Raw genomic sequence first — 55,674 nt, forward strand, 5'->3', positions numbered from 1 at the left:
TGAGCAAGAATAGAAGACAATGCGGCTTTTTGAGGAGAGACCTTCAGGTGGAGTGTCGTGACGACAGAATGAAAACATAATCGACGCCTTTGGAAAGATTCAACACATTAGCATTTTCAAGAAAAAGTGTGAGTCTACACGGATGCCTAAAGAAGATGCGCTTATATTATTATCCGAGCAGACAGGTTTGTCTGGTAAGGCACAATCAGTTATACAAATAATTGAACCTATACAGTATGTTATTCATAATTTAATTGGCAGAGCAAGAAAGCAATGTATAAGCTATAGCATAGGAAAAAAAAATGTTTTAATGTCTGACTCCTAAAGTCTATGTGCTGCTCTTTATGAACAAAATAATTTATATATAGGTAATCTATTGTGTAAAAAGTCGATGCAATCTTCCAAACATATTTTATATAGCTTTAAATTATCAATTTTGAAGTTCATTGATATTAATAAGGATTGATCAATCCACAGAAAATAAAATATAGACACACAAATAAATACTGCAACGTGGTTTGATACACGGGATTCTATAAAACCGGCATAATTGCGTGTGATGCTCAAGCAGGATATGAAAGCAATCAAACAAGGGGGGGGGGGGTTTAAGGGTTATTGATCTATCTTCGTTATTCATTATCCATTATCCATTATCGGTCAGTTCATAATACGCTACACAGCCTAGGAGCCGGGACACTTACTCTCAGCCAAAAGGCCAAGCTAAGTTCCTAGCCCTAAAGCCTTGCTGCGATCATTGCGAATGCACCGTTCCCGGAGGTACTGCTATACCGGGCCGATGCGTGGAGTGGACAGAGCAAGCTACACTTAAAAGTCACAGGAGATGCATAAAAGTTGCATTTAGTTGGAATAATGTACATCAGATTTAACCCAAAACTGTTGTAAGTCTTTACTTGAGGTGCCCCAAATCCATAAAGATGAAAAAAGACCACTTCAATGGCAAATGGGCCCGCATTGCAAGTCTGTTCGACCTCAACTGTCATCCAGGCTAAAACTTGAATCTTCAAGACGTCAGAGATTTCTCCAAGGTGACAGTTTCAGCATCAAAAAGTCATGTGGTTCGGCTCTGTGGGATGGGTAACTTTAGCGGAATAGCCTGCACAAATGAATATCATAAATTAATCATATCAAAATAGAAATACTATTGCTTTTAGATAATATTGACTTCTGTTAGTATCTTAGTCGGAAGTCAGTCGGGAGACACTGTTGCCTTCTATTGCCAGATTTGGTAACTGCTTCAAATAAAGGATTGCTCTTTCTAAAAGCTGAATAAAATACAAATTAAAGCAAACCCTTTACATTATTTAAGGATGATTTATCTGTTTTTATTTCAGAAACATGAAAACTCAACAAAAAAAGGAGGGGGGGGGGGGGCTGCTTAAACCACTGGCTCTCAACTGGTCTGACTTGAGGACAATCCCACCCTAATGAGAAATCCCCTAAAACTGCTTTAAAAGAGCCACATCCTAATGTAAAAGAAAAATATGAATAAAGCGTGTATCTAAACAGCATTAATTATCTAATTGTGTAGTTACTACAGATAAAAATATAAAATTGTTAAACCATTTACTCTACCTTCCAGAAGCACTTCGATGGCAGACACTCGTACAACATTTTTGTAATTCGCAATAATTTCCTTCTTTGACTTAGTCACTGCTTTCCACTTTTTCTTTTCATGTTACAAAATATCTTGGGACCTATTATTATAGGCATAAAAGGAAATGAAATTAACAAAATAACAAGAAATGAGATGTGGTCCCTCTCAGACGCACCAAGTGACTAAAAAGGAAAAAGGGAATGAGCAGGGCATTATCAACATCTACTGTTATTTAGTGTAATTGACCCTCCGTTTTTTTTGTATCTTCTCAGCATTATTTTACCAAGCCAAAAGCCTGCAACCCACTGAGTTAACTTGAACCGAGCATTTTTTTTGTCAATGGGTTGTCAATGGGTTAGTCGTTTTTCTAGTGCGTGAGATGAGCGTTTTAGTCCACAGTACTCCCCCTCCCTCATCAATAAAAGCCGGCAACGCCCTTACTGGTTAAATCCATACCACGAAATGACGGGTGTGGCAGGTTGTGCCATTTGGACCAGCGCCAATCTGCTGCTGGTTTCAGAATATATGCATGCAGACCATAGCAATGCACGGCAGAGTACCTGCATGACTGATTTCTGTTTCCATGGCGACCGGTGATTGATCCCTTGAGTTATGCAGTGAGAGAAACAATATTAATGACTGAGAGGCAGCAGTGGAGGATGGAAATTGATGACACGGTTTGGGCTACACAGCTCGTTTGCCCACGCTGACGCATGACGCCCTGCACGTGAATTCTACTTTAAATAGGCCGAGATCCAAGTCAGTCATAATAGTCTTACCCTGGGCCAGCACCATCTCTTCTATTTATCTCATCAAGTCAGAGTCAGTGGATATGTTTTAAATATCGGAACTGATTCCAAGAATTGTGCTTGTTTGGGTGTCACTCATCCACCACCAAATGTCTTTTGGAAGTTGGATTTTGCGCTAAACTTGGTCTGGTCTTTCAAAGACATGATGCAGTCCAAAAACAGATATCTAAATTTGGGTTATGTCTCGCCAATCCAACGTGGTACAAATTAGTCATTGTCGTGTTTACCTCATACAAGGTGGTCCAAATTTAGACTCAAAAAGTGGTTTTCTAAACATATTATAAAATACATGTTTTACACTTTGACTTTGAAACCGAACAAAGTCATTTTTGAGACGGACTATTTTTGTCTTTTCTTGTGTTATTGACTTTTTTAGCCTTATTTTTAACCTATTCCTCACCAAAAAAAAACCTAACCCCTAACCCTTTTCCTAACTTTTTAACCCTTATACGTCACCTTAACACTTACCCAAACCCACTAGCCTCTAACCCTATCCCAAGCCCTTAACTTTAAATGTAACCATAATCCTAACGCCCTAAACTCTATCCCTAAACCTGGATCCCCTTATCCCAATATCAACCATAACCCTAACCCCCTAACCCTCTAGCCCTTATACCTAACTCAAACCCCCTTACCCCTAACCTTAAACCCAACCCCTAACCACTCTGATCCTCGAGGGCAGCATATCTTCCCTGATTTTGGAGGTTTCTCTTCTTAAACTCAGGTTGATACAATTTATCAGGTCATTAGCAAGCTGGCAGGGGATATTAATGATCTTTGTGATTGGAATCACCTGTATAGGAGCCGCTTATCCTCCGGGAGGTCACAGGGGTGCTGGAGCCCATCCTAACCATCTTAAGGCAGTGGGCAGGGGACACCCTGAACTGGTTGCCAGCCAGTCACAGGGCACACAGAGACCTACAGCTCACTCGCTCATTCACACCTAGGAACAATTTGGACCTGACATGCATGTTTTTTGAATGTGGGAGGAACCTTGAGTGCCATGGGGAGAACATGCAAACTACACAGGAAGGTTCGATCCCACAACCTCAGAACTGTGCCCACGTGCTACCCACTGTGCTGCCGTGCTGCCTAATAATAAATCAAAAACATGGAAAAATATTGCGCACGATCTCATCTCATCTCATCAGCCGTACCGCTTATCCTCATTAGGGTCGCGGGGGTATTGCGCACGATTTTCTTTTTTATTATTCTATTATTTAACTAGATAAAAATAACAAAAAAATACATAGTGGGGAATCTTTTGTTTCACTGGCAGAAATATTTTGCTCACTTTAAATGTTTTGTTTTTTTTGCTAAACAAAATCAAAATGTAGTCACCCTTAATAAAATGGTTAATAATACACTCAAACCAGAAATTAAGTGACCAAAATTAGTGACCACATTTAGCCACAGTGACCTCAGATAATCAAAAACACTGCAAAAATAACGCAAAATGATAAGATGAAATACATAAAACTGGTGCTGGGGGATTCATCTTTTTGACAGATGGTGTGTATCAAGATTTTTTAAATGAAAATTAAAGGGTGTGGAAGTCCCAATTTTAGACATTGTTTTTTGAACTAAAACATTTCCAAAATGAATCAGACCATATTTATCCCAAAATCCAACATCCAAAAAAAGTGCACATGGATAGAAATAGCAACTTTTATGAGAATCTTATCACTGGGACGCCCTTCTTTAAATACCCTAGAGGACATTTTGTCAGTCATTTGTCTTAATATATTGACTGAAAAGGACTTTATGCTTAGTCATCATTTTACTTTACACAAGTGAATGAGCTACTGATTGCTCTGACCCTTGATAAATGTAATATCACCTAAAATGATAGGGTCAAAAATGTAAGTGTCATATTTCTTCTGAATCTGTTGTTTCAGTTACATGTGAAAAATTACTAGAAAGGCTTTTTTTCTACCTTCATAATACAGCGAGGATTTGCCGATGCTGAGATAATAATCTATGCGTTTGTTACATCTCACCTCGATTACTGTAATACAGACGCTGCCCTACTTACGAACGAGATCGTCCGGACGATCGTTCGTAGGTTGAATTTGTTCGTAAGTTGCTTCAGTGCTATATTTTGTATGTTTAAGGTTGGGAGATGTGCTTCAAGAGGTCCACCTCCATGGTAAAAAGTGGGCTAAAAAAACATTCCGACATTTTTTTTCAAACGCATCAAGCTTTCTTTTTCCACGTTCATTTGAAAAGAAACGACTCGCCTCTTCTTTATACTTTACACCAACCATATTGAATGGATGCACGAGATATTAAACAATGAAAATGTCAACGTTCTTAGCACGCTAGAGATAGTGCAGACGTACAATGTGAGGTGTCCATGAACAATGTCAGTAAGGCGACAAATGTCGCGACAGTTGGTGCGAGAGTGTCGGGGAGCGCGAGAGTTTAGGTTTGGAGAGTTTGGTGTGTTTACAACAGACGGGTGCTGACAGTTGTCGCTCTCCAAAGAGACTGTAAGTGTTTCTGAGTGTTTTTACATGAACGAGGAGAAATCCATTACCAACACAAAACGACACACTATATTGGTGGCAGCGGTGGGATTAGTAGCAGGTGAAGGAGAGATGTTTACACACGGACTAGGAAGAAGATGCTGGGTGACTTCTCATAGCGCCACACACCGGTAGCGGTGGAAAGAAGCACTATAGTAATGTCCTGTACTTGGAAAAAGGTGCACACAATACAAAATATAACTTACAGCAATGTCAAGATATAATTTGACAACCCGAGAAAAATGTACGTATGCACCGTTTTACGTAAGTCGAATGGTCGTAAGGAGGGGAGTGTTTGTATATTGCTCTGTGTTCTCTTGATATTGAGCATTGAGTTTGCACCAGAATCAAAATTCAGGTGTTAGACTTTTGATTGGAACAAGTAAGTTGGAACATATCCCCCAATTTTAGCTGACTTGCACTGGCTTTCGGAGTGCTTAAGATGAAACTTTAAGGTTCTTTTATTAAATTATAAAAATTTGCATAGGCTTGCCACCTCATAGCTTTCTGATTCAGTCGTGCCCTATCTTCCTGCTCATAGCCTCCACTCGGAAAATGCTGGTCAACTTGTGACCCCAAGAGCCAAGAAGAAATTTGCAGGCTTGAGAGCATTCTCCATTCAGGTCACAATGCTGTGGAATACTTTGCCCCTGAGACAAGATTTGCAACCTCAGTGGAGGTTTTTAAATCTAATCTTAAGACATACTTATATTCTATATCTTATGATTGATGCCAAACTCATACTTTTCATTTCCTGTCTGTTCCTGCTGCCTGGCTGGTGGGGAAGTGAAGGAGGAGGACGAACCTGAATGAGTCAGCGGACCAGTACTTGGACTTGAGACGTGTCATCATCCGCATTTCCCACATGTTTGAGATAGGAAACTGCATTGTTGTGGTCTTGGACTTGTTGCACAATTTTAGTTTGCACAAGGTCCATTGCAGCCTTGTAATCCAGGAAGGGGGATTACCGCTTGTGTGACCCCTTTTCAGGGTTTATTATTTTCCTCTTTATTGTTTTGTTTTTTGTTTTTGTTTTTCCTTCCCCGCATGCAGGTTTTAGCTTAGGGGATGTGGTAATTGTGGCTTGTTCAGTGTGCGACTTTTTGTGATTAAGGGCTATACAAATAAATGTGACTTGACTCGAGGACAATTTTCCAGTATCTGCACTCCTTAGCCTGAATCCAAATATCCATGCCATTGTTTGTCGGGGGCCGTCCTTTCCTTGTCAGCATTTATGAAAATAACCAATTGCTCCAATTAAAAGTGCATGTACTTCCACGGAATCAATACGGCTTCAAATCATTATCTGACTTTGGGCCAAAAGCAATGTAATGGTGCACTCTCAACTGATTCATTCCTAGCTTCCTATGTGTTTTCAAAGCTATCTTGAAAAGATTATTGGCCCTCTGATAATTTTTTATCATGGCACAAATTCTTGCTGTGGTTTAAAAAAAATCCCATTGAACACTGTCAGTTTTCTCTGAGGCCTCTGAAGGGAACTGATAAAACCACGAATGGGGGAAAGATTGTTGAAGAAAAATACAAGAGGAACCGGGAAAAGACTTGGATGCAAGATGTATGGTCGACTCTCGCAGCCGACGGGAAAACGACATTGCGATTGCTGCAGGTCTTCCGCTTAACTTACTTATCTAGCTCAGCCTACAACGCCTCGCCTCCTGACGATTTCTAGCGATAAAGGCGCCAACAGATAGTGCTGCTTAAGACATAAACCACCGAGTTGTTTGTATTGTTATTTTGTTTATGAATGCAAACTCGGGAAGACAACTCAAAGAGCAATTGTCATCTGTTAAATTCAATGAGAATACATTTGTAAAATATTTTTTTGACATAACAAAGATGAATTATAATTTTTATTAAGATTAATTGTCACATGCTTGTCAACCTTAGCCTATTTCTCCCCTTAATAATGATTGCAATTATCCTCATTAAGCTACAATAACGACTACAAACACAGCCCGGCAGCTATTCACTTACAGAAAGAGAGACTATGTAGAATAAAAACAAAGATAATTTGTGTATATGCAGTTATTTCCTCACTTCCGGTAAATGTTATGGTGCTGATGGTCGGTGGGTCGGTGGGTCGGTCGGTCGGGCGGACGGTGGGTCGGTCGGTCTCCAGGACAACATTTGTTTCAACCCAGTCTCGAGCTGGAGACATTTCACGTGTTAGGCGAATGTGATAAAAAAAAATATGTAACATTAGATTGTACTAAATAAATCCCCATAGAAAAATTGTTATACAGCATACACAATTTGAAATGATCAAAAACTGTATGAAATCCGGAGGAATGTGAAAAATTCAAAAGTATGCAGTAGTAAGATGAGTAGCAATAATAGTACTAGTAGAGGTTGTAATCGTATTACTACTCTTACTATTATTATAGTTGTTGTTGTTGTTGTTGAGGTTATTACTGTTATCATTTATGTTGTTATTATTATTGTTATTATTACTGATGTTGTTGTTGATATTATTATTATTATCCTTGTTGTTGTTGTTGTTGTTGTTGTTGTTATTATTGTTATTATCGTTAAATCGACGGTGTATGAGATAATGTGTTATGGATTTGAACAGGGATAGAGAAAAACGAGGCAACTGCGCTCTCTTCTGTATGACGATGAAACTGCACTGATCATCAACGTCGCATAGACCTAACACTGCAAAATAAAAGACACACGTGAGAATCACTCTGTGGGTCTTTTAATTGAATATAATTTATATAAATTATTTTTAAAATGTCTGTGCTACACAACACTTGGTGACAAGAGAAAGTTGTACAAAAATAAAAAAAGTCATGCTAAAAACAATTGGTTTCCTCAAAGCCGAGCTTAGAAGCTTCCTTTAAAGAATGCGTTTCCTGTTTTTTGTATGATTAAAAAGTAGAGAATCCATCAAGACCTATTGCACAGCAAAAAAAAATCTCATGACTTTGACAGAAAATAGGTTTGGTATATAATATGTATGTTATTTCAAGACATGTATCTTAAATTCGTCCTGGAAAAAGAAAACAGACCATGTTAAGATAATAAACACATACAAAGATAACCCTTAAATATTACGGAAAAAAATACAAAGACATGTAAGCTTAACCGGACGCTGCTAGTTTTTATAAATATATACAAGGTTCTTCAAAATATACAAAATTATCTTATCTAGCAAATGGAAGACGGTTTTGCTTATTTGATTTTGATTTTTTCTAATCTTGGTAAAAAAGAAAATCTTTCTTAAATTAAGGACAATTATTTTGCTTTTTTCTTCTTGTTTTATTTGAAGAACAATATATATATATATATATATATATATATATATATATATATATATATATATATATATATATATATATATATATATATATGTGTGTGTGTGTGTGTGTGTGTGTGTGTGTGTGTGTGTGTGTGTGTGTGTGTGTGTGTGTGTGTGTGTGTGTGTGTGTGTGTGTATATATTTACACAGTATGTACTTTAAGGGACACTGTGTATTATTTAAACATGACATGTCGCTGTAATGTATATTCAAGTGTACATGAAAGCAAGTGATGCAAAGCACGAGGAAAAATACAGACTAGAGAGACTCAAACTAACCCAACCGCACCATTTTTATTCTGTTCGCTTTTTGCCCAGCCTTTAACAAGTTTTTGGTTTGAGGGGGTACCTGTAGCTGCACGATGACGACCAATTATGTCAGCTTCCTCTTTTTTTTGGTTTGAACAAATTTATTGACACTAATAACAGAAAACAATCATGACAATCTCAACAACAATTAAGCACATTCACAATATTATATTCCAATATGACGTTTTTAACAGCAAACACAATGTGAGGTTTGAACAACCCTTCTCGAAAATCTTATTAGCAATCAAGCATATTCACAATTTCATTATATAACATCTTTGTTAGTGTCAATAGATCCGTCCAGGCCAAAGTCGATTGTCCTCGGTCTGAACAAATCCACCGACACCAACAGCAGCAAAAACAAACACGACAATCTCAACAGCCATCAAGCACGGAGTCTCATGTAACCTAAAACAAATACAAAGTGATTGACCTACAAGTCCATCCATCCATTATCTGCACCGCTTATCCTCAGTAAGGTCACGGGGGTTTTGGAACCCATCCCAGCTATCTTCGGGCAGTGGGCAGGGGACATCCTGAACCGGTTGCCAGCCATTCGCAAGGCACAGAGAGACATACAACTCACTCGCTAATTCACACTTAGGGACAATTTTGATGGGCCAATAAACCTGACATGCATGTTTTTGGAATGTGAGAAGAAACCAGAGTGCCCGGAGAAGAGCCACAGGGAGAACACGCAAACTCCACACAGGAAGGTTTGATCTCATGACTTCAGAACTGTGCCGCACAGGCGCTTGACCTACAAGTATTTTTTTCAAAATGGCCAGGCTTTAAATAATTACATCCTGGTACAATGAAAAATATGAAAGCAACAAGTGATGAAACGCGTATTGTAGGACTTGAATATGAACAAAACAGGCCACTCTACATTTTGAAACAATATGTTTTTCCCAGTGATTTAGGATGGATTATTACTATTGTCGCAAACACATAGCTGCCAGTCAATGCCAAAGTTCAGCTCATCTCTGAAGAGCGAGATGACGCTTTACACCAAAAAAAAACAGCCACCATATAACAAAGGAGCTGTATCTGAGTAAGATATACAGTAACGCTTCTCCTACCACTGAAAACCATAGAAACCAGTACTATTGTTTCAAGAAGGTGAAAACCCCAAACCAAAGAAAAGGCCTGAAGAGAGATGAGCCCCGCCAGGCTATCGTTTCCCAAGACACACCCCAGAAGGTGGTGCCCCTACAACCCAGGTGGTTAAGGAATCTGTAAACCGTAATATGATAGTACAAGTATTTTTGCTTTTTATTAAAATCAATTATATTTCTTTTAATGAATGAAGTTTTTTTTAGCAATAGAAGGCGCTAAATAAAACACAATGTCTCTCTAAATGTTATTATTTCATTTGACATGACAAACAGATTCTGACAATGCCGTAAAGATTTGTTACATGCATCCTGACTTTACTGGTTTGTGTTTGATCTTACCCGTTAGCTATCAGACACAAAACCCATTTGCGTGGAAGTCGAGTGTTTCAGTCGCTTCCTCTGGTGTGTTTGATTTGCCATCCCGTATCAAGATTTGCAGGATTACTGTGTTCGAAGAGCCGTGAAATCTCCTCTGACACCTTCAGCCGGTAAAACAAGCGCCTCTGCTCCTCCAATCGGAGAAACACATGCTGGCTGGCGTCCGCCCTGAATTCAAAAGAATGCCCCGAACCCTCAAAACGTCTCAGCGCTAACCTGCCGTGCCACCAATCGAATCGTGCCACCTGCGCCCACCCATGTGTTCCACTTCTACAAAAACGGCCATTGGTTTCGACAGCGGGAATGAGAAACACACTTGACACGCAGTTGTAAGCGCCCTGGAAACAAATGTCAGCGTCAACGGCAGTGGCCTTTTCAGTTGACATGAGCCAAGTCCAATCCATCAAAGATACACACACAAAATAAGAACAAAAACATAGCTGACTCATGACCAGTGTTGAGTACGTCACTGAAAAATAACCAGTAGTCATCATCAACATTAAATATAATAACTGACATCATGCAAAAACTCGAGTTGACAGCAACAGTTTAACCAATGCAGCAGGTTCCCGTTTTCACCCGTTTTCCACCCGTCCGTTCCTGATTTCCCTATTTGTCTCCGGCTACGACCCGTTTTTTGACCCAGACCACATTTTGATCTCCCGTCCCGGCTAACGACCTATTTTTCCGTCTACTACACTCCGGTCTCCCGCTCCGGAAGATCCTCTTCCGCATTCGGAACACGTTCCGATTCTGTGAGCGGCTCTCTTGCCGCATCCAGCGAGTATCGGATCGCGGGCGCTGCCTTTCCTCTACATCTTAATAAACTTGTGATTAGCATTACGCATCTGGGTCCTACTTGCGTTCCGGTCGTGACATATTGCATGGTTGTTATTCTTAGAAGTTGAATTAAAATAAGCTCAGTCAACCATTTAAACATTCATTCATTCATTATCTGCACCGCTTATCCTCAGTAGGGTCGCGGGTGAGCTGGAGCTTATCCCAACTGTCTTCTGGCAGTGGGTAGGGGACACCCTGAACTGGTTGCCAGCCACAACTGTGCTGCACACGCGCTAACCACTGCGCCGTGTTGCTGACCCCATTTAAACATCAAACATCAAATTTCGTGGAAAACCACAATGACCCATCACCGGTGAGATATTTTCAGAACCTGTCCGCGGACAAGTCAGGTATTCATATGGGACAACATGGTTTCTGCGGGCACCGCGTTGGGGCCAATGTTCTAGAGCAAACCTGGGCACTCTGGTCCTCCAGGGCTGCATGTTCTTCATGGTTTTGGAGTTTAACGTTCTTCAGTTCATGCTGCCCTCGAGGACGGTAGTGCCTAGGTCTGTTCTAGAGGATGCCATGTATCAAATAGGTTTACAATTGGACCCAAGATGGACCCCTGGAAAACTCCATCTGTTGTAGGCAAAGTTTGATGGAACTTGAGCTGAATGATTTGATCGTGATCAGAATGATATGATGTAAAAGTAGCAACCAGAAGTAGCATGGCCACAAATGCTACGCCGTGAGGAAAATGTGAGGCGCATGTCACTTTGATGACATGTGTAGAGCCAAAATAAAAAGCCATTCAAAGTAAGATAATTATAGTACATAAACAATCCTGCTACGGAGAAAAAAATGGTTACAGTTACTAGTTAATTTGTTTCAAACTAGTTCAGTTACCCTGCAGATTACTGACACCAAAATGTAGCATGTAACAAGCTGACCCCCTAAAACTGCTTTAAAATTGCCACATAACAAAATAAATAGAAAAAAAATGCAAGTACATCAACCTGTGGAGGCAGAGATACCTTCATATTTCTTGACTTGTGCAATCCTGACAGCTTGCAAACAAACACTTAGCCAAAACACTACCAGGCTTGGGGAGTAACGGAATACATGTAACGGCGTAACGTACTTAGGATACAAAAAAAAGGTAATGTATTGCGTTAAAGTTACAGAAAAAATACTTGATGAAATTACAGATACATTTAGTAATAATAAGGATGATTTCGCTGGATTACAATTGTATTTAAAAGCATATTTGCGGCGCACACTTCAAAGGACAATGATGAAATCGATTGTGCCTTGTTTTAACATTTTGTTCTTTTACATGTTTGCATAGCTTGCTGTTTTCATTCGCCATGTCAGTTCACTCCTCTCTCTGCGGTCTCATTCATTCCACAAACATTCACTGGTGCGCTCACTCTAAGGACCCCCACAGCTGCCCCAGGTTTCTGAGTACAAAACATGACTAAATGACCAAAGACTTAGAAAATGTAACAGAAAAGTACCATATAATTAATGTGCAACTAAGAGATATCAACAAACAAGTATAAACATATAAATGAAATAACATGAAATGATTACTGCAATGTACTGCTCTCTTCCACAGCATCCTTTCAAGAATCAAATCATTCACTTCATGCACTCATTCACGTATGTCTCACATTTTCATATTGTGCTTATAGACTGATTGTGTCCATCATCATTTTAATCACTGACACTAGAGACAGAGATGACAAAACATCCCAAATTCTTGGGGACATTTAGAGAGTGAACACAGTGTGTGTTGAGAAAGTTTTTTGCTCAACTCGCTATATTACGAGCTTAAAATGTGAACCCAAACAACTACATGATCTTGGTCCCCCCTTTTTTTTCATTTTTTTTGTTTGGGTTGGATACCTTAATGGCAAGTTCAAATTGTTCCATATCAATGAGCTAGTGAGTTGTCACTGTGTGCCCTGTGACTGACTGGCAACCAATTGAGGGTGTTCCCTGTCTACTGCCTGAAGATAGCTGGGATGGGCTCCAGCACCCCCGCGGCCCTACTGAGGATTAGCGGTGCAGATAATAGATGGATGGATGGATGGACGGATCCCTTAACCACTAGGCTCATGGAGGCACCATTTCCTGAGGTGTGTCTTATGCAAGTACAGCCTGGTGGCGCCCATCCCCCTCCAAGCAAGTCAAGTCATGTTTATTTGTGACGCCCTTAATCACAAGGAGTCTCAAAGGGCTGCACAGACCACAGATGATGGCAAACAACAAACTATTATTACACCATCCCCTGATCTAAAACCTACATGAGGGCAAGGAAAAACTCAAAAAGCAAGAAGTTGTTTCCAGGTTACATTGTTCATTTATCTTTAACTAAACGTTGTAATTGTATTTATATTTAGTTTATTTGGTCTCTATTTAACATATTTTTTTACCACTAAGAAGCGCTGAATAATACTCACACACCTTTAATAATTATGACAGCAATGATCATAATATTGTGGTGGCTTGGGCTGTATTAAAAGGGTCACCATGTTGTATGAGAACTTGCAATATTGTGGAAACAACAGTAAAATTGTGATTTTGTACCAGTTGTTCATAAATTGATTTTCAACTTCTTTTTTTTAAATGTAATTGTGATTTTTTAAGAAAATAAAATGGTAATTTGAATCAAATTTAAACCAAATATAAACTGATTATCAAGGTAATCCATTTTGTAAAATCATTAAAGAGAACAATTTCATCATAGAGACAAGGAATTCATGTAGTTATTATTGATGTATTTATTTGTTTGTTTATTCAGATCTGGACCAATAAACTATTTAAAGTGACAGTGTTTTTAAAGGCAAAAAAAGAAGGAGAAAAAGAAAAATAGAAGAAAAAATAAGACAAAATACATGCACTCTCATACATGCGTGCATTTTTAAGTACCTGCAGTTTGAAACAAAAACAAATATAAAGTATAAAGATGAACAATAGAAAGAAAACAATTTACAAAGAAACAAAATATGTTGTATAGGGTGCTAGTTTTTGCAAAAGCATACAAGTATTTTCTACTGATCACATATTTCTGTTGTTTTCAAGGCATTTTCATGTAATTTTTAATTTGATCGTTTCGGATTCGTTATGAAACATGGAACTGCTTCGCTTCGCTCTGATATATTCAGAGCAATTGCTGCGATATATGGACTAAGATTTAATACATCTTTTTTTGGGTTTGAACAAATTTATTGAAACTAATAACAGCAAACAAACAATGTGATGTTTTAACAACCCTTCTCGACAATCTTAACAGCAATCAAGCATATTCACAATTTCGTTATATAACATCTTTGATACATCTACTGAATAAACGTAATTTCTTCTTTATGACTTTTTTCTAAACAATCGCGGCTGGATTGGAAGCGAGGCCCATGTGTACTATGACGTCATTTCCCTGCGTCGCGAGGACCTCCGACGAATACTTCCGGCTTTCACGTAAGTGTGCATGTTGATTTATGCAAGGACATAGACAAACATTCATAAATGCTTTACAATAACAAACATCTTTTAGTGTTAACTGCACTTTTCATGCGGCGAAATTATTATTTTCATTGTATTGTGTTTTGTCTTGCAAGTTTGGTTTCGATGTTTTCTCGAGCTGGATGTTTGCCCCGAGCGGCATGGACGCGCTGTCAAAGGTTATACTTTTCCAAATTCCGTCTTTTACCCTATTATACAACCCATTTTTGTCTCATTAGAAAGAGTATGTTTGATAAAATATCGGCTGGATTTTTTGGTTTGAACAATTTTATTGACACTTTTAACAGCAATTAAACACATTCACAGTTCATTTGCAATCGGTGGGCTCCTTACAGCGGTGTGCTTCGCCTTAAAGTGCTTGTCAAGTTCTTGGGTGTTCGGCACGTCACCGGTTTTGTTTTGTAATCCTGGATTAAGACGCTTTTACAAAGCAGTTCCCTACGACATGACAACGAGCTAAGCAACGCAGCGGGACACGTTGTTAGTCTAAATGGATCTATGGAAGAGACGATTAACAATTTTGTGCCTGTATCTATTTCTTGCTTTCACAAGATCTTGTGATATTGTGCCATTTTCAAGGTTAAAATAATGACTTTTAATGATGATGATCAATCCAATCTTGTGCAATTATTTGTTGCAAGTAACCTATTTTGTTCTTATTTCAGAATGGGCAATTTTGTATCCTCTACGACAAGGGGTTCATCCAGCACAGCTTGCTCACAGTTTGTTCATGTAAGTACAACCCTGATCCAACCCTAAACAAATGCAATAAGGCTTAATGCAATTATTTAGTGAGCCATGCACCATTGTATTTCTGCAAATACCATCTATCAAATAAAATTTCACCATATATGGCTTTCCAGTTGCAAGCCTTGTAACGGTGTAGTTTTGGCATAGACAGGGGAGACATGTCCCCACCAAAATCAAGCAATCATCGTTTGGTTCCCACCAGTATTGTGTGATCATTTAAAATATGTTTTATGTCCCTACTAATCCTAAGACCAAACTTATGGTGCCTTGCACTTTTTAAATTTTGCCTAAGGGAAAACATGCCGATCAAAAGTAAAGATGAACCCTTATTTTTACACTTATGAGTAGTTCAACCATTACTTAGCAAAATTGAAGGACATTGGGGGTGAATATCCCTACAAATTCTTCAAAGCCTTTTAGAGTCAAGACGTGCTTATTGGTATAGCCGTTAATCACAAGAAGACTGAAAGGGCTGTACAGACTACTATCACACTACCCCCTAAACTAAAATCTAGGACAAAGAAAACTCAAAATCCTCAGCATGAGGGAATGATAAAAACTTGAGAAGGGGCCGCACATGAGGTAATGAAATGAAATGAAATGATCTGCATTTATATAGCGCTTTTCAAGTCAATGACTTCCCAAAGCGCTTTACATTGTGCTTCACATTTCCCAATAGCGGCCGTGATCTGTGCAGCCATGTAAGGCGCTAACCTGCTTATTGGGGGTAATTGGGGGTTCAATGTCTTACCCAAGGACACTTCGACATGTAACACGGACAAGCCGGGATTCGAACTGGGATCCCTTAATCCTAAAACGATCGCTCTACCTCCTGAGATACTGCCGCCCCCTTCCAGGATGACCAGGCTGCAATGGATGTATCAAGGGCATCAATAGACAATACACAGACATCATCATGAAATATAGGTAATAGGAGAATGTCCGGTTGACAGCTCCCTAAGGTCGCTATCACTCATAAGCTGAGGTTGCTGATCAAATCTCAGAGGGCAGAGCATTCCATTGCACCGGGGCTCGAATGGAGAATGCTTTTGAACCTGTGGATTTCTTCTTGGCTTTTGGGATCACCAGTCGACCAGCATTTTCCAAACAGAGGCTCTGAGCAAGAACATAGGGGGCAATCACATAAGAAGGAAGGAGTTCAAAGAGCTCAGAAGCTGTGCCAGTGCTTATATTGCGTCCGCTAAATCCTTCAGCTTTTTTAACTCTACATTTAGCTAGCACCTCAAATGTAACTAAATAATGATCCGAGATAACGGTAGTACACGGTAACACCATAATGTTTGAGGTTAAAACTCCTCGAGTCAGAATCAAGTCTAGCGTGTTCCCATCTTTATGGGTTGGCAAATCAACCAGTTGATTAAAACCAAATGCATCAATTAGAGACTTAAACGCAATAGTAAGTGAACTGAGTGGGGAGTTCATATGAATGTTAAAGTCCCCCATGATTATAATTTTGTCTGCATAGGTTACTAGTTCAGACAAAAGTTCATCAAATTCGTCTAAGAAAGTTGTGTATGGCCCAGGTGCGCGATAGATAGTTATTACATAAATTGACAATAGAGAGGACCACATCACAAGAGCCTCAAACGCCTTGTAATTGTTAGAGGTACGAGGATTAAATTTGAGCGATTTTTTCAGAAATTAGCGCAACACCACCACCCCTTTTCAACGTGCGCGCTATATGGCTACTCTCGTAGTCTGGGGGAGAAGCATAATTTAGCGCTAAATACTCATCCGGGCGTAACCAAGTTTCACAAAGACCCATACAGTTAAGTTTATAATCACGAATAATGTTATCAACAAGTAAAGCTTTTGGAGCAAGCGATCTAATATTTAACAGACCAAATTTTAGCTTTGCTGAATCATTTGACTTAGCTGAACTCTTTGTAGTCTTTGTCGAGATCTTCAAAAGATGCCGCGGTTGTTGCTTTTCGTGTGCGCTGAGTGTAAAGCTTCGGTTGTCCGGCGAGGAATGAATGGTGGAATTAGTTACATCCTCGCGTCCATCTTGCTGCTTAGACTTCGCACGCTTCACACATCTACCTGCACGGCAACCACGCTTCTGTTTTCTGTCCTTACGGCGCCGTTGGCGTCGTTTATTAAGAGGAATAGCTGTCCACAAGGATGCTGGATCTCTTTGAAGTTCGCTCGGTATATCATAGGCGGTATAAAAAGTGCCCGAAAAGTCAAAATTTAGACGCCCACCCAACCGAATAAGTTCGTCCCTACTGTAAGTGTTTTTGGCCACACATGTGTCCAAAAGTGAAAGCAAAAAAGACAAGAGAACGGCAATAAATAGAAGATTAGTTGGAGAGCAACTAGCCGCAAGCATGCATCCATGCGCCGCCATGTTGCGGCAGCAGACACTTCACAGTACTGTCCTGTACCCGTAAATAGGGTGCACAATACAAAATCTAACTTACAGCACTGTCCGGATATTTTTCGACATCCCCCCCAAAAATGTTCTATCTACCGTTTTTCGTATTTAGAATGTTCGTAAGGTGAGGAGTAACTGTATGTGTGATGATGGATGCAAATAGGACAGTCCCATATCCAGGCATATTCAATGCATTATTCAAATCACCATACTTGTTTCAAAGGGATCTGCGTAAAAATACTAGTGGTCAAAATGTATTCATCCTATATTTTTCGCCTCTTCAGGAGTTGGTGTCACAGAACTGCGTCGTGATATTTTCCAAGACCACGTGCCCGTACTGCAAAATGGCCAAGAATGTGTTCAATGAAATCGGTGCCACTTACAAAGTCATTGAACTGGATGAGCACAGCGATGGAAGGAAACTACAAGAGGCTTTGGCTCAAATGACTGGTGTCAGGACGGTAAGAACCTTGTTATGATTCTTGAGATGGGGCTTGATTATTCATAATTGGCAAAGCTAAAGCGCTCATGGGTGATTTCAGCTCATTGTTTGCTTATATCAAAACAGCCCTGGTACAGGTTATGTCACATTCTGCAGTGTCTGAAATAACATGATCAATATGGCCCGGGGCGTGCATCTTTTACGTCGGGCGTACAACTTACAAAACGTCTCTGCCCAGGTGTGTGTTATTATTATTTTTTTTTTCTGTTTTATTCCGATTTCGAAATCTTCGTTCGTTTTGGAAATTTCGGAATTCCTGTTTGTTTGGCAAGTTGCATACTCTGCAGCCAATCAGAAGCCTGCATAGAAAAACTTCGTGCTTCCTGACTTTCCCGGGCGTTATAAGGTCGTGCATTTGCATATCATTTTCCAAAGTAGACGCACAAAGAACACAAGAAAATGGATAAGTGGTTAGGAATTGTTAAGATTTGTCAGTTTAATAGCACTCTTTCTCGTGGTATTGCGGTAAGACGTTTTCCATTGTGTGACGTCATTAGGCATGCACCATTTTTCGTTTTGCTAATTGTTGATTGCCATGTTGTATTGAATGGAGCCGTGTTCTTGTTTGCTTGCTGTTGAGGAATAAATATGCTTAAAGGCTGAACCACAATGTCCTACTTATCTTCTCACGCATGGGGAAACTGCACACTCTGACATATCCTTACCAGGAATCAAGCCAAAACCTCAGCCCCAGAAGATTCAAAAGAAGTTTACAAAATTGATGACGCTAAAAAACTGAAACGTACATGAAAAGCATCGTGGAAAGAGGAGTTCACGTCTCTTGTAGCAGGCAAAGCAACACAAACATTGCATGAATGAAGATGAGTAAATACTGTTACATACTGACGGCAGATGGAAAACTGGGATGCCATATACGTGCAATGAATGTTATAAGTAGATTTATAATAAACTGAATTTTAAAGTGTTGTTCTGTTATATATTCTGAATATCAATCTTTAATTCTTTGCAACAATTTATTATTTATTTGTTTATTTTTTTCATTTATTTTATTTCTATTTTTTTGCGATTAGTCGTCTTATTGTGTTTCAAGTTGTGAAAAATTGGGCATGCAACTTTATGGCTGGGCAGGCAATTTTTCAGTGTTGTCTGCCCTGGTGTCCGGTAACTTTTTGTCATGAGACACTGCATTCAGGCATGAAAATTCCTCTATTTTTGGAGAAATTTGCCGTTTTAAAGTAAAAAAATGTCAATCAAGTAGACGAGAGGGGAAAACGTTTTGATGGGATAGGGTTGTACAGTATAGGGTTAGCAGCGTCTAACAATTACCCACAGTTTCAAATATGTCCACTGGATGTCACCGGGGCGCCAGTCCCAGCTGTATTTTCCCACCACTATTCTTCAATCTAACTCTTCTATTTGTATTTTTTGTATTGATTTGTTTGCTTTTATCACGTGTCTTTTCTGGGGTGCCATATCTTATTTCCTCTTAAGTAATGTTTACAGTGTTGTTAACAATTACAATAAGAATAATTCTAATTCTTATTCATTTAAAGATTTTTATTTTATTGACCTTTCAATTAGAATAAACTCTTTAACTAAGGAATAGATGTCGAGAGTTGAACTTATATATATATATAATATGACCATTTGATGCCACGTTTACAAGTTTACGGGTGACGTAGAATCTCAAACAGCAATAGTAAACATTCAATAGAGCTCTAATGGTAAATTGACAAGCACTCTTAATTTGCATCGCGATAATACATTATCCTGACATCAATTGATTTACTATTTGAGTGACTATAAAAAAAAACGTTGCAATTATACATTCAACAGCGCTAATGAAGTTCCTATTATGGCCTATATATAAAATTTAAATGCCGGATGATTAAAATATTACAACACAATAAAAGTCCATACGTATGATGTCCAACCCATTTATTTTTCACACAATTGACCATAGTTCGTGCTATTTTATCTCTGAGGATATTATTTTTTCATTAGAATTGTCTTTATTGACATCGATGTTGTGAAACATTGTATGCAACGAGATACGACATGACACTTCAGGATAAATATGTAATAACCACTTTTAGGAGAAAAATAAGATCAAAGAATGCCGGGAAATATCGGCACAATATTTACCAAGTAGAGATCAGAGGCTGGCTTAAGTTTTAACAATTGTGCAATGCTTTTTTTTTAAGAATATTGCATCGTATCGGTAATTCGTATGGAGCCTGGTTGTTAGGCTGGTGTGGAGCAGGTTAGCTGTAGAGAAGGTTAGCTGTGTCATGCCGGCGCTTAAAATCAATACAACCAGGAAATAAATCAGAATAGGCTACGAGGACGTGTAAGCGTAAACTTAGCTTAGCAACGTGCCTGACTCATAGTAGCAAAATGTGTGTTTAGGTTCCGAGAGTGTTCATCAACGGAAGTTGTATCGGAGGCGGCTCGGACACAAAACAGCTTCATCAGCAGGGCAAATTATTGCCCCTCATCAATCAATGCGCTCCATGCTGTGCTCCCCACTCCGAAGGTTCAGGCAGCGGACGGTTTGAATCTACAACATGACTAACCGTTTTAATCCCTTTTTTATTGTTATGTATTTATAACTGTTTCATTTTTCGAGATGTACGATTTTGAAGACTGTTGTCTTATTCAGCAACCTCATGCATCACATTTTCTTCCAAGAGTTTACTGTGTTGCCTTACATACTGTATTTATTTGTGTATAACGCGCAATGGTTTATATTGTGCACCCTTAATTTCTGTTTAAAAATCCATATAATATTCTGTTTCACATTTTTTTTCACCTCAAAATAAGCATTATAAGTGACGAGCATTGCTGATTACGTGCCACAATGAATGCAATGATGTATTGACAACTTAAACCTCCGTGGAACTGTTAAAATCTAGGTTTAAAACACACTTCTATTCTATAGCTTATGAATGACCTATATTTTATGTGTATATCTGTGTCGCAGCCTGGTGTTCCTGGCAGGGGGATTACCTCATGGGTCCCCTCTCAAGGTTTCTTCATTTTCCTCATGTTGAGGTTTTTGAGTTTTTCCTTGCCCTCATGTAGGTTTTAGATCAGGGAATGTTGTCATAATAGTCTGTACTTTGCAATGATATGTGCTCTGTGCAGCCCTTGGAGACACCTTGTGATTAAGGGCGTCACAAATAAACATGACTTGACACAATGATAAATGGTCTGCATTTATATAGCACTTTTCAAGTTACAGATGACCTGCCAAAGCACTTCACAATGTGCTTCACACCTACTCATCACACACACAGACAATACCAACAGACAATTGCTATGACATTATTTAATGTCCTACAAAGATCGATTTAATCATGAGATACACATAAGAATTGTTTTCCTTGTCGTGCTTTTTTTTTTCACTTATATCTTTCAGGATAAAAAATGGCGTTATGGTGAGATGAAATTGAGTGCCTTTCTGTATGTCATCTATATCACTGTTGGTCTGGTTAGGATTTGCCGCTCTCTGCCGCAACCCAGGTTCGATTTCCGCTTCATTCAATGTTTTGCGATTTGTGGTTAGTGATAATTATCGACTGATCGATCAATCATTGCACAAATATGGTAGTACGGTATTACCTTAAAGCTTGTGAATAACGAGTATTACACATTTCTTTATATACGTTTTTTTTTTTATGTATGCGAAAGTTCTCTGGTTCGAGACCATCTGGAAACAAGTGTTGTCCTGGAGAGGGATGGTCGCCACCTGGCTGTACTTGCCCAAGGCACACCTCAGGAAATGGTGCCCCTACGGCCCTAGTGGTTAAGTGAGCTACTCAACCACCCACGTTCATACATCGTCTCGGAGCCTGCTGAATACCGTTCACGTACGCCGTGTAGCAAAAAAAAAGCGTTTCGTCTGCTCTCCACATTGCAGCAGCAGCAGCCAGCGTGCGTCTACAGTCGGGATTTGTCGTTCAAGAACGACACGGCATTAAAAACCGACTCTTCCCAAAGAGAAGTTTTTTTTTTTTTCGGATTCAATGTAGTCGACTTTAAATTTGTTGCGTATGTAGGTTAACGTTGCTTTGTTTTTTTGTCTTTTTTGGTCGATCTGTAATTGTTTTGATTTGTATTCACTTCACAATTTTTACACACATTACATTGTAAAGTACATTCTTGTATTTCCTAGTTAATTTGTAGCACTGAAAAGTAAATATTTTTGTCATATGTGTTACAGAAATTCTGAGTTGCTTGACTTAAAATCGCCCAGTACAAATAGTTACAAAGTCTAAAGGAGTTAAAATTCACTGTAGCGTGAACAAAACCACTCCATCATAGTTTTGTAGAATATGTTTTATTTAAATGACTAACTTATTTGTGATATCCAATTAAAGGGACGCTGAAAAACCTTATTTTTTTACTACATTGCCTTTTTCCTTCTGTTTTCTCTTTTCCCTTTGTAATTTTTTTTCCATTTTACCTTGTTTTACTTTTCCTGCATTTTTCTTTTAGTTTTATTTTTAATTCATTTTTACTTTGTCTTGCTTCTTTGTTTCCCTCTTACCATTTTTCTCATTTTGTTTTTATTTTTTTCCAACTCTTTACCTGAGTTTTTTCTTTTATCGTTAGTTTCCTTTTTCCCTAACTTTTTACTTCTTTGTCTTGCTTTTTTATTTTTCGCTCTTTCCCTTTTTCTTAAGTTTTCTTTTTTTCTACATTTCCAGTTCTTTTCCTGCCTTTCTTTTGTTCGTTTTTATTATTCCTCTTTAGTGTTTTACTTTTTTTTTTTCCTCACTTAGTTTTTATTTTCTTATATTTTTGCCCCCTAGCTTCCTGCATTTTCTTAGTTTTATTTTTGGTCTCTTTTTACTTTGTCTTGCTTCTTTTTTCCTCTTTTCTCATTTTGTTTTTATTTTCTCCCAACTCTTTACTTGAGTTTTTCTTTTATTTCATTGTTTGTTTCCTTTTCCCTAACGTTTTACTTCTTTGTTTTGCTTTTTTTTTAATTTTTCGCTCTTTCCCTTTTTCTTTAGTTTTCTTTTTTTTCTACATTTTCAGTTCTTTTCTTGCCTTTCTCTTGTTTGTTTTTATTATTCCTTAGTTTTTACTTTTTCCCCCTCACTTCGTTTTTATTATCCCCTTTTATTTGCCTCCTAGCTTTTTCCCTCTTATGAATCTTTTTTTCCCCCCAGTATTGTATTTTTTATGAAGGGCCGTTTAGGAGCCGAAACAGGCGGCTCTTTTTTAGTGAGCCGAGCGGACAGAGTCGGTTCTCGAAAAAGAGACGGAATTTCCATCACTAGTCCCCAGTGACATTAGCTTCGAGCTAGCTGTCCAGTATCAGTAAATGCACCGTGCGTCCTGAGCAAACTACAGTGTGGAGAATGGCTACAAGTGCAGGCGAATGGTGTCTCATGGAGAGCGACCCTGGCGTTTTTACTGAGCTAATAAAGGGTTTCGGTGAGTGGCTTGAAGGGAGTTGTGTGTTTAGAAATCAGTGGCTAGCTGCTGCCGTAGCTCGCTGCACTGCCAAGTAAATGCTAACAAAACGAGGAGAGCTTTTAGATCTCGCGAAACGACTGTGCAATTGAAACGAACCAGATCGGTAGACAATGCATTTTATTGATTCACGTCGAACTATTTCCCACAACATCCCTTGACCATAGGCAAGCTAGCTAATTGTTTAGCATTACCGAGCGTTGAAAACTAAGGCGCGAGAAAAGCATCCTGTGGTATTGAATGGCTATTCAAGTTTGCTATCTTGACGAATGCACCCTTTCGCAATGCCTGCATCCACCCAGTGATATATATTTGAACAATTATAATGCTTTTGTGTCATTTTAGGCTGCAAAGGTGCACAGGTGGAAGAGATCTGGAGCATGGATCCAGAGAACTTTGACAACTTGAAGTATGTTTTTTAAGCTGGTTGCATCCCCTGACAAAATCCATGCGTTTTGATTTGCACGATCCTTTTTTTTTTTTTTTTTTTTTTTTTTTTTAGGCCTGTCCATGGATTGATCTTCCTTTTTAAGTGGCAAGCGGGTGAAGAACCGGCAGGATCGATAGTACAAGATTCAAGACTGGACCACATCTTCTTTGCCAAACAGGTACCAATTTCTACATTTGCATATACTGCATCGAAGTTACGCTGTATTCAGCAAGGTGCCAGCACAAAATGTGAAGTTTTTAACTTGATTTTCCGTGAGGACCTATAAGAGCAAAATTACAACAAAATTGATTAAGCAGCCCACCTTACTGTTCAGAACACTTGTGAAAAATTCAATGGCAACGGTCGATTATCGCTCGCTGAGGAACGCAGGGGCACCAGAAACCTTAAACCTAAATCACAAGTGTGGGCACAATTTGGTTAGGTCCCACTGCAGATACATTTTTTTTTCTTTTTTTTGTCCTTTTTTTTTGTCTTGCACTGACACAACCTGTATCCGATCAGTTAAAGTCCATCTGAACGGCACATATCTGTTTTTTTTTTTCACACCAGGACAAGCTGCTTTTATGTGTGGTTGTAAATCCAATACATGTTATATTGTGGAAGGCGACTGCACGCCTTTTGATAGGCGGTAGACTTCTCTGTATTGGAATTGAGCATTAAGCTTTGCAGTGTGAACGGTTTGGTCACCGTGTCAAACACGTAAAGAAGTTGGTGGATAAAATCAGAAACGGATGTCAGCACTTTGGCACAAGAAAGCCGTATGGCAACGCATTTGAAGCAACATCATCCTAGTGTTCCGCTGACAGGAGTTTAAATGCTTTATGTGTTGGGAAAATGCACACTTTTGGGCTGAGTTATCCTTGACCACAGTTGATGCTCTCAAAATGAATTGGGCGACATCAAGAGAACAGAGATCTGTTTACAGACGCTCCCCTACTTACGAATATTCGAGTTACGAACAATGGTACATACGAATATTTGTTCGGGATGTCTAAAAATATCCGGACGTTGTTGTAAGTTAGATTTTGTATTGTGCACCTTTTCCCGAGTACAGGACAGTACTGCAGTGCTTCTTTCCGCCACTACCGGCGTGCGGCGCTGTGAGAGGTCACCCAGCATCCACCCGAAGAATAAATCAGCTTCCACTTCCTAGTTTGTGTGTAAACCTACTGTACTTAATCTCCAACACGCTGAGAACTTTCACATTTTCGTTGTTTAATATCTCGTGCATCCATTCAATATGGTTGGTGTATTGTGTAAAGAGGAGGCGAACAGTGTAATTTGAAATGAAAGTGGAATAAGGAAGCTTAATGCGGTTGAGAAAATGGTTGGATCGCTTTTTTTCAGCCACTTTCTCCCATGGAGGAGAAAGGAGCCTAACTCCTGAAACCCATCTTGCAAAAGAAAGTTAAACTTCACTTTATTTCTCATTATAGAGCATATTATTTTATTAAATGTTTATTGTTCAGTACAAAACAATACAGGTTACATATACAAGCCTTAAACATACTTATCGGAACCTTATTGAAGGTATTGTTGGATACATTAATCAAAACATGACACAAAGAAAAAAAACTAATGCTGAGAGTGAGCATTGCCAAATATGGTCACCTTACGCCCCCTCCCCTAAGGAAATTTGACAGATCTGTTTCTGCCAACCTTTGCTTAAAGGTTTGCACCGTATTTGCACTAATAACCCGGTCAGGCAAAAAATTCCAAATTTTTGGTATCCTGAAAGAAATAAAGTTTCCATGCAAGTTGCTGGTAGGTCTAGGCACCCGTAACTTATATCTGTGACCACGTAAACCATCAACACGACAGAACTCAAACAATTTATCAAAAGGCACATCGATCATTCCGTGCAGTACTTTGAACACAAAAATTAAATCAAATCGAATTCTTCGCAGCTCCAAAAAGTCCAAGTCCAGTCTTTGTAGTCTTTCCGGATATGACAAGCTGTGCATCCCAGGTATCCGCTTCGTATAACGTCGTTGAACTCCTTCCAGTAGGTTAATGTCCTTGAGTAAGTAAGGGTTCCACACAACGCTGTTCTATTCTAACCCGGGTCTAACATAAACGCAAAACATTCGAACTAAGAATGCTGGGTTCTTGTTGTAAAAGTGTCTGTAAATGTTTGATACTATGTTATTGGCTTTGTCGGTAATTTTGGCGATATGCGTGATAAACTTTAGGTTTAAGGTAAGCGTGACACCCAGATCCTTATGTTCAGTAACAACATGCAAATCATGATCATTAATGTTATACAGGGGAACAGAACCATGAAAAAACGACTGTGCTAAGCATTTATGAGATGACAGTTGCAGTTGCCACTTTTCGGACCAAAGAAAGACTGATTTAATGTCATTTTGGAGAGAATCAATTGTTCCTGTAACCTGGGTTTTTGGTAGGAAAGCCGACAGTTTAGCATCATCGGCAAAAATTGAGATGTCACTACTTTGAATGGCCTCAGGTAGGTCGTTCACAAAAAACAGAAATAATAATGGTCCTAGTACTGAGCCCTGCGGTACCCCACTACAAACTTCCGACCACGCTGAAAGAACATCATCAATTTTTACGCATTGTTTACGATTTGACAAATATGCAGTTATCCATTCAAGCAGTTTTCCACCAATACCATAGCATTTCAGTTTTTGTAAAAGCTTGTCATGAGACACTTTATCAAAAGCCTTGCAAAAGTCTAAGTAAACAACATGACCAGCCATATTGTGAACAAAAAACATACTGGTAATATTATTCAAATGAGCTATTAAGTTAGTCATGGTAGAATGTCCGGACCTAAACCCATGTTGTTTAGACGTAAAAAGATTGTGCTCCTGTATACATTTCCATATGGCATCTGAGATAATTTTCTCAAACACTTTACAGACGCAGCTAGTCAAGCTAACTGGTCTATAGTTGGCTGCACTTGTTGTGCTCCCCCCTTTAAAAATGGGTATGACAATAGCACTAAGCCAGTCCTTAGGCAGCTGTGAATCCTCAAAAGATCTAGAGAACAGGTAAAGTAATGGTTCACATAAAAAGTCAGCTAGCTTTTTAAGCAAGAAATTTGGAATTTTGTCAGGGCCGGCTGAAAATTTGCTGGGAAGTTTTATCAAATATATATGAATTAACTCCTTTGAAAGTTCCACAGAATTCAGAACTGCTGAAGTTCTGCTGGGAAAGTCGGGTGAAACACCATTGTCACGACCAAAAACACTGGCATACTGATAATTTAATATACGGACATTGTCAGCATTATCTGTAGCAACGGTACCGTCAGATGCCTTCAGGTTGGGAATAGATGCCCTAGAAATTATTTTACGGTTTATGTATGAAAAGAATTTACGAGTATTATTAGCCTCTAAAACTTTATTTTCCTCAGCCACCCTTTCCCGCCTGATGGCCCTCCGCAGTTCCCTTGAAGCATCTTGATAACTTTCCAAGTTTGCCAACTGATCACGTTTATAAAGCTTGTGAATAAACCGCTTTCGCCTATGCAATTCAGCTATATCACGGTTGACGTGAGGTGTAACAGCAACTGAGGTTACTTATACAGATATCAAAGTGTAAACAACAGATTTAAATATTGCCCACATTTCTTCAATATTCCCACAATTATCAAATAAGAGATACCAGTTGACACTAGACAGAAAGTATCTCATGCCATGTAGATCAGTCTTTAAAATTTATGTAATTCTGAGCAGCGGTGTCTTTTTTAATTACATTCCAGACAAAATAGCAACTTAAGAACAACCATCCTGAACGTATCTCGTTCGTTAGTAGGGGAGCGCCTGCATTAACCACTTATTTCATCATGGTAAACATTTAGTATGTTGAAAGTGAGATATGTCGCATGTTGATTTTGATAGACCAGTTTCATAAACGTCATTCCCAAAAGTGCATCTGCAGTGTAGAATTGGAAGTGAGCCACGTGGCGTTTTTGGTAGCAAAAAACGCCGTCTCACGCCGTGACGTTTGTGGTCAGAACACTTGTCTTTGCTTTGCTCACTACATATCTTGTTACCCCTTTAGATTCTACCTTGTGAGGGCAGCCATTTCATTAGGAACAGTCTTTAATGCTGATTACATGTGCTTTTGGTACCGAAATCATGTCGTCGCTATTGTTTCCAAACATGAACACTGGTCTATATGTGAATAATTTATTCCCAGGTTCCCAGTTCAAATTGATTTTATATTTTGCAATTTATCCAAATGATGACTTCTATGGAGTTTTCCAGTCTGTTTTTTTATTTTTCATTTGTGCTTATCTGTGACTGATCAGCAGACAGTTTTGTGCACAACACGATACATAGAACCAATCCATCAGTGTAAGTAAAGATACAAACTGATTTTTTTGTGAATCTGAAAATCAAAGCTTGAAGTTCCAATTGCACTGTAGATAGAGCCCTGTATTGGCAAAACCTCCCTGCTTCTCAAATTATAAATGTCACATGATTTTCCTGATGCTGTATTTATCAGAAGTTAGGTGTGAGAACTATTCTAAAGTGACTTAAATTTAGATACCTGCAACACATCCATTCCCTCTCAGTTGAAAGTGTTTGCCAAGTACAAGGAATGACTTACATTTCTTTGTAATGGATTGATGATCACTTCTAAAGGTTGCAAAACCAGTTATGAGTTTTACAACTGAAATACTTTTTTACAGAGGCTAGATACAAATTTAATTTTTGATTAGTTTGCACAAGGGGGCAGCACGGCAGCGCAGTGGTTACCACGTTTGTGGCACTGTTCCTAGGTCATAGGATCAAACCTTCCTGTGTAGAGTTTGCATGTTCTCCCCGTGCTTGCATGGGTTTCTTCCGGGCACTTCGGTTTCTTCCCACATTCCAAAAACATGCATGTCAGGTTAATTGGCCTGTCCAAATTGTCCCAAATTGTGTGAATGAGTGAGTGAGTTGTCTGTCTCTATGTGCCCTGTGACTGGCTGGGAACCAGTTCAGGGTGTCACCTGCCCACTGCCCAAAGATAGCTGGGATGGGCTACTGCGACCCTACTGAGGATAAGCGGCGCAGATAATGGATAGATGGTCAGAGGGGGAATATACCAAAGCGATGTCTGTAAAAGCGTGAATTCTAGTATTTTTGTTTTTCTTGTAGGTTTTCATCGGGGGATGGTGTAATATTTCTTGTGATTAAGGGCTATGCAAATAAGTCTGACTTAACCACCAACTAAAAAGCAATGTAATAGTTATTTGTAGTACAGATTACTAGCTAATATTCATAGAAGACAAACATTTGTTACAGTGTGTATTTCCGTAGCACTATTTAAATACGTTATTATTTTTGTATTTTATATCTTTATTTTATTATTTCATTTTTTTAACAAGGACACTGCTGGAAGTGTGAATATCCCTGCGGGGATGAATAAAGTATCTATCTCTATCTATCTCTATACTTAAACAGAAATATTGTATTTACTTTTTACTTGTTTCAGTCAGCATCACAGCCCTAAACAGGTGGACAAGAATATGAAACAATGTTTTGCATATAAATAGGATATTGAGTATTAGTATTTTAAATATTGACTTTTTAAAATATGTTGCTGCGAGTGGAATTGCACTCTTGTTCTGATGCACTTACAACTTGCGTTAATCTCCAAACACTATCTTGTAAATATGCCTATTTATGCTAACTTTCTTTTTTTTTTTATCTTATTTTTCATTTTTTTAAAATCTATTACCGTATTTTCCGCACTATGGGGCGCACCCCCAAAAAATAGTTTTTGGTCCTACATCTTCCATAGATAAGGCGCACCGGATTATAAGGCGCTACAAAGGGAACGTCGACAAAACAGTCAGATAGTTCAGTCAAACTTCTTACCCCCTTAACATTCCCAAAGCTTGCAAAGAAGCAAGTACGTGTCGTAGACACGTGCGGATGCGGTGTCCGTACGATGTCACTCAAATGCATAATTTCAAATATCATTCGGAACGTTAAAGTCTTGGGATTTAAGAAATGCCAACCATTCCTTAGTTTCTATTTTCTTTTTCACTCGCAACTTTACTGTGCATATGACAATAAACACTTGGAATTGAGTTTAATTCACTCAACTCATCACAGCAACATCAAGATCGTTCTAAAACAAGATACCGGGAAAATATAAAGCCGCATAGCTCACCTAAGTTCTCACGTTCAATAATGATACGCAACCATGATCTTCTTACAACCGTGAGTGAAGTAAATCCAGGAGAGTAAAATATTTACAAATACAGACTAATGAAACATTTTCCTTTTTGGCGTAGTTTAGCAAGCTTGCTATTCAGTCATCTTTTTCGGCCAATTGCAGGGTTTGTTTTGGCCCTCTAGCCTATCCGAGGCTCCGAATAACTTCAGCCAATAACGATCGATTTAACTGATGATTGACACATCTTTTTCGGCCAATTGCAGGGTTTGTTTTGGCCCTCTAGCCTATCCGAGGCTCCGAATAACTTTAGCCAATAGCGATCGATTCAAATGATGATTGACACATTGGTGAGCCAATGAAACGCCGGTATATAAATCCCAGCATACACCGCGGACTACTCCACGTTCGGGTGAAAATCGAGTCAGCGGCTGTTGCGTAAGTTGTGAGATCTTGCGATTTAATATTGAGCCATATATAAGGCGCACTGTATTATAAGGCGCATGGTCAGCTTTTGAAAAAAATTAAGACTTTTAGGTGCGCCTTATAGTGCGGAAAATACGGTACATGTTTATCCTGGAGTCCCACGCCTGTTCTCATTGTAAACAATGTTCGCTACGTTATCGATGACAATAAAGACGGTTGTAAATCAAATAACCTTTGCAAACCAAACAAGCTTTTCGTGACTAGTTTCTTGAATTCAGCCTCCATCTTGCCTTCCTCATTCATTATGCGTTAATGACCGTGTGGACTAACAAGTCTTCTCAGTGCCGCTGAGGTTTTTTTTTTGTGTGTGTGTGGTTCCAGGTCATTAACAACGCTTGTGCCACTCAGGCCATCGTCAGTGTTCTGCTCAACTGCACCCACTCCGACATGTTGCTTGGAGACACGCTGACCGAGTTCAGAGAGTTCTCGCAGAGTTTTGATGCCGCGGTACGTCCATTTACTCATCCAGACAACTATTTAGTGTACAAAGTGTGCTTTTACGCACTAGGATTTTGTGCTTGTGTCTTTGTAATCCTCAGGGTTCGTAGGGCTGCCTGAAATATGTGAAAATGCTTGAATTTTATTGTGTGTTTAAGGGCTTCACACTTAACCGAAATCGAATCAATATTGCAATGTGATGGAGTGCGATCTTGTAATCGCAAGTCACTGCATTTTTTCATGCATTTACAGTAACATGTTTGCATTTCCCTCCCCCTTTGTTATTTGAGTGATTGGCCATCCACAATTGTCATAGTTCGGGTTTAAGCGGCACCTACAATCATAGGCAGGTTTTAATGGCGCTGGCCAATAAAGACGAGGTAAAGTTTGCAACCAGCAAGCAATGTCACCCACCCACCGTGTCAGTATAAAGCAACCTAGCAAAGCTGCCAAGGAGAGGGCAATGTTTTCTTGAGGTTAAAGCAGGTCACTATGATTTAAGTACTCACACAAAAACCTAACCAGAAAATGCACCTAAAAAATTGAAAATTGCATCAAAATTGCAATAATGGTCCAAAAAATTGCTTTTAGGTTTTTTGTTTTCCAAAATCATGCAGCCCTATTGTGTTTTCAAGAATTTAAAATTGCTTCAATTTAGGTTGAAGTGCTTGTAAATGCTTGAAATTGTTACCACATTTACTACCAAGTTTGCTTTTAAATGATTCCGACACTGCTCTATTGCGGCTTCGCTTTGCCATGGCATTTCTTACCTTGTGATTAACGACAACTGGTATTAGTTTGTATGGCATTGTGTTATTGATCAGCTTGCTACACCTAAACTCGACACGATGAAATGTGTATTCAAGCAATCATTCAATTTTGGACGATTATTATGGGCTGTGCAAAAAATGTTAATTGTAATGGGATGAAATTCCTGCAACTGAAAATTTAAGCTACATATTACTATCATTTCGACTAAACACCTATACGGGGAGAGATTTGTCTCAAAAATATTCACACATGTATTTAGATCCACATATAATTTGCGATTTACTCACGATTCAAAAATTATGTCTTGATAAATGCACACGCAAGATTAAAAAGTATATTTGTGGCCCTGCAAAAATACATGATTCACTCGAAATTTGTCTTTTTAATGGTACTGGAGAAATTGGAAACATGGCTTTAAAAAGTGCTTGAATTCACCCATCAAAAAGGTGTAGAAATCCTTAATCTTGCTTCACATTTTACCCACAGATGAAAGGTTTGGCTCTGAGCAACTCTGAAGTTATCCGACAAGTTCACAACAGCTTTGCCAGGTTTGACATGAACACATTCTTTTTGATTGAGTTGTCTTTAAGTGTATAATTTGACACGTGCGGTTTGATGTTCTGTAGCAGTCACGTGGCCCTGGTATAATCTGTCCTGTTTTTAACCCTTTTTTCTGTAAATTGCAGGCAGCAAATGTTTGAGTTTGACGCAAAGTCCTGTGCAAAAGATGAGGACGCCTTTCACTTTGTGAGTTATGTTCCCGTAAACGGCCGACTGTACGAGTTAGACGGTCTTCGGGAAGGGCCAATCGACCTAGGTAAAGGCATTTCAAAAAGTCTCTATACAATGTGTTGCTTGAATCTGCAATATGTCCGGAAATGTTATGATTATATTCCATTTTATATATTAAACACCACCCAATACTTATTGGTTTGAAGTTTTATTGATTGAAAAAAATACATCCCATTAAAAAAGTTAAGACAAAAATAACTGACGTTGAATCAAAAACACCTACTAAATATTGATGCCATTTTTCCTGTTGTATGCACCTACCTACTTTTGTTTAATTGTTGCACAATTTCAGCAAATCTCTACCAAAAATAATTTCACTTCTCAAAAATGATTGTGTATGCCTTCTCTAAAGTATATTTTACTGTAGTTGCTGATCTCTTTATTATTGATCAAATAAAGAAAAAATCTTGAAAATGACTACGACTACCCACACTTTTTAAACGACTGTAACTAGTTAGTAACTATTGTCTAATAATGGCAAATTGGTCCATATTTTGATCTCCTTTGTTTTTTTGTTTTGTTTTTGAACCAGGTGCCTGTAACCAGGATGACTGGATCAGTGCCGTTCGTCCCGTCATTGAAAAAAGAATACAAAAGTGAATACCTCAACACACTTTCATGCACATGGATTCAATTTAATTGCTAAGTTCTGTTATGCAGTTTTATTTTTTTGGGCATCATTTGTGCTAATTGTATTCCTTTCAGGTACAGCGAAGGAGAGATCCGTTTCAATTTGATGGCCATCGTGTCGGATCGGAAGATGATTTACGAGCGGAAGATTACAGAGCTTCAGACTCAACTAACTGAGGTGAGAAGGAGTCGATCATTTAACTACGAGAACATGTATTCCGATTGAGGTTGGGTTTAGTGGACCCCCAGCATCAGTGAACTGTCAGATTAATTTTTTGTTTTGTTTTCAATGCTAAGGACTTTTGGTCTATTAAGCTGTAAAAAGTATACTTTTTAGTCACTCATCACCAAAAAGTCCCCCCTTCAAAAAACGCAAAGACGTTTTTATTTTACCTGGAAACTAACAAATTATTTTAAAGACTTTGGCTCTTTCTTTCACCTACCCACTCCATGTTGATTATCTTTCTCCTCCTCCGTCCACTCTTTTGGTGAGGGCAAGGGTACAATTACTCTCTTAGAAATGGGTACGTACTTCCTGTTTACCACAAAATACTTCTAGGTGCGTTTGTTGTAGAGGTAAAATCTTGAGCCCGAACCAAATTTCCCGTTACGGGTGGAGTTCATTGGACACGCATACTTTAAACAAAGAACAATAAACTTGATATGACGGGCAGATATTTTTCAATTTATTTTTAAAAGTCAGCCAGAGAGAAGCCCTCCTCCTCCCAAATAAATTATTATAATTCTGGCTCGCCTCGAGCCCCGTCCCTCAAATCTAGTTAATTTGTCAGGCTTAGGCTGGTTCGGGCTTCAATACCCGCTGGCCAGATCAGATCGAGCTGAACTATTTAGGCCCGCTCATTCCCCCCATTTGTTGTGATCAAAATATGCAAGATAATATATATATATATATATATATATATATATATATATATATATATATATATATATATTCATACCTAATTGTTTATTTTATTTTACTCAATTCCAAACATTAACATTGGAATAGGTTACAGCAAATGAATGTAGTGTTTACCCTGCAATTGATATAAGTACTGCTCTTGACTCCTGTTTATTCTTCTTCTTCTTTGATGCAGCCACCTTTGTCCCACAACGCCCTCTATATGAATTCCCGTTCCACAACATAAACCCATAATTGGTTACATGTGGCTAGCGAGGAATTAGGACGCCTCCAGTCTGAACTCTGTAAAAAGGGCATTTTGACCCCGATTCTTCCATCTTACCATATTCTTTATGGAGGATTTGGACTTTATTTCTCTGACCATGAATGCACTCTGCTGAAGTTTGAAATTTGGGGGGAAGGGGGAATAATTAAATTTAGCCTTTGTCTGAGCTGTCTCTGTGCCAGAAGTGCGGCTGAGCCTTACCTTTGAATTTAACGATGCTTCCTGAACAATTGTCAAAAGTTACTGCCGAGTCATTCTGAAAATTTGTCTTACCCGAAAGCTATGATTAACTAGGGTCACCAGAAACATGCTTTGTTTTTTCTAATCACGTCAAATAAACCATTTAAAGCAGATTGTTACATAATGTCTACTTATTTTTGCTTTATTATTATGACGGCTACACTGTAAATATTCCTGCTTAGGAATTAATAAAAACTAAATAAATTAGATCTTTTATTTTTTTTTTTTGCTGTCAAATGTTTTTAGTCTCAAAATCGTGGAGTCATGGCAAGTATTTCAAATATATCTACTCAATACTGGTGACGATCATTTAAAACTTTTGCACAAGCTAAAACGTGTCAGATGGGGTGCTTAAGAAGATGTATTTATGATAGTTCTGGCAAGGGTTTGTCTAGACTCTAGACGTTACCAAAAGTGGCCATCTTTGCTTCTCAACAGTCTTACAGCTCACTGGTGGGTTTCCCCCAATATTGTGCAGCCCTAGTACTCAATGTCCCTTTAAATTATTATTTTAATTTTTCATGTTTGGAATCAAGGATTTTCGGGGATTATACGAAAGGCAAGGTAAAAATAAGTTTAATGATATTATTTCTCATAATACTTCGAGGTAGAATTATCTATAAATTTTTATTATGTATATCATTACTATTGCCAATATTGTTATTATAGCAATGCACCCTACTGTAACTGACATGTGATCAGTGACATTCTGCAAAATAAATAGACATTTATTGACCCATGAGTATTTTTAAAAAGTCACTTTTATATGATAATTAATAGACTTTATTGTTCACGAAATATTGTTTTTTGTAACGAAGGGGTTTTCCACTTACATGTTTTATTTTTGTTTATGAATAGATTAATTTCACGAATTGGTTTTGAAACACTCAGAATTAAGTCAAAGTAATATGTTGATCCAAGCACAAATTGTAATATGCATTATGCATGAATATGGTGAACTCAGAAGTTTTTTTTTTTTCTTGTGTAAAGTATGATGAGTATCTTTATAATTAATAACTACAAAATACAGCTACTTAATACTGGCCTTTAGCGCAGTACACATTAATACTTGGTGAATTTTCTTTATGGGGGGAAGACTCACAAAGGGACACTTGTAACATGAATGGCAGCCAATTCCATCTTTTTTGTTAAGTGCTTTCTATTGTGCTTTTTTTCCCTTTTTTGAACATACAACAAACAAAACACAAAAAAAGGTGTAAACATTGCAGTTGGGTAATGTCATTTTCACCTCATTTTCAGAGTCCAGTCTTCATTGTTCGCAAGTGGTGTCCTTTGTTTTTCTCTAGTCCATCCAGTTTTCCCATTAGTCCTTGAATTGAGTCTCCCGTATTCTCATTCGCAGTGTCGTCCACAGTGCGCACCCACTGTTCCACAGTGGGGACCTTTCGTTTATACCATTTATCCATCCATCCATTTTCTGCACCACTTATCCTTGTAGAGTCGTGGGGGTGCTGGAGCCCATCCCAGCTATCTTCAAGCAGTGGGCAGGGGACACCCTGAACTGATTGCCAGCCAGTCGCAGGGCACACAGGGACAGACAACTCACTCACTCATTCACACCTAGGGACAAATTGGACCTGACATGCATGTTTTTGGAATGTGGGAGGAAACCGTAGTGCCCGGTGGAAACCCATGAAAGTCTTAATTATTATTTTTTGCTTGCTGTCAGGAGAACCTATACCAGGTACATATCATTTTCCCCAATATTTCTTCTGTTAGATTCCCCAAATAGAGCACCTTGAATATTTCGGGTATCCCGGATCCCACAATTGTCTTTAAGCATACCATAATTTATAATAATAATAATAATTGTGAATTTCCCTACGGGGATGAATAAATTATATATCTATCTATCTCTGTCTATCATAATTTGTTAATCTTGGATTCTTTGACAATGTCAAATCGACGTCTAGCTTTCCAGCATGGTTGCTGAACCCCAAAAAATCCTTTCCTAATTTTCGGGGTAATAAAGGGTCTGACGATGTTCTTTCTATTGAATTCCTTTCAAATCCTGGAGCTATTGGATCTATCAATTTTATTAAGTATATTTTCTAAATCTAATTTTATACTTACTTTTTTCATTTGGCAGCCCAAAATAAAAAGCCTAAAAGGTCATATGTCCTTTCCTTGGCTTGACTCAATAGGAGAACATACTTGTGAGACCCCTTCTCAAGGTTTGTTATTTTTCTTGTGCTGAGGTTTCTAGTGTTTTAAGATCGGGGGATGGTGTAATTGTAACCTGTGCAGTGAGACATTTTGTGATTAAGGGCTATACAAATAAATTTGACTTGACTTTCAGTGCCATCTATTGAAGTGCTGAAACCCTTCGATCACTTTTGGAGAGTGAGAAAAGTAGTCTCGTTAAAGGTGGTGAAACACGATAATAAGAGTAAGATAAAAGTGGACAGGCACGGTGGAAAAAAGCCTTTAAAGGCTCTTTAAACTCAGCTGGTCATTAACATAAACATAGCAGAGGGAATATTTAATTTGAAACTTTTTAAGGACACCTCAATGTGTGCACCCAACCCTGAACAATGTTTAAATTTGCAGGACGAGCCAATGGACACGGACCAAAGCAGCACCTTCCTGAGCTCCATTCAGTCGGAGATTGCCAAATATCACCTCCTCATCGAGGAAGAAAATCAGAAACTCAAAAGATATAAGGTGAATGGCTAGCTCCTTAGCTGTTTTTTTTTTTTTTTGGTTTTGTTTTGTTTTTGGGTCTTGCACTCAACGAAGACCACTTGCCCAAGGCTATTGTGCCGTATTTGTAATGTTTGTCGTCTCTAAGAGTATTATTTTTAGTCTTACCAAACCTTTCCTGATCCTTTGTTTTTCTTTTCTTTTCACAGGTTGAAAACATTCGACGGAAGCACAATTACCTTCCATTCATCATGGAGTTATTGAAGACATTGGCTGAGCACCAGCAGTTAATGCCTTTGGTGGAGAAGGTGACTTGCATATTTTTTTAATTGTTTTCTGCCAAGAGAAACTGACCTTTCGTGAATGGAAACTTAACCTTAGAAACATTATTATAGCCACACTTGATAAAATGCAGATCTAAATGTTGACACAAGAAATCACAATATCTCACCAGGCAAAGGAGAAACAGAGTGCCAAAAAAGCCCAAGAGGCCAAGTAATCATTACGATCACCACCACCATCTTCATCTCACTGGAGAAGTTCCACACAAGAGCAGGCCTCCAGTTCCGATTTTGCCTGCGAGTCACCCTGACCGCGCCCGCCGTATTTCAAGTCCGGGGCAGTGCGTGTCATGCAACATGTCCTTTCCGGTGTCCGTGCGCGTCCAGAAATGAGAAATCCATTGCAAGTGTAGCAGGGAGACTCTCTGTGTGCTCATCGTGCATGTTTAAAGGAAACATGCTCAAATTGTCTTATTTTCATAATAAAAATGTCAATGTTTGTAAACTTGTGTTTACATCAACAGGTACCAATGAAGTGTTTTGTTTTGTTGGCATTTCGGACATTTTCAACTCATCTGAGAAGCATTGTTTACGTTTTCATGTCGAACATACAGTCCACGGGCCCCGCCATAAGTGTCTAAGTATGTCAAAAGAAGCGAGTCTCTTGGTAATTTTGATCAAAAGTTCTGATTCTTTAAATAAATGAAAATCAAATGCTCTTTCTGGCTGCTCATGGGGACACTTGAGTTTGTTTGGTGTGGTGAGTTGTTTCAGGTGTAAAACTGCATTCATTCAACTCTCAAAATAAATACATTCAATATGTAATATGAAAATCTTTTTACAAATTGTTCGTGTTGAGAAACAATCCACTGTCATTTGTGATAATATTATATTGGTAGGTTAAACTGAATGATACAGCGTAATACTGAAAAACAAAGCTAAAAATTTGGAGTCCAGCAAAATAGACTTCCCGTCCTCATAAGCTTTTGAATTGTCTTAATTGTCATTGATAACGACATAGCATATCTGAAAATATGTATTTTGTGTTTTACACGTTTTTTTGGTCTTTTTTGTACGCCCCATAACTTATTTACGAAAAAAAAAAGTAAACTTGCTTATCTCGTCCTGTTTTTCGTTCTATTCCGGATAGTCTTAGTCACTAGAAACAGACAACATCATCATACATTGCTAATAATGTTGCAACACGTCTACAAATGTTATCCTTTAATCAGCAACAATTTACTGCAAATGGGGAAAGAATTGAGAAAGATGCTGAATGTGTTGTTCTGTAAATAGAATAAACTTAACTCAAATTAACTGATTTTTTTTTTTTTTCTACATTCGCTTTCTTGCTGCTAGTAAACAGGTGCCGCGTTGTGTCTAACGCTTATCGCTCAATAAAGGGTCTTGCAATCAATAACGGGAGCAATTTGCTGAGGTCATCCTTACTACACAGTGCCATTTCAGCATGGTAACCTTCACTCAAAAATAGTAAAATATTCAATGTTTTCAACATTTCATCTTAAAGAGGGACTTTCAAACTATAAGAGAAATGTATTGGTCCAGCTCAGGATATACTGAGATTCTCTAACATGTTTTTTACCAATTACATAACCCATGACATAGGCCAAATATCCGTTTCTTCCTTTGTGCCTTCTGTCCTCCTTCACAGATATGCCACTTTATTTCCTCCTGTCTTTGCTTTTCTCCAGCTCTCATTATTTAGCTTGTCTTTTCTCAGGGTCAGTATCATGGCTTACCCCGAGAAAAGACCATTCCTGGACAAATACATGTAAATATAAAATATTTTTGGAATGTATACGGTAAATCCATGCATGAGAGTTTGATAATATCAACGTGTAAAAAACAAAATTCAAATCTCACTTTGACCTTGTTGCTTTTTGTATCCCCCGTTACAGTGCGTAGTAATAATAGGGAGGACATTTTATCTTTGAGTTAGCCATTACTACTGATCTGATTGTCACGATTGCCCATCACCCTCACCTGTGCCCGCTCGTTTGGCGCTAGGTGCTGCTCGTTGCCTAATTGGCTCCCCTCCTATTTAAACTGGGTGCTCTCATTCACTCCTTGTCAGTCTGTCAACGAACCTCTGCACTTGCAAGACATGCATTTTTACTCTGTCTGGTATCCTGCCTGTGTATCCAGTATCCGGTATCGATCCTGTCTGTCCCGTCCTGTCCTGTATCTTGCTCGTGTATCAAGTATCCGGTATCGATGCTGTTTGTTCCGTCCTGTCCAGTATCTTGCCCGTGTACCCAGTATCCGGTGTCCGGTATTTTTCACAAAATCTACCATTATGTCACTGGGACTCAACTGGCCCCGAATAACAGGAATGACCTGGGGTATAATCTTGTGAACATGGTTTACAACAAAATTACACATTATAACTTGTGAAGCCCTTAGAGACTAATTGTGATTAAGGGCTATACAAATAAAAATGACTTGACTTGACTTGACATGACGCTCCATGATAAACACGTAATCAAGACTCAAAAGAGAAAAACAAGATTAAAAGAATGTCAGGATAACTAAGGAAAAATATTTACAAGCTAGTTCTTAGTGACTCCATCGTAACCATAATGCAGTGAAAAAATAGTGCAGTAACAGCAATTGTGCAAGTGAGGCAGAGCTTGTCATAGAAATATAAAAGTAGAGATTTATTAAATGTTTATATTTATTGAGTGTTAAAGTTCTCCAAAGTTTTTTGTTGGTGATAGGAATGAGTGGAGACGTGTTGTAAAGGGATAATGGGATGTTTAGACGTGTTCAATAGAATGGGCAGGGCACCTGTATGATGCGGCAGGGGTAAACCAGTGAAAGCTGTCGGGCCCTGCTGTTGAACAGAAGAGTGTGTTGTTCACCCTGACCCGGTTGACATGGCCGCTTTCTTGTGCCCCTCGTCATTCCCGTTTCATCTGGAGTGACAAAAGCATGACCAACTTGGGTGCCGAAGTGCCTAACTATTTTGGGTGTCTGGGCATTTGGGTTGGCCATGGTTCAAAAACATTTGTGTGTGCTTTTTTATTTTCTTTGTTTTTGTATGTGTTTGTCTTGCTGTCGATCACCCTTCTTGAGGGATAAGACCAGGGAAGATAGACAGTTATTTTTCAATTCACAATTTTTGGTTTCTCTCTTTCAAAACCGCTGATTCTTTTTTGTTATATTATGAATATTATTAAAACCATTGGTGGCTCAGTGGTTATTGCCTCCGCAACACAGTTCTGAAGTCATGGGATTAAATCTAGATACCAGGGTTCCTGTGCAGAGTTTGCATGTTCTCCCCGTGCTTGCGTGTGTTTCCTCTAGGGACTCCGGTTTCCTCCCACATTCCAAAAAACATGCATTTTACGTTAATTGGCCGGTCCAAATTGTCTCTCTGTGTGACTTAGGTAGTTGGTTTTCTGTCTCTGTGTGCCCTGCAACTGGCTGGCAATCAGTTCAGGGTGTCCCCTGCCCACTGCCCGAAGATAGCTGGGATGGTCTCCAGCACACCTGCGACCCTACTGAGGAGAAGCGGTGCAGATGATGGATGGATGGTACGTAATGTATTTCTGTGCTAAGTGTCTATAGATGCAGAGTGAGGCACATAATCTAATTTATCCGGCCAAGGATTCAGATTTGGTGCACATCTTAGCCCCAAACAATAGAAGTGGTGATAGTATTAGTAACCGAACGGCAAATTAAGCCATCCAGTATTTTTTTTCTCTTGTTACATTGACATTTTTTCCCCCACAATGGACTTATCTTTTTGACACTTTTATTCAAAACAAGCAGCACATAGACTTCAGTTATAAGTTAACGTAAGACAAAAACTTTATTCCCCTATGGTATATTTTACGTTTTTTTGCATTTGCTATAATAATCAAATGATGAATCAGATGTTCCTTTATTTGTAAATCTGACTGTGTACAAACCTTACTGCACGTCACAGCCTGAGGTGCGGATCAATATCTGGTAAAAGAAAGATGACACCCGGATGGAAAATTTAAAAAAAACATGATGTGATTTCTCCCGCACCAGATGACATCGCTGATATCTGACATGCCGATCGTGAAATGGAAGAATGCACCTAAGACTTAATGATAATGACGACATAATGATAACATGTCGGACTCAGACATTTCCCACTAAAATACCCTTGTCAAATTGCAGTCTGAGTTGTGTTTTTATACCTGATGCACGTGCATGGAGACTGGCTCATTTTCATATTTGTGGTAGGACACGTTTAACGTTTGGCAGGCTGTGCTAAACGCTCCGGCAAATTTAGAACTCAGACTAGCGCCAAGCAGGTTTGAGTTGTGGCACAGAATGTGTTAGGCAACTTATTTAAAAGGATTTTGTGTAATATTTGTCTAGATAGATAGAAAGATAGATACCTAATTCATCCCCATAGGGAAATTCTATCTATCGATCGATCGATCGCGTAGCCCCAATATATAGTCTACCTGCTTCCGTCCCTCCAGATGAAACGGGACACCAAAAAGTGGCCATGTCACTCGGGTCAAGGTGACACAACACACTCTTTTGTTCAACTGCAGGGCCCGACAGCTTTCACTGGTTTACCCCTGCCGCATCATACAGGAGCCCTGCCCATCCCTTAGAATATGCCCAAACATCGCACTAATTAAATTACCTTGCATCATTTTACAACACCTCTCCACTCATTCATATCAACAACAATAGCTCTAGCTTTTACTAGATTTACTTTTGTTTTTGTCGTACACATTTTAATTTTGAGTTTTGCATGTTTTTCAGATGTTCTGTGTTGTTTCGGTCTACAAGCTGACCCATTGAATCGGTCTGCCGTCATATTCTTTTGTCATCCTGCTGTTTTATTTTGTTGTGCAATGTCATGTAAGGTTTTGTGAGGATTTGTTTTCCCCTGGTACAGTCAGTTGAAGTGAATTTCACCAAGGTGACAAATTAAGCCCAAATTAATGTATGCAACAGGATGGGAACCCAAATTGTGGTGGTGAAAGTGCAGACACTTTACGACCAAACCACCAGTGGCACAGAAAACATACAAAAATACCTAAGTTTATTGTCACATTACTTTAACGGTGCCGGAAACAGAAATTTGCATAGTGCATTTTCGTAGGTTAAACTGTCTCTCCACTTCTTCATCAACGAATATTAGAAGAACAGAAAGTATTTCAATAAAAGCATACATATTAAACATAATAAACTGCAACGTTATTGGGGAGCGGGTTAAAAAGTGTAGAGACTGTTTAAACTATCAGAATAGACTATCCAAATTGATGTTTCTGGCATCGTAAAAATAGTTTGATAATGAGATAAGCACTAACGCCTATTCATTTGAACCAATTACCTGTCCAGTGGTAAGGTGCCAAAGTTCTCACCGCCACTCCTTGGGTTTGACTTCGTATGTTTTGCAACTTCGGTCTCACAAGAGTATAAAGAGCTCAACAGTTATGCACAAATACACACGGTAGGTCTTAATGTAGTCTCAATTTCATGTGGCTTACGAAGGAAAAAATAAATGACAAACGACTATCTATTGGGGCTGCGCATTAACATCCAGGACATAGTTTTTCTATTGTTTTAAAACCCGAAAAAAAGGTTTGCCCCACCTCTTCTGGCCAAAGGTTGGCAGAGTTTACTCCCACAACGCTGCTCCCTGCAAGTTTTTATCTACACTTAAAATGCCCAAAAGTGAGAGAACTTCACTTATGCACGTTTTGTGCTTGTTAAGTATCTATAATATGGCTGCATGTTTTAGCTAGAATTTTTGGAACTAGTGTTTACATCGTCACACACACACAAGTGAATCATCTGTCATGTGCTTGCTTGTTGAGAAACTTAGAAATGGTAACCTGCAGGTTTTACTACAAGCCTGCCGCAAAACCATCAGGGTTCTTTGCAGGCGTGTCATTAACCACGTCAACAACAAATTGTGCATTCTTTTTTGCGGAAAATCGCGGATTTGGGTCAAAATTACTTTGAAAAAGAATGAATGGGGCATTTGGGACATATTTCCGTCATTGTATTGTGAATCTTAGTCTCAAATTGATGAATCAAGTCAAGTCATGTTTATTCGTATAGCCCTTAATCACAAAGACTCTCAAAGGGCTGCACAGACCACAGATTATTGCAAAGCACAGACTATTATTACACCATCCCCTGATGTAAAACCTACACGAGGGAAAGGAAAAACTCAAAAACCTCAACATGAGGAAATTGAAGAAACCTTGAGAAGGGACGGCACATGAGGTCATCCCCCTTCCAGGAAGACCAGGCTACAATGGATGTTGCAATAACAAATAATATACAGATATTGTAAACATAAAATATAGGTTATTCATATGCTAAAGAATAGAATTGTGTTTTAAGCCTAGATTTAAACAGTTCCACTGTGGTTGCAGATCGAATCTCAGGGGGGCCCGAATGGAGAACGCTCTCGAACCTGCGGATCTCTTCTTGGCTTTTGGGATCACTAGTAGACCAGCATTTTCAGAGCAAAGGCTCAGAACTCCGGAATCATGCTGTGTATAGATGTTTTCTGGAAGGGAGAGAGTGAGAGTACTATTGCCTCCATAGACACCCTGCAAAAATAACAGCCCATTGGAAAACATGAAACCTCATTTTAATTATTTTATTTTACAGTACTTTAACTGATTTTATAACAATACATTTCGGAAAAACATCCTTAAAATGAGCAGGATGATAATGATGATCATTTTTATTAGTAGTATTATCAATATTCAAAAAATGTTCGAGCAGAAGCCTTATACAATCAATAGAATAAAATTACTAAATTTTGTGCAGGCTTGGAAAGTAACGGAATACATGGAACGGCAAAAATGATGTTAGCAAGCTGTTTGGATTTATTTTCATTTTGTTTCTGTCGCATTTTATGTTAGTTTTGCCGGAGATCAAAGAGATCAAAGCCAGGAGAGAAAGCTTAACACACGTTGTGAGTCTTAATTTTATTCATATTTAGTTTATTTTGTCTTTATTAGCATATTTGGTATTGGAGTAATCCAGAAGTAATTGAAAGTAATCCAGTTAAAGTAACCCTACCCAACCCTGTATAAGACTGGTTGTTCGTCATATTAGACTTTGCATTTTCTTACAGCTAATTTATGCTCAGAACATTCTATAATATTGATTTTTGGAACCCTTAACCAACTGAGTTGATGGGGGACCACTCCTTGGGGTGTGTTTTGAGCAAGTGCAACGTGGCGGTGCCCATACCTCTCCAGGCCATCTTTTTGGGTTGGGGTTTGCTCCCTGAAGTGAAGTTCTGGTTTTTATGGTGTCCTGCATAAAACCTGAAAAAATTGCTCATTTCTTAGTTTTTATTTTGACTGCCTCACAAACCGGATATAAAAGTTGGAGGAATACGTCTTTCCTTCTAAACTAGAAAAACAAGTTGCAAATATAGGAAAATACGGACTGTTATCGTTTAAAGTCTCTCTCTTGTTGACCCTTGTTGACCAATTATTATTTGATTTTTCTAGCTGTTGTTGTTTGTACTCTCCTTGTTTGTAAAATATAAAGAAAATACAATAAAAAATAGTTGGATAAAAAAAAACATTTTTTTTCTGAAGTATTTTTTTAACCAAAATATAAGAACGACATGGTATATTTTCTTGTCAAATGCAAAAAAAACCTAAAAGATTTTAAAAATAGATGTTCTGCGAATACATGTTTTTCTTGCAGAAGAAATATAAATTACATAAAAAAAAAACCTGCTCGGTCGAGTTATTCTAGAATTTTAGGCCCGTCTTTGAGATTCTTTACTGGAAACATGAGTGCAGAGTTCCGACTTGTATTGTAGGCAATCGTGTTTAATTACCTTGGCATAGTAACTGGGACAGGAGTGGGACCAGGGAACACCTACATTTTAGGCTGGTGCTGCCCAAACTATGTAACTGGCATTTTGGCTTTAATAATCAACCGTCGCACGCATCAAAACATTTTTTGTATACTGAGTCATTGGTTCAATGTTTTTTCGTATATCATTGGCAGAGAGCTTTTTTCCTTCATCAAATTTACACCTATTTTGAAACAAACACAGCATGGAATGAGGGTCACATCTTTTCAGGTGATATTGTGTTTCTCTCAAAAAACAAAAAAACAAAAATGGAATTGTACGCAACTGACTGCAGATGAAATACAAGCTCCCCATCAGCTGAGGCTTTTACCCTCCACTTCAAAAATAAACATTTTATTTTTGGATGTGGTTATATAATGAAAATGTTCCCCGAGGAATCTTTTTTTTTGTGGAGTGAAATCATATGTTTATCAACAAATACTGGAAATGCTAAGGTTGTATTTGTATATATATATATATATATATATATATATATATATTATATATATATATATTATGGACCATATATGTAAAAAGTATAAAAGTTTATAAAAAAATTAAATACGGTAAACGTTCACCCTAGAGTCAAACCAAGGCTTTTTTTTTTAACTGTATAGGAGTTGTGTTTCTCTTGTATTATTACTTCAGTATTATTTTTATATTTCTATAGTATTTATTTCTTTTTAGAATAATAGCAAAGTAATACACCATATTGCACGGCGGCACAGTGGTTAGCGCGTGTGCGGCACAGTTCTAAGGTCTTGGGAACCTCCTGTGTGGGTTCAAATCCAGCTACTGGACTTCCTGTGCGGAGTTTGTATGTTCTCCCCGTGCTTGCGTGGGTTTCCTCCGGGCACTCCAGTTTCCTCCCACATTCCAAAGACATGCATTTCAGGTGGATTGGCCGGTCCAAATTGTCCCTAGGTGTGAATGAGCGAGTGAGTTGTCTGTTCCTGTGTGCCCTGCGATTGACTGGCAAGCAGTTCAGGGTGTCCCCTGCCCACTGCCCGATGATGATGATGCTGGGATGGGCTCCAGCACCCCTGCGACCCTACTGAGGATAAGTGGTGCAGCTGATGAGATGAATACACCCTATTTGTCAGGAACCAGGAACGGAGACGGGAACCCAATTGCGTTAGTTTCTTAGTTTAATTTGAAAAGAGACGTAAGCTGGCACCCACAATCCAGTGATCGTTGATTGTGGGGAGCAGGTTGCTCAGGACGCGGAAGTGGCGAGCGATAGCGGTGTCAAAGAGGGAAAAGCAGGTGGGGTTACCGGGGCGCAGGAGCAGAGACGTGATCAGACGGAAACAGGTCGAAGCCGGGAAACGTACGAGAGTCAAAAAAACAGGGAGTCAGGTTCGGAAGGCTTGCCTCTGCGGCAGCTGAAGCTTCGCAAAGATCGGACGCCGGTAACGGGGAGTCGGGGGGTTTAAAAAGTGGCAAGGAGCCAATCAGCGACCAGGGATGTTGGCACCACCGGGGCAGCCGCAAGTGCCCCCGAATCAGTGATCATGACAATATTGGGCTCCTGTCTTAAAAAAAAAGTCATTTAATATTTTGTTTGTAGTAATTTTGTAGGATTTTGGAATATTTCTGTAGTAGTATTTTAAATAAAGGGACAATGAGGACAAAATTTGCACCCAAAAACATGTTTTTATTAGTAGTTCTTCATTCTATTTACTGTTGTTGCCCCCGATGAGCAGGTAGGAGCCTTGCATGGCTGATGCCGCTATCTGTGTGAGTGTGTGTGCGCTTTGGAAAGTCTTCAGTGACTTCAAAAGCGCTATATAAATGCAGACCATTTACCATTTACGATATATTTCGATAATGTATTCATCATTAAATTCATGCATAATTTCTTATACACTACAGAGCCATTTTGGAGCCAAAATACTCTTTCTTTTAAGTGAGCTGTGCTGAGAGAGTCGTGTCTCCTAAAAACAACCCCAAAATTACCGTCACTAAATAAGTTACGTCCCAAATGTCTATTATTGGAGGCATGTGTATATTGGATTAGATATACTATTAACTGGAATAGAAACTTCATATTTAAAATAAGTACTTTCATCATGGCCGTGTGAGTAGGGACATACCCTATCATTTGTGTGGTAAAGTGGTTAGAATTAAATAAACAAATGAAAAAAGTCACAGAATAGAGATCAACGGGCTGCAACCAAAAATATTAAGACATTACTGTTCCTGAACAAAAATTAGAGCTAACAGAGCAAAAAATGGCTCATTTGTTACATTACTGGAATTTTAGTTTGACTCTTTTGACTTTTGCTCTGTAACAGTTGTTGTGATAGTCTTTTTTTTATACTGCTAAAGGTTTTTAGATTGTATTTATTACAATATTTGCACTTTCTGATTTTATTTTCAAAATACTGTGCAATGGAAAGCAAAGTCGACTGCTTTTTAAATTTGACTTGTTTGGCCTTTGTTTTGAAGCGCTTGTAATAGGAACTGTTTCATTTTTTTTAACTATTTAAGTTTGAATTGTAGTGATTTAATAAAATGAAACATTTTCAGTGCTTAAAATCGTTTTGCTGTGTTTATGTCAATATAAACTAACCCAAGTGGTAGGGTCAGATTAGTCAGTGATCATGACATTTCTAAGCAAAAGCATTGGTACCGGATCGCATCGATCGATACTACCAAGTAATTACTTGGATCGGATCAATACCAAAATTCTCAGTAGTGCCCACCCCTAGCTGTAATAAAACATTTGAGGAAATACAATTCAATAATCTTCAGATTGTTTTATTAAAAAACGTGTTGAAATAACACTTCAAAATGTATTTCTTTGTGTAATACTGCTTTCACATGCAGTTCGTTTAGATGAAAAAGTCACATTGTGTTTTGTCAAACAGTGCTTGAGTTTGAGTGAGACCTACGCACTGCATTCATCTAGGGTGCATTATTTCTAATCACAGTAGAACAATTTTGACATTTACAAATCGCTAAAAGGAATGAACCCGTCATATAAATACATGTAACATGAATTTCATCTGGTGATAACATCCTGCGGTGCCATGCAAATGTGATAAACGTCATTTATATAAAATAAGAATTAAGAGGCGGAAGCTTACAACAGCTTCAGTAGTGTTTTTTGGGCTTGGTATGCCAAGCAGAGTAAGATTCCTGCATCAGATTTTCATCATTTGCCAAATGTAGCGTCCTAATGTCCTTTTTTAGCAGTGACCAACATTTCTTTGTAGAGTTCTGAGTGGATGAACCTCGGGTAGGAATTGTTCTCCATCAGGCTGTAGACTTTGTGCTGGGCCGCCACAAAGTTGGCCACGTTGGGCTCATTCAGAGTCTGCAGGATTTTGTTTTTGGTGTGAAAATCGAGGTTGACCTGCAACAGCAAAACACAACGAATGAAAACCCTGCCATAACTTCCTGCTTGACAAAACAGGAGTTCTGCTGATATTCCCTGATTTTCCAAATAACTTGCGTGATTTTACAACAAAGTGGCGAGGAAAATGAGAAAAAGGAAAAAAAGTTTTTGTGATTTTTATTATTGTTTAAAACAAAATCTACACATTTTACTTAGGAAAATAAGCAACCTATTTTGTTAACCTACTGTTACATTTTTAATTGCCTTAATTTAATTTAGACGGTAGGGCAGCAGAGTGGTTAGCACATCCGCAGCACAGATCTGAGGTCATAGGTTCAAATCCAGCTTCCAGGCGTTCTGTGTGGAGTTTGAATGCCCTCGCCATGATTGTGTGTGTTTCCCCTGGGTACTCACTTTCTCAATCTCTTTCTCTCTCACACTCTCACAATCTCACTATTGTAAACCTATTGTACATGAAGTATTTTAACTTTTATTAAAACGTTTTTTATTAAATAGACGTAATAAATTGATATTTTCATTGCAAACTACAAGTTCAATCCAATGTCAGGAACTTTAAGCAAAATAACAAAGTTTAGACTGATGTCAAGGTACGAACTGAAACTGATAATGTGCGAACAGGTGTTAAGCTGAAAAAACACTGAAGTTGTGGTTTCTGGTTGACCTATACAACGTCTCAAAAAAAAACCCAATCTAAACATTGAGAATTGGCTGACAACACAAAATGGGAAAACAGGTGGAAAGCAGAAAACTGAAGTCGAGGTTTCCTCTTGACCTATACAACGCCTCATAAAGGGTATACAAATATTGCTTCAAAATGACATAGGAAGACTATTGCTGAGATTGTCCGATTGAAGACTTGTATTGCGGTGGTCTCTAGAATATATTCTGCCAATAAAGACTTCTCGAGAAGCAGTTCATCTCCAGCCTTTTAATTTCCCAACATTCTCCTCAACTGAAATTAACGAATACGCGAAGGATAAGATTAAAATCCACAGTCCTTCTTCACTATCTAAATATTTCTCTTACTTATTATCTAATGTACTATCAATCCATCCATCCATCTATTTTAACAGCGTACGGATATGAATCAATACCTAAAGTAATGCACTTTGAATGTAGACCTGACATTTCTAATATGATTTAATCGGCTTAAGAAAAGTGATATAAAATCAAGAACATTTTTTTCTTCACACTGGGAAATATTTTCATTTCTTTTTTGCAGTGTAGTGAAGCAGACAGAAGTGTTTCATTTTTTCTTTACCTCCTTAGGAGCTTCATTTTTAATGAACTCCTCATAGATGCTGTTAGCCTTGCACATCAGTTCCTTGTGTGACGAGAGCCCCCTGAGATCCTCGCAAGCGTTCCAGAATTCCATGTTCTCCTCGCAAAATTCAGTTTTGAGGAAAATGAAAAAGACCATCTTTCCGTCTGCGGACAAGAAGAAAAGACAGGTTAACGTATGCAAGCGTGCATTGTAGGAACGCATCGAACGATTATTTTCAAATGGAGTTTTAAAAAACACATCTTAAAATTTTCTCTCCATTCGTATATTGAGGTATTGGGCATATAGGAGTGTACAAAACAAAATAGTTTTCTGTATAAAATAATAAAAAATCTAAGTGTTTGTCAAATATCTTACCAATAAACAAAAATACGTAGAAAAAATGTCTGCCATACACCTGCAAATATGTAAGATACTCTTTCCTACCACCTTATCCAGAGATCATATTCCACTTGGACTTATCATACAAAATAAATACATAGAAAGAGCAATGCATTTCATTTTATGTGTAGCAAACATTTTATCCGCAAAAAATATCAAAAATGCAAGCCCACTTTTCAAAATGTGTTTTTTGGGGGAGGTTAAATTTTTGAATACGATAAACATTTCTAATGTGCAAATGATTTAAAATGATCTTAAAAATCTACTACTTGTGTTGAGGCAAACTTATCGTTATTATCTTTATTTTCAATTCATTTCGTATTTTTTTAGATTTTTTTCCCCTCTGTATTTCTGCAGCTCTTTCTTTTCCTTGATTGTTAAATTGTTAACTTTGAAGCGTATGACTGTTTCACGACAATCTTGTTTTTAATATTGTATTGTTCAACAAAAATAGGATTAAAAAAAGATACTTTTATAAAATCTGTCTCAAGTCATCCTCTGCTGGACCGAAGTGGCACTACAACCCTACAACGATATTCAATGCAAAAGGGTGCATTGATTTAACGTGCTTAGTTGCTCATAAATTGGGCGACACAAAGAAACAATGATTAAATCAGTTGCCAGCGATTTTAATAATAGACTTTAATGTATTTCATCGATTGGTTGTTACAGCCCTAATGCATATTTGGTCAAAGTGGCACTTTCATTGACAGCAATAAAGCGGCCGCCGACGCTGAGCACACATAAACTGTTTGACCTTTGAATCACGCTTATGTAGTAGATGAATGCTTACATTTATGGCCGATGAGTTTGTCCAAAGACTGCGCCCATTGGGTCACATCCTCCAGAGTTAGCCTGAGGAAAGACAAAAATGCTATTAGCTAAAATGCAATGACGGCTATACTGCAGTGAAAAAAAAATCCCTATATGTTGCCTGTTTAAAATGTTATTTTTGTATTTTTAAATTGTTGAATAAGAACAATATTTAAAATGAGCAAAACCATAACTAAGGTTTCTAATGGATTATATCACGTAGTTATTTTTCTGTTAGACAAGTAATTGAAAATGAGTAAAATAAGAATAATAGTAATACATTCAATAGAATAAAGTAATAAAAGAAAGAAAAAATAACTTCTATGGGAAAATAAGAAAACAATTACTTAAAGTGAGCTAAAATATCTGGATTGTATTCCCCCCAATATATAATAATTAAATATGGTAAAAAAAGAAATCGCTAAAAGATAGAAAAGTAAAAGATGTAAAAAAACAGTAGAAAAATATAGTAATAAAAAAACATTTCAATTTAAAAAATATATTAATTATGACAGAAAAGGGAATAATAGTGCTACATTCAATAAAAGAAAGGAATACAAGAAAACAAATAAATAACATGGCACAATAAGAGAAAAAAATAATTAAAATGTTAAACAAATATCTTATCGGCATATGAGCTTTTTATGGATTATATCTGTCCTTTTCTTGGACAAAATAATTAATATAGTAAAATAAAAATTGGAGCAATACATGTGATAAAAAATAAAGGAATACAATAAATGAAAATAAGTTTTATAGTATAGTAAAATAAAAAAAAAATCTTACTTTTCTAACAGTATATTTTGCCACTCCTTCCCCAGACAAACCAAAGTAGGAATAGAATAGTATTACTTGAATTGAGCAGAATTACCTACCATGCACATATCAGAGGACATTTTTTATTTCTTTTAAGTATTTTTCATTTTCTATATTTAGAATTCCAAATATAGTTTAACAAAGAAAAAAATATATACTTCTGACTCTTGGGTCGGATTGTTTTTTCCTTGCAGTGTAAGATTCTTTTACGATTCATATAACGTGATTAAAACATGAATTGAGAAAATACCTTTTCGATTTGTTCTTTATCCGTGTCGATATTGAATTCGCCGAGTTATTCTTCAGTAGGAGTCCTATTTTGTTTTTCCAGTCTTTCCCCCTGGAGGAAAAAAAAAACAAAAGTAAATATTAGTTTGTTTGCTATTAATTTTTTTCAAGGCAAATCTAAACAGACTTGTATATGATGAGAATGCAACTTACATTTTCACTTGTGCGGAGTCTGTGAGTTTGTTGCAGTCCTTCATGCTTCTGCTTAATCTGCCTACCAAGCTGTAAACTTTATAGTTTCCACCCCTGCGCTGTTCTGCTTCTGACAAGCAGGGAGGCGGGGCTGGCACGACAGGACTAGCACGTCATTGGCTGTCGTGACGAAGCATCTACTGGCAGTTAGAACAGAACGAGCCGCTTTTGGTATTTGCTCCAACTTGCTGGAAAATTGATTGTTATCTTCCTTAAAATAGAATACTTTCTTATGTTGCTGTTGTTGTTTGTTTTTTTCTAACTTTCCCCTAAATATAAATTGCTTTCTTGTGTTCACACAAAAACGTACATAAGACAGAAAAAATATTTGAATGAGTAACGCAACGTATTCATTTATTCATGTATTTTGTCCTGGATTTTGTTGTATATTTTGTCGTGTACATTTCTATGTGTTTTGCAATGTATTTTGTCGTGTATTTGTTGCTGTATTACTTCATGTATTTTGTTGTGTGTTTGGTGTTGTATCATTTTGTGTATTTTGTCGTGTATTTAGTGTTGTATTATTTCATTTATTTTGTCGTGTATTTGGTGTTGTATTACTTCATGTATTTTGTTGTGTATTTGGTGTTGTATTATTTCATGTATTTTGTCGTGTATTTGGTGTTGTATTATTTTGTGTATTTTGTCGTGTATTTGGTGTTGTATCATTTCGTGTATTTTGTCGTGTATTTAGTGTTGTATTATTTTGTGTATTTTGTCATGTATTTAGTGTTGTATTATTTCGTGTATTTTGTCGTGTTTTTAGTGTTGTATTTTTCTGTGTATTTTGTCGTGTATTTGGTGTTGTATCATTTCATGCATTTTGTCGTGTATTCGGTGTTGTATCATTTCGTGCATTTTGTCGTGTATTTGGTGTTGTATTATTTTGTGTATTTTGTCGTGTATTTGGTGTTGTATTTTGTGTATTTTATCATGTTTTTGATGTTGTATTATTTCGTGTATTTTGTTGTGTAATTAGTGTTGTATTATTAGGTTAGATTCCTGGCCCCTCCGTGTTATATGTCGAAGTGTCCTTGGTCAAGACACTGAATCCCTAATGCCCCCAATAAGCAGGTAGTTGCCTTGCATGGCTGTTGCCGCTATCGGTGTGTGAGTGTGTGTGTGAATGGGTAAGTGTGAAGTACATTGTAAAGCGCTTAGGGAGGTCTTCATTGACTTGAAAAGCGCTATATAAATGCATACCATTTAAATTTACATTTGAGTGTTTTGGCGCGTATTTAGTGTTGTATTATTTTGTGTATATTGTCGTGTATTTGGTGTTGTATTAATTTGTGTATTTTTTCATGTATTTGGTGTTGTATTAGTTTGTGTATTTTGTCATGGATAGGTGGTTAGCACGCGGCCCCATGGTCCAGAGGTCCAGGGTTCGATTCCAGTTCATTGTGTCCCCTGCTCACTGCCCAAAGATAGCTTGGATGGGCTTAAGCGCTCACTGCGACCCAACTGAGGATAATCGGTACAGAAAAAGGATGGATGGAGGGAATTTGCCGTGTATTTTGCCATGTATTTTTTCATAATTTTGTTGGTATTTTGTCATGTATTTTTCGTGTATTTCATCGTGTATTTTGTGATGTATTTTTTGTGTAATTTGTTGTGTACTTTGTAGTGTATTTTGTTATTTATTTTGCCTTGTTCTTATCGTGTATCTTGTTGTGTATTTTGTTGGGTATTATGTTGTATATTTTGTCATGAATTTTGCCATGTATTTTGCGATGTATACTGTGTGTTTTGTTGTGTATTCTGTTGTATTTGTTATCATGTTTTTGATATGTATTCTGTCGTGTATTTCGCTGTGTATTTTTCATGCATTATGTTGTTTATTTTGTGATGTATTATATTGTGTATTTTGTAGTGTACTTTGTCATGTATTGTGATTCATTTTGTTCAGGTATATTGTCATGTCACAACAAAATGATTTATGAACAAGGTGTCAGGTCAAACTGGCCGAGCTTTTCCCATTGGTTGATCCACGAGCGCACCGATCAACTGCAATGCGCTCACCACCAATCGGTGAAAAGCTCTGCTAGTTTGACGTGCCCCTTCATTTAAAAATTTTGACAAAATACACAAATGACAAAATACACAAGTAAATAGATGACAAAATAAATACCCAAAAAAATGATAACATGTATAAATAAATGCATACATTGAATGCACATAATATTTTTAAGTGTTTCATGATATACAGTATTTATGTGCTCATTTATTTATAAGGCATATATCTGTAGGTATTTGTTTATTCATATATGTATTTCTACGTATGGCATGAACGGCTCGCCATAAACACTTGCCGCTCAACACATACCTGCACCTTCACACGCCTTTTCCACATAGCAACCGTTGGCAGCGCCATTTGGTCTCACATGCCAGTCGGTGACTAAGGAGTTGCCCTACTCTCCGTACTTGAACTTAAAAGACAATTAGCAACTCGGTTGTGTACGAGAACACAAAGCACCAAGTGTACTAAATGAATCAAAAGGCGTGCGGCTGCCGACCATCATGACTCACGTCGAGATTCGCTTGACGTGTTGACATTTGGATATCAATGTCCTATCAATGGTTTGTTCAAGTACATTGAGAAGAAGCAATTATTGTTTCAGGGCCGTGTTTAAAAACAAACTGCAAAACGTAACATTTTTTGCATGTAATACAGCTCCGTTTGGAATAATACAAAATATTTTTTCCTGTTTTACTAGATTTGAGCTTATATTTCTGGAGTATACTTCTTAAAAATAAAATGAAGTTATCTTGTAGGACCGATGTGGAACTTCAAAAGACAAACCGTTCGTCCCCCAAGACACTATTCTCTTGGATTTCAGTAATCCCTTGTTTTTATGGGGGTTTCATTCAAATTCTACAATAGTCAAAACCTGCGAAGTATAATTTGTATTAATTATTAGATATCAATAACATATAATATTTACAACTGGAACAAAGTAACACCTAAAGATCTAAAAATGAAAAAGTTGACCACAGAATAGCAGTTGAATGAATGAATAATCTTTATTGTCATTAAACAATAATAAAACAAAATTGGAGGGCTTTTCCTTTCAGTGCAAAAAAGCGATATTGAGAGCGGCCGGCTAGTTAGACA

The 55,674-nt window shown here is 38.0% G+C and overlaps 3 protein-coding genes across 7 annotated transcripts; 2 read left to right on the top strand and 1 right to left on the bottom strand.

Annotated features, from left to right (window-relative positions):
- The first annotated feature begins 14,260 nt into the window (after positions 1–14,260).
- glrx2 (glutaredoxin 2) lies at positions 14,261–21,206 on the top strand. 3 transcript variants are annotated; one of them, XM_088349346.1, is made up of 4 exons: positions 14,261–14,341; positions 15,052–15,118; positions 17,819–17,995; positions 20,407–21,206. In XM_088349346.1, the coding sequence occupies exons 2-4, from the start codon at positions 15,053–15,055 to the stop codon at positions 20,566–20,568; spliced, it is 405 nt and encodes a 134-aa protein (XP_088205472.1). In that variant the 5' UTR covers positions 14,261–14,341; position 15,052; the 3' UTR covers positions 20,569–21,206. The 3 variants fall into 3 exon arrangements, with proteins under 3 accessions (XP_088205472.1, XP_088205470.1, XP_088205471.1); XM_088349344.1 differs by lacking the exon at positions 14,261–14,341 and adding an exon at positions 14,348–14,544; XM_088349345.1 differs by lacking the exon at positions 14,261–14,341 and adding an exon at positions 14,569–14,965.
- A 109-nt stretch (positions 21,207–21,315) lies between these two features.
- On the top strand, positions 21,316–38,882 carry uchl5 (ubiquitin carboxyl-terminal hydrolase L5). Of its 3 annotated transcripts, XM_088349341.1 has the most exons (12): positions 21,316–21,522; positions 21,691–21,804; positions 23,830–23,893; positions 23,987–24,092; positions 30,884–31,009; positions 32,258–32,319; positions 32,458–32,588; positions 33,096–33,159; positions 33,269–33,371; positions 37,192–37,305; positions 37,494–37,592; positions 37,739–38,882. In XM_088349341.1, the coding sequence occupies exons 1-12, from the start codon at positions 21,465–21,467 to the stop codon at positions 37,781–37,783; spliced, it is 1,086 nt and encodes a 361-aa protein (XP_088205467.1). In that variant the 5' UTR covers positions 21,316–21,464; the 3' UTR covers positions 37,784–38,882. The 3 variants fall into 3 exon arrangements, with proteins under 3 accessions (XP_088205467.1, XP_088205468.1, XP_088205469.1); XM_088349342.1 differs by lacking the exons at positions 21,316–21,522; positions 21,691–21,804 and adding an exon at positions 23,180–23,445; XM_088349343.1 differs by lacking the exons at positions 21,316–21,522; positions 21,691–21,804 and adding an exon at positions 23,497–23,590.
- Positions 38,883–48,160: 9,278 nt separating this feature from the next.
- On the bottom strand, positions 48,161–52,612 carry rgs2 (regulator of G protein signaling 2). The gene is made up of 5 exons (XM_088349182.1): positions 52,521–52,612; positions 52,330–52,419; positions 51,244–51,305; positions 50,049–50,215; positions 48,161–48,784 (listed from the first exon to the last, which is right to left on the bottom strand). Exons 1-5 carry the CDS (start codon positions 52,562–52,564, stop codon positions 48,605–48,607), a joined length of 543 nt encoding a protein of 180 aa, XP_088205308.1. The 5' UTR covers positions 52,565–52,612; the 3' UTR covers positions 48,161–48,604.
- Positions 52,613–55,674: the final 3,062 nt, after the last annotated feature.

The sequence above is a fragment of the Urocampus carinirostris genome, chromosome 12 (genome assembly GCF_059441175.1).
Source record: "Urocampus carinirostris isolate Australia breed hairy pipefish chromosome 12, RoL_Ucar_1.0, whole genome shotgun sequence".
Taxonomy (NCBI): domain Eukaryota; kingdom Metazoa; phylum Chordata; class Actinopteri; order Syngnathiformes; family Syngnathidae; genus Urocampus; species Urocampus carinirostris.

Bases quoted from the DNA above. Each gene is read 5' to 3' on its own strand.
- glrx2 (XM_088349344.1), top strand. From the start codon at position 14,390: ATGCTTTACAATAACAAACATCTTTTAGTGTTAACTGCACTTTTCATG. The intron at 14,545-15,051 runs GTTATACTTTTC...TTCTTATTTCAG, and splicing joins GCATGGACGCGCTGTCAAAG to AATGGGCAATTTTGTATCCT. The intron at 17,996-20,406 runs GTAAGAACCTTG...ATGTGTGTTTAG, and splicing joins AAATGACTGGTGTCAGGACG to GTTCCGAGAGTGTTCATCAA.
- uchl5 (XM_088349341.1), top strand. From the start codon at position 21,465: ATGTCATCTATATCACTGTTGGTCTGGTTAGGATTTGCCGCTCTCTGC. The intron at 21,523-21,690 runs GTTCGATTTCCG...TGTATGCGAAAG, and splicing joins CGCTCTCTGCCGCAACCCAG to TTCTCTGGTTCGAGACCATC. The intron at 31,010-32,257 runs GTACGTCCATTT...TTTTACCCACAG, and splicing joins CGCAGAGTTTTGATGCCGCG to ATGAAAGGTTTGGCTCTGAG.
- rgs2 (XM_088349182.1), bottom strand. From the start codon at position 52,564: ATGAAGGACTGCAACAAACTCACAGACTCCGCACAAGTGAAAAT. The intron at 52,420-52,520 runs GTAAGTTGCATT...TTTTTCCTCCAG, and splicing joins GACTCCGCACAAGTGAAAAT to GGGGAAAGACTGGAAAAACA. The intron at 50,216-51,243 runs GTAAGCATTCAT...TCTTGTCCGCAG, and splicing joins CAAACTCATCGGCCATAAAT to ACGGAAAGATGGTCTTTTTC.